We start from the raw sequence: 69658 nt of genomic DNA, 5'->3' as shown, positions 1-69658 counted from the left end.
CTGACTAAAATGGTCTGACTGAGATCAGCATATGTGGGCCTGATTATAGGGTAGATTGTAGAATAGAATAGAATAGAATAGAATAGAATAGAATAGAATAGAATAGAATAGAATAGAATAGAATACTTTATTGGCCATGTGTGATTGGACACACATTTGTCTTGGTGTAAATACTCTCAGTATACATAAAGAAAAGGTACATTCGTTAAGAATCAAGAATCATAACGTACAACACAATGATATTCATAGGGTACAATCAACAATCAAATCATACTAGGAAACAGTCAATATAAATCGTAAGGATACAAGCAACAAAGTTACAGTCCTACAATCACAAGTGGGAGGGGATGGGTGATAAGGAGTGAGGAGAAGATTAACAGTAATAGTAGTGTACACTTTGTAAATAGTTGAACAGTGTTGAGGGAATTATTTGTTTAGCAGAGTGATGGCTTTCGGGGAAAAACTATTCTTGTGTCTAGTTGTTCTGGTGTGCAGTGCTCTATAGCGTCGTTTTCAGGGAAGTAGTTGAAACAGTTTATGTCTGGGATATGAGGGGTCTGTAAATATTTTTTTGACTCATGCAGTATACAGGTCCTCGATTGAAGGCAGGTGGGTAGTAATTGTTTTTTTTTTTGCAGTCCTAATTATCCTCTGGAGTCTATGTCTATCTTGTTGGGTTGCAGAACCAAACCAGACAGTTATAGGGGTGCAGATGACAGACTCAATCATTCCTCTGTAGAACTGGATCAGCAGCTCCTTAGGCAGTTTAAGCTTTCTGAGTTGGCCCAGAAAGAACATTCTTTGTTGTGCTTTTTTGATGATGTTTTTGATGTTAGGTGTCCATTTTAGGTCATATGATATAGTAGAACCTTTGAAGGTCTCTACTGTTGATACTGTGTTGTGATGAAGAAATAAAATTTTATGTTATTTTATTCTATTTTATATATTTTATGTATTAAATTCTTGTATTTTATCCCATAATTATTGTATTTTACCCTATTCTTATTTTAAATTGTTTTTATAGGAATTTATTGGTAATACATGTCTGAACTTTGTATTTTGATATGAACTATAGGCTAATCAATAAAGTTAATCTTAGTAAGAATTTCTACTTTAGATGATGGGATAATTTCTACTTAAAAAAATAAACCTCCTTTTTGTATAAATTATTTCCAGCACATTTTATTTATAAGGAGTTTTAAAACAAATGAGTGCGATAACTGTTCCTATTAGTGATGTATACACACCCTACTTCTGAGATGTCCATGTATGTCTCTAACCAGTGGTAGGATTGAAAATTTTTTACTACCACAAGTTCACGTACTTTTACTACACAGTCCACGTACTGTGGACGTGGCTTGGTGGGTGTGGTGTGGCTTGATGGGCGTGGCTTGGTGGGCGTGGCAGGGGAAGGATACTGTAAAATCCCCATTCCCTCCCCACCCCACTAACCTGCTTTCCAGCCCTGTTCTCCTGTGCAGGGCAACAAAAGAAGACCCAGCCGATCAGCTGGGACTCAGGAGACAGAGAATAGATGGGGGTGGGGCCAGTCAGAGGTGGTATTTGCTGGTTCTCCAAACTACTCAAAATTTCTGCTACCGGTTCTCCAGAACTGGTCAGAACCTGCTGACTACCACCTCTGTCTCTAACATAGCATATGATGAATACATCCGATAGCCATTGTTGATCTATAACAATGTAGTTTTCAACAGTTATCAGTCACAGTGAAAGCACCAGAAACATAAACTATACTAGTAATAAAACTTCTTTATAAATGTTTCCATGCTCCTGAGATATTTCAGCAGTCAAGGGCTCATTCTCCACTCGTTGGCTGTCTGCTCAGAGCTTCTGAGAAGCACAAGTCTGTCTGACTCTGCCATTTCTGATCATTCTTCCAATCTGATATCTTTGGAAGACAAATTGTCTCCAGCCATTAACATGCTGCTTAATTATAATCTCTTAGCTCCTGTCATGGCCGTATATTAGCAGACCTCCAATTTGCAAACATACCAGGCCTTGCACTTATCTTAGCCAGAGCTAATGCTGACTTCAATTCAGGAAAGCCAACCCAAACTTTTGTCCACTGAAAGTGAAGGGGCTGGTTTAATGGAACCAAAACCTGCTCCTCAAGATCCTTTACTAAAACAATATTCAAGCAGACAAGATTTTCATGTCTGAGTTTCAGACAAGTTGTTGCCTTCTGCTGGTCCAACACAATGGAATGGCTAATGGAAGAAGGAAACATTTATCAATAGAATAGCATCAAGGAGTCATTCTCTTTTTCCATATAAGATCCAGGAAGTAGGAGCATTCAAAGAGATCTTTCAGGCAGCATCAGAGTCATGCTATTACAAGGCAGAAAATCATCACAGTAAGGTCAAACTTTGGAAACATTTCTTTAAAAAGCAAAATAATCCCACCATCCCATCTATTTAACACCACCTTTTCTCCACCCCAAAAACACATAGCAATTACAGTAAGTGGATCAATTACCACAGAAAGAGTGTTAGCTTAGTTCCCTAAGGCCTCTTGTTAGCTTTTATTTGCTTTGGACTGTGTTCTGCCTATTTTCTAAGTATTGTCTTATTATTTATGAATATAATAGAGAGGCCTTTTGAACTTGACCATTCAAATACTTTCAGGAAATATAAAGCTGGGATGTGTATGGTGGAGAACAAAAAAACCCACATTCCTTCAATTCCCTGTTTGGGATTTGGGGCAACTGTGATATTACTAATGAGACATTCATGTCACTTAAGTCAAACTGAGGTCTTAAATTTGGCTATTAAGCCATCACATTAAGCCATCCAGCCATGATCCTGCTGGAAATTCCTATAAGTGTATACCAGACAGCTCATGGCAGCCATATTGTCTTATGCACTTTGCATTGATAGGAACAAAAATACTACTGACAGCTGTTGTCAGGGGAAAAAAATCATTCAGAATTTATGAACTATTTTAAGTCAGCAGCTGGATGACAGATTCCAGATGAAAATTAGTTTGCAGTCATACACATCTTTATCTATTTAGTCAGCCCAAAAGGTAGCGACAATGACTTAGAATTCAGATGTTTACTAAAAATGTAAAACTGTGAAACATCACTCTGCAAAATTTAGAGGAGAAAAGCAGTTCTTTTGAAAACAGAATAGAGCTAATATTAATATATTAAAAAGCTCTTTAAAGCAGATAAACTAAAAAAGGGTTTTACTTCCAGCCTTTCCTTTTCCTACTTCAGGTTGACTTTAGAAGTTCTTTTGGTCTACTGCAGGGATATCAAAGTTGTGGTCCATGGGCCCGATGCGTCACACACTGACCACGCCCATACCGGTTTAGCGAAGGGGGAAAAAAGTTGCGATACATCATGTGATGATGCGATGATGACGTGAGTTTGACACAGTAATTTCAAGAACGTGAAGGTTATGAAGAAAATCAAAGGGATCTTCAACAGCTTAATAACGCCTGCTGATTTTTCAGTCCTTTCATTCTAATATTACATTGAAGGTTAGATATTCTCTCTGGGGACATTTCTGGAACTCTCAGAAAAGCATGATCAATGTATGATAAAATTCTGGTTATAATATATAGATGGAACAATGGAAAAATATGTGATTGAAAAGATGGAATTTTACACAAGTTATAATCTTAAATATATTTTTCCCCAAAATAAAGTACCATTGGTATATATCACCAGAAAAAAAAATACCTAGAATTTATAAAAGTACCTCAAATCTATGCTGGAAATGTGAATAACCAGAAGGATTTTCATGATGGTAGACATGCAAAAAAACTAGAAAATTTTGGGTCCAGATACATACAAAGTATCTGAGGATTTTAAAGATTAATATATACAACTGAAACCAAACTTTTTTTCTTTTGGGATTGAAGGATAAACAGTTGGGAAAATAAGATTATTATATACACAAAGTTGGAACAAGTTGGCAATACCTACAATGGAGGAATCGTTGGTGAAGATGATACAAGCTGTTGAGATAATCATTTGATTAGAGAAATGACAATATATTTGGACAGGAAACCCTTTATGGATTTTTTGCATAAAATAGGAAAAAGTGAACATTTGATGTATTGGTTTGATGATTATGTAAGAGAGATTATAGAAACAAGAAAGTCATAAATTTATAATTGTACTTATTACTGCTATAAAGAATGGAAATAAATTCTTTATATATATATATATATATATATATTTTCTTCCAAAAAATTTTCTTTTCTTTTTGACTTTTAGCTTTCCCTTCTATTTTTCTTTTTCCTTCCTACTCTATTTTACTTTGCATTAATTTTTACTCCTGTGTTTAAAACGTTCATTAAAATTTTATATATATTTTAACATACACATACACACACCAGTGTATGTATCCTCCTTTATAATTTACAAGTTGTGGCTTTGACCATATAAATATAATTGCTACTTTTAAAATGGTCTCTGGCCAAGTCATTTTACAGCTATTCAAAATAAAATATTCATAGAGCATCAATAATAGTCCACAGACACCATAGAAATTTGTTCCTGGTTGATATGAATGTTTTTCCCAACACCCAGAATTAGAGTGAAATCAGATTCGTAGAAAATGCATGCACAGTGGAAGTGCTACTGAGCTTTTCTTTTTAGATTTTGATGTGAATAATTCAATGTTAATCAAAATTCCAAGACTAGCCTATAGCCAAATTATGCCGATTCATGATTTGCTTAACTAGATTTACTGAACAAACCATAATTAACTAGGTTCCCACAATACTCTGAGTGAAAACCAAGTGCACCTCATTAGAATTCAACATAGCATGTAAACCAAGTCACAATGATTGCTTGACAAGCAAACATTTTCAGATGTGGTAGAAAAGCTACAATCTCTAGTACATTGTTAAGTACATTATAATATTTACCAATTTCATTTATTTATCTGCTATATGTCAGGCTAAGTGTTCTCCCAAGGTAGTTTTCCAGCTGTATAAACAATGCTAAATCACAGTAAATATTATTGAAATACTTTCACAGAGCCAGAGGCATCCCTGGGGGGGGCGGGGGATCAATAGTATAAAAATGATAGGAATGACCAAATGATCAAAGGGCTAGCCTCCCCATTTTTAAAAACAGGCATCATATTCATAAAAAGGAGCCAGGTTTTTTATTTATTGGCTAGGTTGCCATTTTGAAGCTGTTCACACACGAGTACACAGACACTACATTGTGGAGTTTAAAGGATAGTTATGACAATGAAGATTCCATCTGGAGCTTTTGAGATGCCTTTTCTCTCTTCATCTTCCTGAAGGAGTCATTATCATATAAATTTCTGTTGGGTTTTATATGCATAAAAATTCAGGCCTTGCTGTTTTGGGGGGCGTGGGGGGCATGTTTCAAATATACTACAAAATAAAAAGAAGAAAAGTCGGCTACCTCATCGCATGTTATTAACTGACTACCTGGAGCTTTTAAACCTTAATCCTATGCAATATTGTAATGCACTCTGTTCAAGTAAGTTAAGTACATAATAGTATGAGTAATTAAAACATTAAACTTAATTAACCTTAATTTTTAAAGGCCATTTTAGTAACTCAAGAAGATATCAAACAAGCTACACACAAAAAAATGCAGGAGGAAAGCTATTCTTTGCTGCTGTCCCATGCTGTTAAATAATTGTGTATTTATGGCACGTTACTATATAAAATTGATACAAAAATATATGGTAAATTTCACCATTTTCACAGTGTGGGTAATTATTAATCATAGCACCTCAGCAATTTCGCTCTTATGTTTTGGGAAGAAAAATGGAAAACATTAGTATGATGGATTAATCACCATCCTTCTACTTTCATTATGTAGAAATTAGGAAACATTATCCCATTTTAAAAACGTTCCCACTATTCAGCAAAGCAAAAATCATATTGCAAGCCTTCCGTTCCCTTCTGCTCTCCATGTCTGATTGGCCAGGGTCCAGGTGTTAGGGAAGCATCATTAACAGAATAATAAAAGAATAACAGAGTTGGAAGGGACTTTGGAGATCTTATAGTCCAGCCCCCTGCTCCGCAGGAAGCCCTACACCATTTCAGACAAATGGTTGTCCAATCTCTTTTTAAAAAGTTCCACTGTTGGAGCACCCATAACTTTTGAAGGCAAGCCATTCCACTGATTAATTGTTCTAATTGTCAGGAAATTTATCCTTATTTCTAGGTTGCTTTTCTCCTTAATTAGTTTCCACCCATTGGTTCTTGTCCTGCCCTTGGGTGCTTTGACTCCCTCTTCTTTGTGGCAGCCCCTGAGATATTGGAAGACTGCTATCCTGTCAGCCCTAGTCCTTCTTTTCATAAGACTAGACATACCCAGTTCCAGCAACCGTTCTTTTATGTTTTAGCCTCCGGTTCCCTAATCATCTTTGTTGCTCTTCTCTGCACTCTTTCTAGAGTCTCCACATCGTTTTGACATCGTGGTGACCAAAACTGGATGCAGTATTCCAAGTGTGGCCTTACCAAAGCATTATAAAGTGGTGTTAACACTTCATGTGATCTTGATTCTGTCCCTGTTTATTCAGCCTGGAACTGTGTTGGCTTTTTTTGGCAGCTGCAGCACTCTGCTGGCTCATATTTAAAGCTGTCCACTAGGACTCCAAGATCCCTCTCAGTTGCTACTATTGAGTGAGATACCACCTACACTGTACCTGTTTTTCTTGCCTAAATGTAGAACCTTATTTTTTTCACCATTTCATTTCATTTTGTTAGATAGTGCCCAATGTTCAAATCTGTCAAGATCTTTCTGTATCACAAGCTTATCTTCTGGATTGTTGACTATTCCTGCCAGCTTGGTGTAGTCTGCAAATTTGAGGAGTTCCCCATCTATCCCCTTGTCCAAACCATTGATGAAGATTTGGTGGGATACCAACCGTGTGATTCACATGACAACCATGGCAAAAATAAGGTTGTAAAATTGAGCACAACTCAAAGCACAGCTGCCGTGCTTTGCAACCAAAATTCTGGCCCCAATTGTGGTCGTATGTTGAGAACTATCTTCTTATACCACTGATTATAACCCATTTGCTTGCTAAAAGCATAAATTGAGCTTTGCCAGATAAGCTATTAACATCCAGTTTCTCAACTAGGCAAACAAGCTGCTCATAGAACCTTGTAAGTATTAATATGAAGATAAGAACTTATCTTCCACCAATATTTCCTACTGGTTTGGATTTCAAATCATATTAGAACAATATATGAGGGTGTCCAGCATGGAGCTCAGAAAGAAACTTTAGATTAAGTAGCAAGAGGCCCATTGCCTATATGGAAAACTCTTTCAAATTTACTACACGGGGAAACTGCTCAACTCATAAGCATATACTTTGTGTTTCCCCTCAGCTACCTTTTTGGGTGGATGCTGTCTCACATTATCAAAGCACAAGTGTTTGTTGGCCTACAATCAACACTAAAGGCAGGCTGTCCTCTAAACATTATAGTGAAATGGAGAGGCAGCAACCTTTACCTCAAACTCTCTGAAATATAATTGCTGAATCACAAACTATCATTGAAAAGATGTAGATGGTGGGATCTCTCTAGTCCCTCATGCTCATCACTGCACAATCCTGCTTGTATGGAGAAAAAGCTCAGAATATAAACCAATTTCATACAACAGATAAAACTAAATTAGAGGTGGTGCATGATGTCTCACAGCAAACAGCTAAATCAACTAATCCAATTGGTATATCAAGATGATTTCTTGAAAATACATCCCATATAGGTGTTTATAGCTATTCTCAATTATCCAGGTCATGGTTGTCCCAAAGGTGCTTGTCCAAAAGACAACTGAAGTTTCTTGGGTGGGTGGGGGTGTTCCTTGAAAATGTTTCACTTCTCATCCAAGCTTCTTGGATGGGAAGCAAAATGTTTTCTAGGAAAAAACAAAACAAAGACCAATTGCCTTTTGGAAAAGCACCTTTGCGACAACCATGACCTGGATAATTGAGAATCACTATAGGCCCTTTTTAATTTTATCCAGATGCTTGTTAAAATGAGATTATTCTCATTTAGAGAATTAGGTCAATTACAAGGTCTCTATAGGAGTGAATTGGGTATTTGCTGAGAAAATGTGGGCAAATAATCAAGGCACATCAAAAATTTGTTGCAGGACTTATGTTAGGATTACAAGAGGACACGAATACAAAATTTAAGAGTAATGCCACAAGGACCAGGTAGAATTTAGGAACTGGATGTAATGCAAGATGATATACCTCATGCTATAGGACAGAGGTCTCCAAACTTGGCAACTTAAGACTTGTGGATTTCAACTTCCAGAATTCTCCAGCCAGCTGTTTGCCAACTTTGGGGACCCCTCCTATAGGAGATCCTTCCAATGGACTTGCTTGCAGTTCTGGCACTACCATAAATTAGCAAACAAGCAGTTATGTATCTTTGCTCCATTGTTTTGTTTACGATGATAAAGAAGTAAAACACTGCACCATTCATTCCAAACAACACTAAAAAATACCAAACCTAGCTTGAACAGCTCCAGCGTGACGAAGCAAGTCTGCTAGCATCTTCACAGGCACCAAAGTCTGCCAGTAAAGACTTCAGCAAAGTTTGCCATCTTTATTTAGGTATTGCTCTAAATGGAGCCACATGGTGTGGTATTTCCAAAAGAATGCCCGCTGGACCACCAGCCTCCCTGCATTCTCTAATACCCCAGTGATCTCATGGGAGGAGTGTTGAATTTCTTTCAAAGTATAGGCCCCAATGTCAAAATTGTGTGTAAACAAATCCAAATCAAAGGCGATATACCCAATGAGATCCATCAAAATAAATTGAAAAAATGAGTGTCTTTGAGAACTGCACGCGACTGAAATGAACACGAAGGAAGAATTATACTGGTCTATTGGTCAACAATGAAGCATCTGAGGTTTGCTGCGCAGAGAAATGGTAAAAAGGAATGCTATCTGCCTCCATGAATTTTCAATGAGTCATTTTTAAACAATTAAAAGGCCAAAAAAACCAGAAATCCCAAGTCAAAAGGAAAAAAAATAGTGTTTTATTAACTACCACACTGTTATAATACACTTTAGACGTACAATAAGGTAGCCTTTAAATTTGAGGTGGTTTGAACAAATGAACAGATTTTCCAAATGTTTGTAAATAGTGAACTGTTGCAATTATTGTACTTTTTTTTTTGTAAAACGGTAGAGCACTTACAGACTTGGCTATGCAAATTAAGAGTGTACATATTTTATAGTTGAAAATATAAACAGTAATTAAAAAATAAAAAAATCAGCTTAATAAAAAACATATATGTTTATCAGTTAAATGTACTGGATACATACAATTTAAGGGAAGCATAAAGGAAAGATGTGGATATTTAAATGCAGCTCAACTAACCAAAGCTTGGCAGAAAAAAGCGTTGTAAAACCCTTATTCCACTATCACTAATATTAATATGGACTATTGTCCCTATGGAAATGATTTTCTATTATTTGCATTTGTATATGTGTGTCTGTGTCTGAGTGCTTATGTGTGTGTCTTTTTTTTTTTTACTGAAAATTTACATGATGGCTTTTAAGGCCCTGGCAGACAGATGTATTTGGAGACAAAGTTAGATAAAAATTGCAATTGACATGGATACCCTTAATTTTTGGTCCTCCAATATTCAAGAAAAGGGTATCTTTATTTTTGTTTCATCACCCAAAATGCAGCAACTTATTTTTATTTAAGCCTTGAATAATTTTAAACATCAGTTATATTGCCCAAATTAGTTACTTAAAGAATATTATTAACAAGACATTATTTTGGCAAAATTAAACTTTAAACATGGCTTTTCAACAGGATTTAAAAGGTGACTATCCCTAGAGCTCCATGTTAAAATGTAATTTTCAAAATCTTACAAGAGTAATGCTTAAAATATTGTACATAGTTAACCTAATTAAAATAATTAGCTTCAAAATGACAACTTGATGAGCTAAGTAAAGCCTATACAATGAAACATTTGCTTGGAAACTTGATTTGTCAGTTATGCATAATAAAAATTCCAGTCAAGAAAATTACAAAATTTCTTTTATCATAACATGATTTCTTTTCACCAATCAACTTTTATCTTACAATAGATAAATACCAACATGTTCTCATTTTTACACTAAACCACAAAGGATTGATGCATTTGATTAGACTACCATTTCCATTGTTAAATTTCTTTTTATACAAGTTGGTAAAATTTAATCTCTTCTAGATTCCAAAAGTACCTACAAAACTCATGCAATTTTACCATTTTAATATACTATGGAATATCATACAAAGTAAGGCATTTCAGTGTCATGTATAACCAAGTTACTGTCAATCCAAAAATTTTTGCACATCAATAAAAAGATATCTAAGAACTTAGGAACAATATTCTTCTCACTACTGTATAAAAATAACCACAATTAATAGGTATTTTGTGTATATTTATTCCATTGTCTCATTTCCGGAAACGGTAACAAGCTGTAAAGGTATTTCAGCATTGGTAAGAATATCTTGATTGCTGGTGCCAGATGTATTAACAGTTCCTATCCCTGAAACAGAACCTTGTTGAATATTAGCAAGGATAAGCGTTGTTCCGCCTGCAGTAATCAAAGTATCCTCTGGTGTTGCTTCGACCGATGCAAGCACTGTACTGCTAGCATGAATAGCTTTTTTATTCTGATGGGTTTTGATGTGTTTGGCAAGATGATCACTTCTCATGAAGCGCTTGGAACATTCTGGACAGACGAATTTCTTTTCACCTGGTCAACATATAAAAAAAGTTTTTTCTTTCACACCAACGCAAACCTTAACACGGATGAAATTTGAAACTCTTGACAACTCTTCCTTTTCTTTCAACAGAAAAGCACATATGATTTATAAGCACTGCTATAGATGTTTAGAAATCAATAGCGAGGTTACATGAGGCTTTTAATGACCAACTGCTGCTTTAATTTCCCACCCCATATGCCAAAAGAAATAAGTTTTTTTTTAAAAAAAAGATTTGGTCACCTGTATGTGTTCTCCTGTGTCGCTGTAGCTCATCACTACGCGTAAATCTTTTTCCGCAAAACATCCACGTACAAATAAATGGACGCTCTCCAGAATGCCAACGAAGATGAGCTCTCAAATGTGATGTTTTTCCATAGACTTTCCCACATCCTGGTATGTGACAGATGTGTTGTTTCTTCTTTCCCAAATTGGTGCCCCTGTTAAAACATGCAACGAAACAAACATTACTCAAAACACTGACATCATCAAAACATGTTGCATATTACACTGAACTGTAAGAAAATGCATTCATGTACCTCGGCATAGATGTACAGTGAACAAGGGCATTAACTAGCTCAGGAGCAGCATGAGCTGTCACCGCAAAATCTAATGCCACATCCTTCAATCTGTCACTTCCCCATTGGCACCGAAAGAGCAAGATGCACAGCTTTCCCACAGATACAGGTGCTCAATTTAATGATCACTCTCAGTTTTGCCTCATTTATTTTAAAGATTTTATTTGCTAGAAAATGAGACAAGGAATGCATACCTTCCACCACCTTCTTTACAATTGGGGCAAGTGCAAGCTACCCTTCGCAATCTTTTTCCTTCTTGGTGCGGCTGGTCCCCTTCCTCATCCACCACCTGCACCCGCAAATGTGTCAGGTCATTGGTATTCAGTGTAGAATCACCACCAAGTTGCCATTCTTCTGGATCAGGCTCCTCTTCTTTAATCCTAATATCTAAAGGGAGGGGAAGGAAGAGAGATCAAGATTACAGATCAAGTCAGTCCCATTACACAGAAAGCAGAAATAGCAATAGCACGTAGACTTATATACCACCTCACAGTGCTTTACAGCCCTCTCTAAGCGGTTTACAGTATCAGCCTATTGCCCCCAACAATCTGGGTCCTCATTTTATCCACCTCGGAAGGATGGAAGGCTGAGTCAACCTTGAGCTGGTGAGAATCAAACTTCTGATAGTGGGCAGAGTCAGCCTGCAATACTTCATTCTAACCACTGCACCACCATGGCTCTTGAAAACTGTAAATGTCTTCAGCTTTGCAACGTTATCTGTTTATCCTATCTTATCAATCAATCCATTCCAATCTCAGAATGCCAGACGACTATTTATGTACTTTTATTCATAGCTATAAGAACTGCATATCTCTACTGAAAAACCCACATCTAGCCTCAGGTGTCAAATCAACTAAGCATGCTATTAAAAACGTTACAAACAAAAGCAACCATTTTTTTAGCTGGAAAGCAAAAAAATAACCTTTATTTTTCAAAAAAGGGCTTCTCAATGAAATATGTAAAAGAATTCTATTGAAACTAGAGAGATTTTAAAAGATAAAAATGATGTTTCAAGAATGCTTTAAAAAAACAAAACCTATACCAAACCCTTACAAATTATTCTCTTGGGCTGGCAGCTTCATTGATGTATAGTTGTCTAAACAGCTCAAGCAGATGTTTGATATCAGGTAATGATAATGATAAACTGACACATTAAAAACACATCCAAAAATGGCAAAGATTGAGCAATTAAAACAAACAATTGAAAGTTGTGAACGAGTACAATAACAGTACATCTGCTGGAGAGTTTCTAAAGCTACATGTATAAGTGGGATAGCTGCATCAATGCTCAAGTCAACCTTCAAACCTGTTCAAAAACATATGCTTCCTGTCCTTGGATCCGCTCTATCTGGCTGCAACTGTTTAACTGCCCTTCCCTCCGCATCTTCAAGAGTTATATGAAAGCTCAGCATGATGCTTTGCCAGTCCTGATGTTGTGTTGAGCATTAACCTCTTCCATTTACTCTGAATGGGAAGCCTTAAGAAGCCTATATATGGAAGCAACATTCTTCCCAGACAGAGCAAAGCCAGGCCAAGGAAAGATTACATTCCAGTATGCCAAAGGAAGAAGAAAAAAAATCCTTAAATGCCAAGGGCAAGCTTTCAAGAGAAACAGAGCCAATATCAATTAAATACAAAGGTTTTTTTTAAAAAAAAAAATCTTTCTAGGTATTCACCTACATTTCATTTGTAGTGCTGTTTTAGCATTCAAACCACTATGATTAGCCTATTTTTTGTCTAATAATATCCATCTGTATATTCTTCAGTGGTATAAAGGATATTTAATACACTTAATTTACTCTAACATTTAATAGCCTTCAGTTGCTGTAATACAACTTATGTATCTATGAAGAACTTCTGTTGAAGAAGGTTAATGTTATAAATCTGTAAAATGTTGCAAGAATAACCTGTAAAAACAAAAAAGATAACCTAATTGCCATATTTGTTTAAGTAACACAAGTTAAATTATAGTGCTTGCTGGACAAATTTCATATTCAATACAAACGAGAATCAAACATATTTCAAGAAGATATTTAGCGTGAAGGCACTTGCACACACACACGCGCGTGCGCGCACACATACACACACACAGAGACTGAGATTTTCCCACAGAACATATTATATAATTTGTCATTGGTATTAAAGTTTGACGTTGAGGAAGATATATAATCAAATAATATAATATTGATCCATTTATGAGTGAGATCATCTGTCAAATGGATTGAGGTATCATCAATACGCTGATGATACTCAACTTTATATCTCCATCCCTTGGTGACCCCAGTTATGCTGTCGCTATCTCTCATAGGTCTTGGAGACTTGTAGGCGCCTGGATGCAGGACTATGATGACCTTAACAAGGCTGAGTGGCTTTCTGTACATGGAGTTTCAAGATCTGGGTCTTTGACATCTTTTGTTCTAGATGGGGTTGCACTGTCCGGCCCAGTTAGCAACTTAGGGGTTCTCCTGGACCCATGTCTTCTGCTCAAAGAGCAGGTGGCAGGTGTGGCTAGGAGAGCCTTTGCACAACTTTGGTTTCTGCACCACTCCCTGTGCTCAGTCACTACAGCCCTACTGGATTAACTGCACTGCACAACTAGAGCAGAGTGTGGCAGCATGAGCAGTCTTTGGAGCCCCTTAAATGGCCCATGTTACAACGCTGCTTCACAAGCTGCATTGGCTGCCAGTTTGGTCTTTACTCAGAAGCAAGTACTACTCTCTTCAACAGAATTTATTCCCAGCTAAGGGGGCATACAACGGTTATCTTGAATATTGGTACAGATCCATTTGGTTTCAATTTGCCCCAAATATTACTTTTCAAAAGTAAAACCAAAGAACTATTTATGCTTTCACATGTGTGCAAAAGAATGCTAACAATTCTCTGTTCCTACCACAGTAGCATGTAATATGTTCAAGAATTGTGATCTCATGAAAATCCAGAACAACTGAGATGTTGAGGCTAGCCCAACAAAGCAACACCTGAGAAACAATTACTTTAGCATCTTGATTCACAAGACAAGTTGTTCCATAAGCACACCCTCCCCCAAAATGTTAAAATATAAATATTTTTTAGTTTTGAATAATTCTGAAAAATAAATTTCTTACTGAAATATATGTTTGGGAACATTTGGCTAATTCAGATATATCTTCAAGTGTTCCTCTATAAAAGTACTATAATTTCAACTAGCAAGAAACATACATGGATCTCCCACAAATTTGAGTCCTTTCCTAGATTATTTCACTAGTAAATGTTGACTCATTAAAATTGAATGCATTTAAAAGAAAATGACTGAATATATAAATACATTTTCATTACAACTAAAAATGTATTTATCATCAGAAGAGAAAAATGGATCTAAAATGTAACAATTATTCAAAGTCATGTTTGTTAAAGGACTATTTCAGGTAAAAATTCATTTTGTCTCCTCAGCTGTCAGACATGATTGATAAAATTTTGGAGGATGAAGACAACTTATTCAAACAGTGAGAATTCCATTAAAATTCAGCCTGCATGAAAAAGTTACATTACAAATGATAAGTCATATGTCAATATAAGAAACATTTACAAATTAATAATTACTGGCTACCATTCCAAATACTGTATGAATTCTTGGCTTTCTTGGCTTTTAATTTCTCCTAGAATTTTAAAAGCTCAATTATTTTTTTAATGATAGTATGCAAATATGTCAGCAGCTACCAATACTGATTAAAAATATCCCCTGTACCAGGTAATGTATTTTTCATCTTCTCTCCCCCTGTAAGTCCTAAATCTGTTGCAGATAAGCTACCAGCATTCTAGAACAGATCTGGACATAGAAGGGCTACCAGGGAGAAGGGGGACATATCTGTTCCTTTAGCAATGACCTAACTGGATATCACGCAGAATTTTTTAGGTAGGTGTAAAATGTTCAAGGAATGGCAGTTTACTACAAGTAAAAAAACCATAATATTTTAAGTTTTTTCTTCTGTTCAATCATGTCCAAATTTCAGAAACTGCCTGGACAAGTCCCTACAGTTTTCTTGGCAAGATTTTTCAGAAGCAGTTTGTCACTGCCTTCTTCCTAGGGCTGAGAGAAACTGACTAGCCCAAGGTCATCCAGCTGGCTTTGTGCAAAAGGTAGGAGTACAACTCAGTCTTCCTGGTTTCTAGCCTTAGCTAATACATCAAACTGCTTCTCTGGTATGGTTAGAAAACCTAGATAATTCAGTTATTTAAAAAGAGTGGTTTTGAAAGCTTTTTAGTCAATAATCTTATTTCTAGACCACACATTCTTCAGTTTCAGGATTCCAAATAAGGCCCATAGGACTAAAAAGTGGATAATCTGCATTACTTCCCCCCCAAAAATGCATATTGACAGAAATCACATTCTTATCTCCTGCCCCCTGGACTCCTATCGTATAATGATTTATTTGCATCAGTATCAATCATAAGTCAAGCAACTAAAAATGTATTAAGGAAACATGGCCAAAGATAGTAACATCCTTCTTCATGCAATCTTCTCAGAAAAGAAAAAAACATCCTTATATGCATTCCTATGGGAAAATGTTTAATCTTATTTTATGATGGATTTCACAGCTCTCATTTCCCTGTTCCCCGAAGCACTTTCATATTTGTGTTTATTGCTTCCTTAGGAAGTAAACTGGCCTACAGCCGATTCACTGCATTTGGTTATAGCCTATACAATAGTTGCCATTGAAACTTATATTGCAACTTCTATGTATAGGTGCTGCTTTAAGATCTGGCGTAAGTATCCTGCAAGACTACCAAGCTAGGACATAGCATCCTCTTTTCCAAAGTGCTCTCTACAATTCACCAATATATCCTCTTTCCCAGGGTCAAGTGTGCACACACATAGTCAGTCCATAATAAAAGCGTGTGGCATGTAAACCTCCAGATAAAAAAAGATTATTCCGTCTTAAAAGGTAATACAGCAGAATCAGATAGTGGTCCACCATCTTGTTTGTGACAGAAGCCAATAATGTATCTCAAAAAGAGGTTATGAGCGCAACAGTCCGCTTCCACTTTTATTTTGCATGATGTATTTCCAGAATCCTAGGGATATACAATATATAACCACCGTAACTAGCAGTCAATGATGCCTTCATTGACAAAAATTAAATTAAATTAAAAAGTTATCTGCTGTCAAAACAAACAGCACAATTCTAGTATCTATTACACGTAACAATTATTATTGCCTGCCCAAGTTGTCCACCACAGAGCTTCATCTCATGACACTAGTTTGTATTATTGGGAGATGGGGAAAAAAAATCTATCCACTTTCTTCGCACCTCACAGTGCATAAAAAAATTATTCATATTCCCCTTTCTTTTTTTTTCATAAAATAATTACCAAGCCCACCTACCAGAGTACTGTTTTTGAAACCCCTCGCCTTCAAAATAAATTTGTCAAGCGGTTTCATAAAATGAAGTTAACAGAAAAACACACCTGGACTTTCTGTTTCAGAACCAATTGTAGTGTTTCAGTTCTAAAATCAATTTATGTTGTTAACCACTGGCTTTTGCTTTAAGCTTACAAAAAATGAGATGAGCTAATGGAGTATGAATGTCCAAATCTAGTATCAAAAATCGTTTAGAATCCAAAATTTGGAAAATATAAATTTAAAAACATCAACTCGACAAATCACAAATTAATTTAACCAAGAACAAGCATCAGAATTTTAGTCTGCATGAAGAGAAAGTTCTGTATGCTTCAATAATTATGATTACTTTTACCATAATTCAAAGCATTAGTTTTACCATACCTGCAGGACTGTCAGCATTTTCTCCGGGATGCAGTTGAATACCTCCAGAGTCTATGGAATTTATGGTAACTGTTTGTAGGTTTGGCAACTGAGCAGTACTTAGACTAACCGGAGTCGAAGTCAAGGCCCCACCTGCTGCAACTTGACCAAGAGTGAGAGTCTGCACAGGTGTCAATGTTATTTGTTGGCCAGGAGCATTTTGAAGCTGCAAGTTCTGCAAGTTCTGTACTCCTTGGACTTGAAATGTTTGCCAAGTTATTTGCCCAGATGGGGTCACTGTCTGTGCCTGGATTAAAAAAGTCCCAGGGTTCAACTGAAGCTGAAGATTCTGCAAAGCCTGTTGTGATATACTTTGGCTGGCTTGCACACCATGGATTGTCTGTTGCGCTATACCTTGTACAATCTGAGCCTGACTCGTCGTTTGTTGAGATTCTTGAAGCTGTATATGTTGTACAATAGGCTGTGCTGTTGAGACCTGAATATTTTGGGCCTGTGTCTCCTCCGAGACAGATGTTTGGATGTAATTTCCCTGAAGATCTGAACTGTGGACCTGCCCACTAGTGGAGGGCAAACTATTTGAATTTTGTTCTAATATACTAGTATTGTCTATGGTTACAGGCAGTTGTTGTGAGGATGACGACGTTGGCACAAATAAGTCTGTATCGGTGGTTGTTTCCGTCATTTCAGGAGAAACCTGTTCTGCAGTCCTGTCAGAAGTGTCCGAACTATCCATTGCCTGTGCAGTGCTTATCAAGTGTCCATCGGCATTAATGCCTGCAGTCATGGTTTGAGAACCACTTAGTCCCAGAGAATCTAGATCAACGCTATTGATGGGAACAAATGCAATGTTTCCTGGCAGTCCAAGAGGAACATTAGCAACTACCTGTGCTTGCCCAGGAAAAGATGAACCACCAATTGTCACCCCTTGGACTTGGCCAGTCTGTGATAAAATATTCTGAATGTTACTAGAGGATGTTCCAGAGGCAATAATGGTTTGATTGGAGGCAGGAATGATCTGAATTTGACCAGTTTCTTGATTCACACTACCATTATCAGAAGAGGCTGCAAAACCAAGCTGAACCTGCTGACCATCAGCTGTCTGTATCTGGGGTATTACTTGATATTGAACATTGGACACAGTACCATTTGATGAATCTGAACCAGGTGCCACAGAAAATATCTGCTGATTCTGCAGACTTTGAAGAGGAAGAACGTACTGTCCACTTGAAGTTACTGTGGCAGCCCCTGGGATCTGTACTATATTGCCGGCTTCATCTTTAATAGTTGTAGGTGTGGCAGACAATACCTCCCATCTATTTGGTGTTCCTGCTAACTGTACAGAGGTCAAATCTCCTGTCTAAACAAAAACAAAAACAAAAACCAAATTAAAATGTCTGTGTAAATGACAGATGAGCAATACATTACTTGTATGTACATAGTAAGCCAAATAGCTCAATCTTAGTTCCATATAAAGTTCATTTTTAAAAAAAAAAATCAGCTGTTCTCCACACAAAGAAACCTTTTTTCCATTGTTGCTTTAACCACTTTACAATTATTAATTCCTTACATTAATAGACTCGGAACTGTTAATTGTAGAATAGCACCTATAACAAGCAAGTAGCAACTTATGCAATTTTATTTATTTATCTTGCTTTTTGATTAACTCCTTTTACAGAGTTTGTTTAAACAGTGGGTTCTTGAAAAGGAACTATTTCAGAAATTGTGCATTTATGTACATATATTTGAATAACTGAAGAACAAGAAATAGATTTTGACTTGTTATGCCAGGATGCAAACAAGTTAATCCTATCAATTTAGCCTCTTCGTTTTTACACGTGTCAGTAAACATAATTAGAAAGACGTCTATTATATACTAATTCCTACTTTAGATAAACTAGAAAACCATAATTAACAACTCTGAAACATTAAAACATAGTTGAGGGTAGTTTGATAATCGTCGGATTCTGAAGTTGTTAATCATAATTTCTCAATTAAAATAAAAGGGAAATTTATCATTAGCAAGATACATCCTATTTGTTTTAACAACTTGCCCCAAAGTGGAGGCCAAAATTTATTCATCTCTTAGTTTAACAAGTTGTGACTGCTTACACTAAGAAACTGGGGAGGTCTTTTCTCTGACACTACCTTTGATTTGAACAGTTTGACCTCATCAAGTAATTCCGTACAACATGAGTGTATTAGGTTACTGCCTTTCCCAAAGTATCTTAGCCACATCTCTGGTGTGTTGGATGTCCCTCTTTACAAAACCCTTTCAATTCCAACTTTATGCATGCATACGGGTAGTCCTTGACTTGCCACAGTAGTAACCTTTCAAAGTTACAACAGCACTTACAAAAGTGACTTATGACTATTTTTCAGTTACAACTTTGTAGCATCCCCATAATCACATGGTCAAAATTCAGACCCTTGGCAACTGGTTCATGTTTATGACCGCTGAAGTGTCCCAAGGTCATGTGATCACCTTTTGCAACCTTTTGACAAGCAAAGTCAATGGGGAAGCCAGATTTACTTAACCGAGTTACTAACTTATCAATTGCAGTAATTCACTTAACAACTGTGGCAAGAAAGGTTGTAAAATGGGGCAAAACTCACTTAATAAATGTCTCACTTAACAACAGAAATTTTGGGCACAATTGTGGTGGTAAGCTGAAGACTACCTGTATTGCACTTACACGTATAGCTCCTTAGCAAAAATTTATTTTAAGCGATTAAATGCTGACCTTTACATTAATTTCACATTTTGAAAGCATCAATATTTCTAAGTCAGAGGAATAATGAAAGAAGGTGTACATGGTTATTAAAAATGATAAGTGATTTGTTTGGGAGGTTAAGAAATATATGATTCAGGATCCTACAGGAGAATCACAGCTATGCTGATAGATATAATAGATCAGGGGTCTTCACACTAGACAGCTTTAAGACTTGTGGACTTCAACTCCCAGAATTCATCCTCGAGTCATGTTAGCTCAGGAATTCTGGGAATTGAAGTCCACAAGTCTTAAACTTGCCAAGTTTGAAGACCTTTGTAATAGATACTTATATTTTAAGCTAAAATTACATTGCATAAATAGCAGCAAGAAGTATTTTCCACCCATGCCCATGGCACTGTTAGCCTGAATTAGGGCACAGAAAATCAAGGTATTTCAGTTTATTACTCTCAACTGTAGAGCTGACATCATTTTAGCTTCCTTCTCCTTCAAACACAGCTCTATAAATTAATGAAATTTGAGATAATATTACCGCACAGCCTAATTTTTTTGATGTTCAAAAAATTCACAAGGAAGAAATATGAACAAATCTAATACAATAATATCTTTGGTTCTTTTTAAATACTAGCTGTTGCATTTATAAGAATGCAAGGTGGGTATAAAAGATGCAGCCACTATAATTTAGCTATTAAAAATGTTTGGGAGAAAATTTGAAAATAGAAAAGAGTTGAGCTCTTTTCTATTTCATCTTCCTTACAGTTTACACTATTAATCATTCCCCACTTAAGTAACTCTCCAAAAAGATTATCTGTGCCCAACCTTAGAAATAACACATGATTTCTAGTCTTGGCCTTACATGTGTCTATTTCTTCTGAACTACAATGTGCTTATATTTTTCCTTTACATGAATTTTCCTGCATGGTTATTTTTAAAATATTTGATGTACAAAGCCAAAGAAGCATAAGGAACAACAGAGCTTCTCTCTTTCTCTCTCACGCTCTCGGCACAGTTTCAAAAACTGAAATGACAGTATTCCTTTCCTTTAAAGTCCTGAAAGACATCTCCTTGTAACACAAGGCTTTCCTCTTACATGTGGCAACCAGGAGCAGAGTTGTACAGCTCTATGATTTCTATTCAGTCAGATTCTATTAAGATACACATCTTCCAAGAATCTTATGATCTTCTAACTGAAAATGTTTTTAACTACTTCCAACTTTTCTGGAATGCTAAAGTTGCACATCTTTAGCTATTTTTCCCCAGGGGTTTCCTGAGACTTCAGATTTCACATTTCAGAGTGTGAAAAAGGTATTTAAAAAAAAACACATAGTAAAAAATGTAGCAAAAACCACCCCAACCATACATTTCTCATTATGTTCATGCAATAAAAAACAATAGAAAGAACTCTTTTAAGTGTGAGATACAAATTCATATTGGTTCCAAAATATTGCTGGCAAGAATAGACCTTCTTAATTTTTTATTTTATGCAATCCATTCCATCATCTTTCAAAGTGTTTGAGGAGCATGTAATATGCTAGGAGTTATCAGTGTGGCACTTGTGCACAGCATCACATAGATCAGGGTGTCAAACTCGATTTCATTGAGGGCCGCACCAGGGTTGTTTGACTTCAGGGGACCGGGGTGAACATGGCCTGGATGGGTGTGGCGAGCTTGAGGTCACTGGTGTTTGGGCGGGGGGTTGCCAGTGGTGACCTGAGCTCTCTGCCAGTGAAAATGGGTTCCCAAGCTCAGTTTTTGTCTGTGACAGCCTCCTGCAACCCTCTGCCAGTGAAAATGGAAAAGGCATCACAGGCCAGTCCTTTACTGTTTCCAGGACGGCCTCGCGGGTCAGATCCAACCACCCTGCAGGCCGGATCTGCACCCCCCCGGACTTGAGTTTGACACCCCTGACATAGATGATCCCCACAGAGAGGACCCAAGAAATTCCAACTTTAAACAAAAAATAATTTAAATTTATTACATATGGGCACTCCATCTCAATTTTTGTTGGCATTTTCCCTCGATTTGGATATCTTGCAGAAATGTGAATAAATCGTATGTGTAACCTTGATTATTTCAAGTTGGTAATTACTGATGTACTGTATGGTCAATTCAAATTTTGTGGTCAAGAGAAAATACGTTTACAAAATATTTGGTTATTAAATTTTAGCCACCCATCTCTCCTATTATATTACTCTGGGCAGCAAAGTAAATAAAAAGGAGGGAAATATGTCACAGTCTAATAAATGGAATTATGCATTTTGACACATCATATAATAGATAACTAAGGAAATAAAGGAAATGTATATTTGCCTTTAATAATACATTCACAGAAATGGAAAGGAAACTAAAACTGTATTTATATGTTAATAGTATCAGCACACATAGATCTGAATCCAGATTTCACATTCTATAACACATTCTATTTCTAGGTCAGTGGGATCTGTCCTGCCGAAGAAAGCAGGTACCCTTTGCCAGTTTCTTCCCTGTGCAGCTGCTTGAGTTTTCTAAAATGTGTTTCATATATAAGTGTACAATTAAAACACCCTAACTTTTTTCAGCTATTGATCTAAAGTAGCATCATGACTTAACTTTTTCATTCCTTTCTCAAAATGGCAGAGCTCCTTATTGCCAGCAAGTAACTAGTATTTTAAGCCACTCAGTCAAAGAACACCTTAGCAATTTATGATGCTTGTTTTGTCCAATAAAATGCCATAATTCTGAAACTTGATATTTTCCTAGGGTTTTTTTTATATAGCCTATTGTTTTTACTATTAGAGGTGGTAATGGATGTACAAATCTGCAATATTGTTGATATGTAAAAGAGAGGAATCTGTATGCATATGGCAAAAGTATATCCTTCCTTTTATTTGTCATTAACTTCATTTTCAGGAGGTCCTTATATCCATTCAGTGTACCTCCCCTAATTCAGAAATCATCCCAATCACATTTATATGGATTCTATCTTACCATCACCAATGTCCAGAGCAGCATAGCTAGAAGGATAAAGGAAGTTCCTTTCACTATAGTGATCTTGATTCAGTAGACCTGGTATAGGTTCTCCTTCACTATTAGCAGCAGGAAACCAAGAAAGCTGCCACATATAAGGTCTCTACCGCAACTTTCCAATCAGTGGGCTACCAGGAGTATACTCACGCACTGAGTAGCTCACCCAAAGAGATTATGTGTTGAGGATTGCAGAGTGGAGGTCAGCAACCAGAATAACTTGTGAGGGTTTAAAACCAATGTTAATTTTAAATAGCCATCCAAGATCCATCTTCCCAGAACATCCCTTTCTTGAGAGGGTTATTTTTAAAGTAAGCCCTAAAAGGCTGAAAATTATAGCTTTCATTTTTTAATGACAACATTGCTGTTTCCTTCATAGCTCCCCAAGGCCACTGGTTTTTTTTTTTTTTTTTGCAATATCTTCACTCTACCCTATCTCACACAATACTTCTTTTCTAAATTATCATGAACGAGGGAATGAGTCTTGAGTTCACAGAAATTGGAGGAAAAATTATTCCATTTTTTACTTAGTTAACTATTACCTATGCAATCAAAGAATTGTAATTAACTCTAGTTCTTGTTCAACCAATCAATATCAAAATGCACTTTGATATATTCAGAACTGCACCAGTACAAATTTCATTTGCTTAAATTAGCTGCTATGTAAGGAAGAAATATTCATTTGTGTACAACTTACATTGTCCAGAAGAAAAAGGCAAAAATAGGCGAAGATGCTTTTTGTGATTATTTTACAGAGATATTATTAACATAAGGTAATGTATTAAACAAATTGATTCTATGCTACATTGAACAATCTTACATGAACTCTTTGTCTCTGAGAATGATCAAGTTATCAGAAGCTACTTGAAACCAAAAGCTTTAGCTATATTTAAGCATAAGAAAAGTATAAACTTCTTAATTGTAACATCAGAACCTAAATCAGTTGCTTAACTTATACAAGATGCCACTAGTCATTATTTTGATAGTCATTTATTTTGGGGTATGTTTATATCAGATTCATGATTCCATAGTAAAGATTTAAGCAATCAGTCTTGAATGACCCAGTATGTCTTTGTAAGAACACATACTTAAAATTGCTATATATTGCCACTATGTAATTGGGACAAGTGCACACAATTAAAATGTATGATAAATATCATTAGATTTAACTCCCAAACTAAATGTATTCAATTAGAAGCAAACCCCATCAAGTTCAAATGAACTTTGCTTTCTTATTAAGCAATTCTAAATCATAATGCAAGAAGACTTTAAATGCATTGATTATGGCATGTAAGTCATATACTGTACTTCCCTTACTGATAACATTAATCAGAAATCAAATTTCCATTTGTAGGGTGGGATGATTTAATCTACCCTATAGTATTCCTGGATCCAGCTCTGGATGATGCCTGAAGCATGCATAACTTCCTGTCCAACTTCAAAATGTAAAAAAAAAAGAGCAGAGGTGGAGAAAATGGCACAGATGAGGGGAAAAAATCAATACAGGAAGTAAACAATAGAATTAATTAAATAGATGAATTACTTATGACAGAAAGCTAGATTATAACACAACAAACAAATATGCACACATGTAAATCAACAAAAATAAAGGCAGCAAAAGTAGTTATAGGAAAATATTTAGAAACAGTTTGACTAAAAACTACAAGCAATTAATGCAAGAAGTGTGCTGTTATTTTTTCTAACACTTGTTAAAATTACACAAAGAAACACCTAAAGTGAGCTGCTGTAAATGTGTGTGCATTGTATTATATTAATTATATTGATACCACCCTTTTTATTAAATTCCCAAATGCCTTTCTATCAAAAATACCATGTACCACAGCTCCACATATGCTCCAGCCTGACTCAAATTATTTTTTAAAATAGAGATAAATAGAGATAACACCATTAAAATATACCAGCAAAACTGTCTGGAAACAATGAATTTAAATCACTAATTCAGCAGCGGACCAAGCATGTCCACAAAGGCCATTTGCATAGGGTATAAGGAGAACTCTCAGCAGATGTAGATGAGTAATCAGCACAGCTGTTTTAGAAAGGAAGACATATGCTTCTTATTTGTTTCCAGACACCTTGCAAAGGACACCTCATAGAATAAAAAGGTATTTAAAAAAAAATCAAGTCACCTTCAAATTGGTCTCAACTCTTACTGAGACGTACATGGTCACATTCACAATTTTTCCATGAGATATGGAAGTGATGTACCACTGCCTTTTCTGGGATGCTTATTTTAAACCCCTAGTCAGCCTGCAGCACTAGATTTCTCAGATGATCTCCCATTCACTAAGATGAATCCTGCTTAGCTTTCTAAATTACTGAAAGTTAACAACAGTCAAAGCAGGGTCTAAAGAAAGACATGTATCACTATGATCACCTACAAGGTCCCTCCCAACTCTGATTATCTGTTATCTGATCAGGTAACAACAGTTGCAAGATCAATCACAGTATAGTAATATTGGTTGCTGCTACTACCTGCCACTGAAAGCTAGGCACATGACTCCAGAGCTGAATCTAGGAACATGATCAGATTTCAAGCAGCACTGACCTGAAAACTTGTCCGCTGCAGACTGAATATTTGTTTCTCTAAATTTCTATTTTGGATACTCAGAGACAGTTTTAATTTTTTTAGTTTGATTTGCACATTACAGATAGTTCTCAATTAACATTCTGTCATTTGAATTTATGATCGACCTCCCCAGAGCTACTTATGACCAATTTCCAGAGTTACAATGACCGCACACATCCCTGCAGACATGTGACCACATTTTGGATTCTTGGCAACCAGCTTATCTTTATGGCCATTCACAGCATCCATGATCATGCAGCTATGATTTGTGACATTTTTTCTGTAAACGACCATGATCCTAGCTTCGAATCTGGTCACATGATGCCTCAAATTACAACTGCAATGACTTACCATCATGGGATTCACTTAACAACTGCCATAAAGTGGTTGTAAAATTATGTCTGATCTTATGGATGTCATGACTTACAACTGAAATTCTAGTCCCAGTTGTAGTCATAAGTCGAGTACCTGAACCTATCATTTACTGTCTATTGAGTTTTGAGCAAACTGAAGCTGGAAGAACAAACACTAATCACAATCAGTGGTGGGATTCAAATTTTTTTACTACTTGGTTCTGTGGGTGTGGCTTGGTGGGTGTGGCAGGGGAAGGATACTGTAAAATCTCCAGTCAGAGGTGGTATTTGCCGGATCTCTGAACTACCCAAAATTTCCGTTACCGGTTCTCCAGAACTGGCCAGAACCTGCTGAATACCACCTCTGATCACAACCATTATTTTATTTGAACCCATTTTTCCCATTACATATTTACATAAAACCAGAAATAAGTTGATAATAGTTTAAACTTGCCAATGGCAACCTTTTTTTCCTGATTTTTTTCATGTACCTCTTTGCAACTTTTGGTCCTGAATTCACATAATAAATTCCCAATTTTCTGCTTTAAAAATCATAACAAATTCTGTAGGCCAAGACCACATTTAGGTTGAAAAATTTCAATAATCATGTCAAAAAAACTCAATTCAGAGTCTTCAGCTGCCTAAAAGTCTGAGACCACGCTGTGTTATTTTTTTTTCACTATGTCACATTTAGAAGGACGTGTCTGAACATGTAAAACACCTGGCTTCATTCCAGGCTCTCACACTAGCTCACAAAGGCTGTGGAGAAGTGATAAACTTGGAAGCATATATTACTTTTCTATTGTGCTAAAGAGATAATACTTGTTTGCTACCTGAAGTTACTATGCTTAGTATGTTTTTAAGTTACAGCAAAGTTGATAACTTATAGTATAGTTACAGAAAAGTGTATAAACTAAGAATTAAATGACAACTGCATGGAAGTATAAGAGTCACAAACTGTCATGGGATCATACTTCCTAGGTATGTTTATTGAAAAGTCCCTACAAATGTCACAGTACTTGTACAGACTATACACAAGATTGCAAACTTTGAAAAAAAATACAATTAGTCCCCCACCCCTTTTAATATAAACCCTGAAACCTATGAAACATGAAGTTTAGAAAACTCAAAAATGGTGCAATTTTCATTCAGGATCAGGGTAGTGTTCACTACCATATTTCAACATTAAAAGCCAGCCCTTCTGCTTTTCTTGCACAGATAAATTCCTGAGACATGAACTAAACAAGCCATCCATCAAGAAGTTATTTCACCCATCGAATGTAATCCTTTCCTCATTCAAGTTGGCAAAACCATCAACTCCCCCCCCCCCACAAAAGCCTTTCAGATGTTCCTAATAATCTCAAGGGCTTAAAGCCCTCTCAAAGGAAACCCCCCTCCCCAAAGGACATAAAGAGAGGCCAAGCATTAAGGAGGGGAGGGGGGAGAAAAAAACAACTTCTGACTACTTTTATCTTCCACGATCTGCAATGCACACCCCGACCCAACCCAGAAACAGCCTTCAAAGCAGCTCTCTCGCTTCCGCTAGGGACTACTGACTCCTTTTTTTTTTTCCAAACAGCCATTTTACACGCTTAAAGTGCATCCTGTCTTTCAGCCCAGCCTTCATTTTGTCTGATTGTGGGGTTCCGGGGGGCACAGCTGACAGTCCAGGAAGGAGGAGGGAAAAGAGGGTTGTTCGGGTTTTTTTTTTCCAGGGACCAACTCCCCCCCCCGTTTATCTCCGATTTGTTGGGGGAAACCCGCCGTCTTCCCGCCTCCCCACCCCCGTCGAGAAGCAGGGAAAAGGCGCCGCGGCGAAGAGGCGAGGGGGAAGTCCCAGCGCCGCCTCCCTCCTCCCTCAGGGAGACCGGCTCCTCCTGGAGAGGCAGGGGAGCCTGGGGACCCCTCTCCGGCAGGTCGGCCTTGCGATCGTCCCTCCCCCGGGCGGGCGGGCAGTACGATGCGGTGTCTCCCCGTCCCTCCCCCCGGGCGGGCGGGCGGGCAGGCGGGCGATCTGCGCCGTCTCGCTCTCCCTCTCAACCCCCCCCCTCCGGCAGGCCGTGCGAGCGCGGCGGGGCGGGCACTTACCGCTCCGGCAGATGGAGAAGCGGCGTCGTCCTCCTCCGGTGACGGCGGCCCGATCTTGCTGCAGGTAGCCGCCAACAGCGCCAGCGGCGACGGCTGGGTGTCCTATACGCGGCGGGCAGGCCGGGGACAGAGAGAAGCGGGAGGGGAGGTTAGAAGGGCGACCCGCCCGCCGGCCTTCTTCTTCTTCTCTTGCGCCGCCACCGCCTCCCTCCCCCTCCTCCTCCTCCCTCCGGACAGCGCGCGCGGCGGGGGCGCCTGCGAGTCCTGCGCTCGCGACGTGTCACCGGGCAGCACGCGGGCGGGCGGGAGAGGGGGGGGAGGGTGGAAGAGGCGCCGCGGGGGAGGGAGGAGGCGTCGGCCAGCCGCCCGGCTCCGCGTTTACCTGGGGAGTTCCGGCTTCGTCAGAGGCGTCGGCCGAAGCGGCTGCCGAGGCCCCGTTTCCCTGCTGCAAATAGTCGCCGTGGGGGCCGCCGCCGCCGCCGCCGCTGTCCACGTCCAAGGCAGCCATTTCCTCTTGTTTCACGGGCTTCTCGGGAGCTGCGGGCATAACGGGGAAGCGAAGGCGCGGGGGGGAGGAGAGGAGAAAGGCGGAGGGAAGCGGGGAGTGTGGGGGGGGTGGGCCGGTTGTCGGGCGGCGGGGGGAGGGGAGGGGGAGGAGAGTCACTGACTGGAGCGCTTGCCCCCTCCCTTCCCCATCGCCCCAGCGCTCCCTCCCGCGCAGAGGAGCCCGCCCTGCTCTCCTCCTCCCGCCCGCCAAGCGCAGCCCTCCTCCTCCTCCTCCTCCTCCCTCCGTGCTGCCGCCGCCGCCGCTGCCCCTGCCCCTCTTCTCCCTCCTCCCCCTGGCTCTGCTCCTCCTGCTGCTGCTGCTCAGTGCCGCTCGAGCCACACTCCCAAGCAGACGCCCGCCCGCCCGCCGGACCCGGGAGCAAGAGCAGCAGGAGCCGCCGCTGAGGCCCGTACGTACCCGTCATGGCGTGGAGGAGCCAGCGGCCAGGGGCGCCTTCTGCCGACTTGGCAGGCGGGGAGGGAGCGAGAGAGAGAGAGAGGCAGGCAGGAAGGAAGGAGAGCGAGCGAGCGCTGGCTGGCTGGCTGGCGCTCTCTCTCTCTTCCCCCCCCCCCCCGCCCGGCGCGCGCAGGCCCCGCTTGCGCCGCTGCTGCTGCTGCTGCTGCCACTAAGGCGAGGCGGCCGCGGCTGCTGCCGGGGACATGCTTATGGTGAGCTCGGGCGGCGGCGGCGGTGCTGCTGCTGGTGGAGGTGGCGGCGGCGGCCTGGAGCCCACTCCGGGGTTTTCCCCTATTTTGATTGACGGTGCGAGGAAGCCGAAAGGTGGGGCTTGCAGCAAGGGAAGAGGGGGCCCGGCCGACTCCGCCGCCACCACCACCACCGCCTTGCCCGCCAGCCCGGAACTTCCGCCTTCCCAAGACGCTCCCGTCAGCTGATTGGCTGCGGGCCGCCGAGCTCCGCGCCGTCACTGGCTGGACCGGGCTGTCGCTCCTACGCTGAGGGTGCCCCCCCTCCTCCTTTGCCGAGGTGGCTTCCTGTTTGCCAGGGTTTGTGTGAGAGACAATGAGCGCGGCCTTCTCGGAGGCGTCCGCGCTGCGGGGGAAAGGAGACCGGGGTTTTGGCCACCTCGCGGCGGGGCAGGCAGAAGCGGGACCGCTCCCCTCTAAAAGACACCCGTAGAGTCGGTGTTAAAGTGTCCTGTTAAGGCGGAGGGCGAGCGCTTGCTCTGTCCACCTCTGATTCCCCCCTTTGCCCTGCGGAAGGGCCGGGACCGCTAGGATGGGGTTGCCTCGGGGAGAGATTGGAAACTTTGCTCTCTCGAGTGCCCCATGACTGCCCGCGACAGCGGACTCAGGGCGGAGGGAAAACGTGGAAGCCGCGCAGCCCTTGCGCTCTAGAAAGGATAAGGAGGAAGAAGCGCGCAGGAACACAAACCTCCCCATGAAAAATCTCAGAGTGGCCGAGTTGGGCCCGCGGATCTGCCTCAGACCCCAAGGGTCGTTTTCTTCGCGTGTTCTCTAACGGAGCTGGCCTTTCTATCCCTTTGTGTGTGTGGTTTCTTTCTTTTTTTAGCCATTGTTTTTTTTTAAATAATGCCCCAGTTCTCAGATTTTTCAGAACAATCTGTCACGGAGGTTTAGTGTCTTCAGTAAAGAGTGTAGTTATACACGTCAAAGTTAGAAGGACTTACCTTGATAAAACGAAAACAAAAGGCCTAATCCACATTTTAAAACCGAATGACTGAACTTCCATTGGGATTAATACTTCTGAATTGTTCCTCTGAGGAGCAATTACATTTCAGTGAACTCTGAAGAAATAACCATTGGTTCTAAGTGTTCTGCGGTTAATTCTCCAGTGGTGAAAAAAATTTCATTTTTAAAAAGTGAAATCTTGGCTTAATAATTTTATATCTACATTGAGTTTTTCCATTGCTAGAAATCCCACTCTAAAAAAGTATACCATAACCTCCATTTTAGGCATTTTTTTAGTTACTGAATCTTACTGAATTTCATCTGGACTTAACCCTGAAATCTCAATCTGCCATGAAGAATGCTGTGTGTTTACTTGGCATTAAGTGGGTCATAGTCTAATTCTAAACCTGTTCCTTGAAAGCCCCCACTTGTTGAGGTGTTAATTTGCTGCTGTTTTGGTTTTGTAAACAAGATCACAAAGCTAGATAAATATTTAGCATTCTTTTATATAGACTATCATCTAAATCAATGGTTCTCAACCTCAGGAATTTTAGAGATATGTGGACTTCAGCTCCCCAGGCAGTATATAAAGTAAAGATCAATTTTAAAAGTTGCATTATGCGTATTATCTCAAGGAGAGACCCAACCTGGAATTAAGGGGAAATTTCTTGACAATCTCAAATAGTTGGGCTAGAAGATCTCCAAGGTCCCTTCCAATTCTGTTGCTGTTATTCTGCATCTGATATCACACATAGCATATTAGCTAAAGAAACTTAAAACAAGTTTAACCCACAGCTCTAAGAAAGTCAGTCTAATGAGCATACCACAAAGAGTTAAGGAAAAACTCTTGTTTAATTCAAAATGCCAGCAATCTTATTGGTTGCACACTGGTAATCCAGATACAAGATTGGAAAGAGCTTTTTTTTTTTGTATTTTACCAGATTAAAAAAAATATTGTAAAGTTTCCCTCCCTAAATAGCAGTGAAGGGAAATATTTGGAGGACATTCTCAGTGTTTGAAATGAGGTACCTCCAACCTTCTAGGGCTGTAAAAGATTGGGGTAGCTTGCCCATTCATTCACAAAAGGATTGCTATTTGGGGCATATTCAGAGAGAATCAATTTATCACAATACTAACTACTAACTCTTCTAGTATGCCCCACCCATGCCATAGGATACTTCTTACTCTTATTACTAATGCTGCTATTTGGGGAAGGGGGCTATGAATACAATTCCAAACTACACAGGTACAGCTCTCCATTTCTATATTCTTCTTGTTTTGTAATTAAAATTTTTATTTTTAATGTAAAAACATAGGATTGGGACCTGGGAAACCAAAAGAAAAGTTACTGAGTATATTAGCATTCTTGAGCTCCACATGCAGATGCCAGATCTAAATAGGCTGAGGATGCTGAAGATGATCCATCAGTTTATATTGTATCTTTCCAAAGTTGAAAATTTCTGACTTGAAAACTGAAGCCATCAAGAAAATGGAAGGCTAACATAGTGATGGATTTCCCTTCCAAGGTTGAAGGCTGATCTCAGGAGGGAAAGTGATAATCCCCAAGAGTTGTAGTGTGGTAACATTTTTGTTTTAGTAATCCTTTGTAGTTTATGTAGATCTGTCTAACATTTCTACTGTATTTCATTCAATGTTCCCAATTTTTTTCTTCTCTCCTACTTTTACCATCATAAATTACTTCAATATGAAGTAATGTCTGCCTTTTTTAAAAATGCCGATCTTGAAACATCTTTAGAAAATGAGGCTGAGGGAATACTGTCCATTTAGAGCTGCCAAATATGTTAGATAAATACCACATCCTGCCATATGTGTTTCATGGAACAAGCTGATTACTAAGGAAGATGGGGATTGCTCCTTATTGCTCAAAGTAACATCTACTATAATTACAACTTTCAGGAATAGTTTCATGTGTTTCAAGTGGTTACTTCATTACAATATCAAGGTATATTTACTTTATGAATATCTTGTCCAAAAATAAATTTAGAAATAAGTTTGACAGTGATGCAAAGACAAAATTTAGTTGCATTACATGCAAAACACCGTCCTTTTAAAAATTCAGAGTGAAGAATAAGTACAATAACAAATCTAAATAATCCAAAAAAGAATAAAAAGAATATGAGTAGTCCTCTGTTATAATGTTATTTCTAACAAATAAATTGATAACTTGTATAATATAAATATTGAAACAATAGACTTTTAAAATAGAAATTTTGTATTTATGCAGTTTACATAGTGATAATATAAATGGATTTATCAACAACAAAATAATGTCCAGCTGGAAGCAGTTCCTGGAAATTTGAGGTAAAGAGAGCAAGAGGAGGCTTGGACCATATGTAGTTATCCCCATCTGTCAACAAACATAAAATGAGCAATTTCTGCTGTCTTCAAAATCAGAAAAAAATGGAATAAAAAGGAGATGCCTGCTCCCATTGGAGACACATTCAAAACCTCTGAAATCTTTCACACCATAGAATTCCCTGTCTTTGCTATAGAGAAAAAGGACTTTCACACTAAGTCTAATATATTGCTCATGTTAAAAGTCAACATAGATAATCTTTGAGGTGTATCAGTCAAAGGTTTTTTTCAAATCTGTTTATTATGATCCATAATATTGAGACTGAAAAAAACAGCTGCTACTACAGCATGGTTGCATTTTTCCCATCGGACACATGATTTCCAATATATTCCTCATAATTTTAATGCAAAGTTGGGGGAAAATGGCTATGGAAAAGTTCCTGAACAGGTAGGATGGGAGGGAAAGAGAAGACTTTTGTCCAGCAATCCTATTGAATATCATTGCTTCCTTTTTACAGACTTCATTCTAGGATGTGAAAAATGTCATGTGTACAAACTGTCCCATGTATGGAACAGCTAATTGTGGAATGGTTTGTATTTGCATTGAAATGTGTGTTTGGTTTTGGCTTGGGCCAAAACGTGTATTCTAGACAGAAGTGTTTTAAAAGGAGTGAGGGAGAGCAGGAAAAAGCGAAGGATATAGGTATCCTGCAGTAAAACTCACCCGTTCCCTTTCTGATTTTATAAAGGGTTTCCTTTCCCTGCTTCCCCTTAACCATCACCATTGTCTTTACTTAAAGGAAGGCATTGGGGAGGCTGCTACGTAAGCCATGCAAGAGTAGAAGAGAGAGGCATGCCAATCTTGCTGTCCTCACCCAGTTAGGCCTCTAGATGTTTTGTTTTTGTTTTTTTTATTATTTTTGTTTTCAGTTGAAACCATGAACATCTGGAGTGCTCCACAATTCAATTTTGCCAAACTGTAGCCTTCCTGGAATAGCTCAGCAGAGCTTCTGAGACACATTATTTTCAGTTTGAAACAAAACTTAATGTTTTCTGCATATTGCTATTTCATTCTCCTTCCCAGAAATCTGGGTAATGTTTTTGGCTTCTCTCCCCTAACAGACTATTGACTGTGAATATTGGGGGAAAAAATAGGTGGAGTACACAGGAGCTTCCCATGAAGCAATAAGAGTGTCCAGAGCCTTGTGTGGGACACACCCACATTTTAATGATCAAAATGGGGAAATCACAGTATTCCTTCCGTATTTCTACCAATTCTTGTATCATGAAAGCCGGCTGAGTGACTAAGATAGTCATTCTCTTTCTTCTCAACCCACCTCAAATGGTTGTTGGAAAAATAGGAGAAAGGAATATTACGTATGTTGGCCACCTTGAGTAGCTTATAAAAATAATAAATATGGGATAGAAATAAATAAAAATGTGACTAGAAGTTAGATGCTTGTATTAAGGATACAATTTCTAGTACAGTCCGCATACTTTTATAGGAATCCAGATGCCTTCTTCCTTTTATTAGCCGAGGCTTCCCCAAATTTCTTATATTTTACCTACATAAAATCCATCACAGTAGCTGCATAACATCTTTTGAATTTTAATACTCCACCCAATAACTTAGTAAATATTCAGAATGTTGTGTATTGGATGGAATTGTTTGATACATTCACGTTGTCTGTATTTATACTTGAAAAATAATAATTACAATTATTTTACTTTCTCATCTGTTAATCACCTTTTATCCCTCAGTCTTTCTAGTCGAGTCTGCTATTCTCTTATAAACCAGTTTCCTCGTTTCTTTTGCTCTTGTTTCTGGAAAGAAAGATGGACGCATTTCAGTCAATCCTTCAGGGCCATGGATTGAAATCCATGCCTTCCTCTGATCTGTTGTAGAATTCAGAAAGGAGTTAGCAGTTTGGTGCTGACAATGCTACTTTAAGGGACAGAGACAACTTTGGTTCTAGCAGAGAAAATAAAAGAAGTGGCCGCCAGTTGTAATGGGTAGAACTCTCATTGTCAGGATTGGAGGCAGAGAACTTGATACCAGTTGCCTGGGAAATGAGTGGGAGGATGCTGTTGGATATCCCATTGGGATTTGGTTGACTGTTGTGGGAGCAGAATGTAGAACTAAAATATTTGAGCCAGCAAACCGTGTGTTCTTCATTTGCTAGCCTATTACATCTAATTATGGGGATAAATTATCACTGCAGTTAAAAGATATCTTGAGAAAATGAGGAGTGAAACATTTGGGATACTTCTAATCGTCAAATTAAAAGAGTATTTTTGGCAGACTTCCTAAAACAGGGACAATGACTGAAATGACAATTGGATTGTCAACATTAAAGAAAACAGTCTGATACTTGCCACCGTTGAAGTCACAGATGGACTTCATAGATTGATTTAAAGTATGTGGAACACTGCAACTACTGTGGGGAATGTCTATTGCTCTCTGGGCCAAATCAATCTTTATCTTATTTAAATTAATACAGTTAACATACAGATTCAATGTATGAGTGAGTTGGCTCAGGATGCACAATTCCTTTCAATACTGCTACCAGGCTGAAAATATCACAGTGAACAGCTCACTTGATGGCAACTTTATGTGCTGAAAAGGGACTGTTGGGAAGTCAGATTCTCTTGGAATGCTCTTATCATGACATTCCCTCCCCCTCCTCCCCCAAAGTGTGGAGTGGAGTATAACCCTGATGGAGAGAGAGGGTGACTTGCCAGGGTAGATAAACATTGCAGAGTTACAATAATATTTTGGGCACCCTACTAATTCATGATATAAAGGAGGGAGGGAAGAAAGCTCATTCAGACTCGCAAAATGTTGTTCCTACTGTATAGCTAATCTGAATCAATAGTTTTATGCCTCTTTCTTGGTCTGGTCTACCTGAAAGGGTTGACTGCTTCCAAGTCAACAAAATGTTGACGCAATAAGAAATAAAAACAATACTAAAAGCAATCCCAGGCCTAACACTTTCAGGCAAGGGTATGGCTCTTAAAGATATTGAAACATGCTTTTCCCTTCATTAAATCATGATACTAGCTATTAGGCAATTTCTCAGAAGCTCTTCTGAAATCTTTTGAACAAAACATAATGAAAATTCCATCCATTGTTGTTATGTTCCAGTCTATCAGGAAAGCCATTAAACAAACCACATATATACACCAGGAAGTTTAATTTGGTACTCTGCTTAATTGTCCAGCCCCTGATCTTCCTTGCTTTTTTTTCCTGATCTTGTTTGTCATTTCCATTATTCCAACAATACACTTACTGTAATACACTCGTCCTAAGGCATGGCTGCTGTATGATGGTATCTTTTCTAAATATCACTGGCCAACACTATGCACTATTGTATACTGTGGCTGCTGTCTCTGATCCCTCATTGCCCTTAAGCTCATCAAATTACCAATCAATCATATGTTAGCTAATGTATGAAACAGTTGCTGGAGACCTTTTTGTGAGATACTTAACTGCAGTTGGAATTTCTGCATTGCACTTTACCCCACTGTGGTAATATCGGCTATGCAGATAATTATAGGAGGAGGCAAGAGAGTTGGCAACAACCCTGCTGCAGATTTGTTGCAGATGCCTACGCCCCGACAACAGGGGAATTGCTAGGAAGTTCACATGCATTCTCTCCTGCAGCTGAAAGGAGAGGCTCCGTTCCAACTTGAAAGGCCCAGGAGAAACCCTCTGAGTATATTGAAACTTAGGCAAGACACTTAAAATTTCCCTGACGCAGGCTCTGAATGCTTCCATCCTTCTGGTAACCCTTGTAAAATTGCAGGCATTGCTGAAAGAGCAAGATGTACAGAACTACTCACCAAGTAAAATCTGTGCTACTTCCTATTTAGGCAAAGGCTTTTTATACTTTTCTGGATTTTGAATATGAAAATACAGGTGCTGGTATAATTGCTAATTCCAACATTTGGAGTTTATCATATCCTCTGTTGTTGCCAATTCACCGCACTTCAGAAAAGTCCACTGCTTAGGATAATCAAGGACAAGAGCCTGCCTGTTATTCATTGGGCTCCAGAATCCCCTAATAAGGGGGAATATTTGTAACTCGGGGTTGAAATGAAGGGCCGTGGTGCTCTCTGAGCTTGGTTGTTGCAGACATTTCATTACCCAAACTAGGTAACATCATCGATGCTGTGATATTACTAGGACTAGCACTGATGATGTTACTTAGTTTGGATCAGTGGTGGGATTCAAAAGTATTTTACTACCGGTTCAGTGGGCGTGGCTTGGTGGGTGTGGCAGGGGAAGGATACTATAAAATCTCCATTCCCACCCCACTTCAGGGGAAGGATACTGCAAAATCTCCATTCCTTCCCCACTCCTGGGGGAAGGTTACTACTGGTTCTCCAAACTACTCAAAATTTCCGCTACCAGTTCTCCAGAACTGGTCAGAACCTGCTGAATACCACCTCTGGTTTGGATAATGAAACATCTGCAAAAAGCCAAGCTCAGAGAGCACCAAGGTCCCCTCATTTCATTATTCTTCCTATCTGACAGTTTAATAATCACCTTCCCAAATCCTAAAGTGAAGACTTCATTTTGTTCCCTCTTGTTGAATTCCCCAATAGAAAAATGTTGCCAGCTAGTCAGAGGAGAACCAACATCCATATACACAAGATGGTGAATGAGGACAGATAATTCTTTCCCAGAAAGTAATTAATCCTTCTCTATCATTTTCTTAGGGTTTTCCCCCCCACTAAATCAACTTCAACAAACCACCCCCATGCTATTTTTCCAAAAGAGAGGCGTGCACACAGGTTTTGGCAATTTCGTCAAAATAACAAAAGCGGCATTGTGCCACCGCAATACAAGCTCCATCCCTTTCGTAGAAGCATGCACATAGACCGAAGGTGCAGAGCCTGTAGGATGTCAATGTGGCATGTTGTCAATCGACATCCTGACCCTCCCTGCCAGTGGTAGGATTCAAAACATTTTACTACCGGTTCTGTGGGCGTGGCTTGGTGGGCCTGGCAGGGGAAGGATACTGTAAAATCTCCAGTCAGAGGTAGGATTTGCCGGTTCTCTGAACTACTCAAAATTTCCGCTATTGGTTCTCCAGAACTGGTCAGAACCTGCTGAATACCACCTCTGCTCCCTGCCCCCCAGCCATGTTGCCTCTGGTCTTACAGCCAATCTAGGACACGGAGTACTGTTTATTATTTATTAATTAAATTTATAGAGCTGCCCATCTTACCTTGTAACTCTGGCTGGTGCACGCAATGAGAAAAAGCATAATGTCAAAACAACATAATTAAAACCATTACAATTAAAGCAGTTAAAACAAAGATAACAACAAAGAGTGTATTTTAATCCTACACACAATACAGCCTTTAATGGGCTCCACACTAGCACAGGATCCCCAGGCCTAATGGGAAAACCAAGTTTTAAGGGTTAATGGTCAACTGGGGAGAAGAGAGAGAAATGTCCAGTGGGTGGATGCCATGGCAAAAAAGGCTTTTTCTGTATCCTGCTGAATGAAGCTCCTTGGCCAATTCAACCTGCCACATGCCCCTCTTTGCTGGACCTAATGGGACAGGTAGCTTTAACAGGAGAGGTGGTCTCTCAAATACAGCCATTATGATCAAATAATAATAATAATATCAAATAAATAAAAAAATCAAATAATAACCTTTTCATATTAACCTTGGTTAACTAACATCTTTAAATCTCTTGCCTTATGCTTTTAGTGAGAATAATCTCAGTAACCCAGTCTTCATCCTTTTTTCCCAGTAAACTGCTAACTGCTTAATACCTCTGTGTAAATCTTAAGTAGTAACCAGAGGCTGTATTCAGCAGGTTCTGCCCAGTTCTGGAGAACCGGTAGCGAAAATTTTGAATAGTTCGGAAAACCAGCAAATCCCACCTCTGACTGGAGTTTTTACAGTATCCTTCCCCTGCCACACCCACAGAACTGGTAGTGAAAAAAAATTGAATCCCACTACTGGTAGTAACTTAGTAATAGTAGTAACTATTGAACATGAAATGATTACAGTATTTCATTGCCTTGTGTCATTATCCTCACACATTATTCAGACTGCTTAGCTATTGATTATAGTTTGGATTTTGGGCCTCTAGAATGTGTAGGCCTGTTTCATGAACTTTATCACTCGGGTTCCAAAGGGCTGACACTGTAGCACAGAGGTGTCAGGTATGTGGCCCACAACACTCCTGAGTGCAGCCCAAAGCAGATTAAAAGCAGTTGGGTAATATTTAGGAAAATAGAAATACAACAAAACATAACATTACACTTTAAAACTAAGCAGAGATAGTCTTTAGTTACTGACTGTCTTGCGCAGTGATCATTCAGAGTTAAGACAAAGCTTAAAAAATCCTTACATATATGACTATTACCTTGTTTTGCAGTCATGTGATTGTCATTTGCATGTTTGGCTTGCAACAAGAAGAATCAATAGGCAAAAGTAAAATAGTGGCTCCAAAATCACACAATGAAACTTTTAAGAATTTTTAAGGTTAAAATTCAGTTGAAATCACCATTTTTCTTGCTGTGATCAATGGATAGAGAATTAGGAAAGAGTTGTGGAAATTGTTTTTATATACAGTATAATAAGTGCTGTGAGGGTATTGTGTGCATAACAATAGGAAGATTCTCAAATGCCCATGCTCTCAAATGGCTGGTGAAGATGGCAGAATTAGCAGAGATGGCACTTGTCTGATTAGAGAAAGGACAATGACTACCTTTATTAGCTACTGGAAACTCCTTATGGATTTTTTGCAGAAAGAAGAAAAAAATGAATTTGTGATTCGTAGATTTGATGATTGGGAAGGGTAGGTTATGGAAAGAAGGAAGTTATGTTGTAATCTTAAAGAGGGTAAAATACAAAGATAACTACTGTTAAGAAGATTGGAAGCTGCTGCTTTATAACTTTTCTCTCTTTCTCTTTGCATCTTTTTCACCTGCTTATTACTTTATTTAATTTTTTTCTAAAATTTGTATTGTTTAAAAAATTATTTAATAAAAAGTACATATTAACAAAGAAAGCAGAAAATCATAAGTCGCAGTTGAAATAAGACTGAAAGTCTATTTTGGTCACGTGAAAGTTGTGTGTTATTTTATATACAGCCCATAGAGATCTTCATCTACTATTAACTATTTTTTCAGCCCCAGTTTCTGTTGACTTTGACTGTACTGCTATAGGAGACATTGCAAAAGGCAAGGATGTGGAATAGCAGAAGAGCTGCAGGAAGTGACGAGAGAAGGATTAATGCTTCCCTCTGTTGTGTGTCTCATTAAAATTTGCTCTCCCGAAACATGCACTTACACTAAATGGGCCTTCTACTAGCACTCAGGAACACTATGCTGATATCTTCAATGGGACCATCTGAAGTTAAATAAGAAAATAACACATTTCCACTCTTCCTTCCTATTCACTGCAGTCTCACTTCTCTGGATACCCTTGTAGTTTCTATTTGTAATTCTTTAAAACAGCACATTAATTGCTGTCACACAATTTAACATTCCATCCGGCTTGACCCTCTATCACCCAAAGGCAAGTCTGACATTTAAGACTTCATAATTTAAGACTTCATAGTAGCTGCCCAGTGAACGTAGAAAGTCAGGCAGTCACGAATATCATCTCATTAGTGCCCTCCATAGTAGTTTCAAACAATTAATTGCACATTATCAATGGTATCTGTCATAGTGGCTGGTTCCACACTAGTTTGTATGGTGACATGGCCACTTTTTAATACATTCAATGTTTTACATCTCTCTGTCATCCTCAAACCATATGGCCCTCATGCATTAGGAAATACAATGTTTATTCAGCTGATAATCTTTGAGTGGCATATCCAGGGCAAAAACTGGACTGATTAAAAATTATATTAAATTTAACTAAGATGGCCCTTGTGTATTTAATCATTTTCTACTGTCATATTAAAAAGTACAGATTGACAAGAGCATTTGGAAGAGTTCTAGAGTCATCGATTTTTGACCTCAGTTCCACATCAGACTTTGCTTCTGTCCTAGCCACAAAGATTATTTTTAATACTCTCTTGCTTCATGCACTTCGACCCTAGTTTAGGGTGTGGCTTCCATGAGCCCAGGCAGATGTCTCTGTGCTCTGTAATGCATATTATATAGCGTTTAACATTATGGCTTCAATGTAATGGGGCGTGAACAAGAATGACTATACTGTATATTCCAATTTGTTAAAAGGTTTGTACTCAAAGTATTAAAAGTGCATTCAGTAATGTGGATTTTTCTACAAAAGATTGGATCTGATTTTTTCCCTTGTTGCTCTGTACCTATGGAGATTTCACTTAATTTGACTTCTTAAATTTATTTATTTCCCTTCTTTATTATTTTTATAAATGACTCAAGATGGCAAACACACATAATATTCCTTCTCCTATTTTCCGCACTGCAACAACACTGTGAGGTGAGCTGGGTTCAGAGAAATTACTGCCTCAGAATCACCCAGGTGTATGTTATGTTCTGCAAGGATATCCAAAGAGGTTTTTTTTTAATTTGTAACCTAAAGTTTGAAAATTTCAGCTAGGGGACAGTTCTTGTATCATTAAAAAGCACTTAGCTTGCAATCTTTGCTTTGGATAGAGGAGGGTGCAAGAAAAAAATTGACCTTCCCCAATAATGTAATCAAATAAGGAAGAAAAATTAAGTTGAGGGAGACTGAAGTCTAATAGGAAATAGCCTGTTTCCCCCAACCTCAGGGGTGAAAAGGCTATGAGAAATAGCCTTAGCATCGGTGCCATTTGCCTTGGGGGAAGTAAAGTTTTAAAAAAGTGAAATGGGAGAACAAAATGCATGCACACACTTTTTACCCTGGCATGACTAAGCTGAGTTACAGATTCTTTCTCTTCTATGGAATCCTATCTGAGCTTGGTTGTTTGCTTGAAGATATTTCATTAGCAGACTAGGTAACATCTTCAGTAATACCCAAAATACTTTTGGCACTGAAGATGTTATCTAGTTGACAATGAAAAGTCTGCAAGCAGGCAACCAAGGACTCCACCAGTCAGTCGTGAGCTGCACATAGTCTTTGATTTATGACCACAACTGACCCCAGAATTTGTGTTGTAAGTTATTGCAGTTGTAAGTCCAATCATCGCATGACTGGACTCAGTTTTACCACCATTTTTACAATGATTGGTAAGCAAGTCATTATGGTTGTTAAATGATCCACATGGTGAGAACTCTACATTCAGCTTATCCAAAGGGTACAAAATGTGATCATGTGACCACGGAATGCTCCAATCCATTTAAAAAGCAAGCTGGTTGCCAAGCACCTAAAATGCAATCACATGACTGCGGGGGAGGTACGGCAGTTGTAATTTCTTTGGGCAGGTCACAAGTAAACTCCATTGTAACTTTGAATTGTTGTTAAGTGACCAGTCATAGATCGAAGACTACCTACTCAGATATTCTCTTCCAATAGTTTCTCCTGTCAATGATGACTTGGCTGTTGTGATCTAAATTTACATGCATTTAAGCCAAATTTTTATTTGCTTAATAATATGTTTCAGATTTTTAATGATAAACAATAGTACAGAAAAATGATAATATATATGTTAGTTTAAAAATAGCCAACATATTATTTTTGAGTTTAATTTTAAAGTTCTGAATGTGAATGTATATGTTTATTTTTAACATTTCTATTTATAAAATGATGAATAATCCAAAATAAGAGAATTAAAGTATTTATTCTTACTGGACTAATGTATAACTATTTGTTAGGTTACTATTTTTTGTTACAAAACTATTTTATAAATGATAAATATGCCATCTTAAGTAAAAGCCTTGAACCTATGATTATGTGGATCTAAAATAGTCAGAATAGGAAAGCCAGCAGGTAATTCATCACAAATATAATTAGCAGACATTTCAAATGATGTTATAATGTACCGAATCTGTCAAATAATTTCTGAATTGTGTGGATTTGGAGAGCATTTCAAAAAATTAACAGGAACTTCCATCTTCCAGGGGAAAAAACTTGTTCTCTTTAGTATAGTTATTTACAATCTTGTGGCTTTAGGATGAAACAAGAATTTTACCCATCAAGGGCCACAAGCATTCTCCATGTTTCAACAAGCTAGCAGGCCAACTGAGCTGACTTGTTCGTGTCTCTGAGAGGGAGTTTACGTGAAAAAGAGAAATTTCACCCCTACCATCTCTCCCCCACCCAACTGCCAAACAGCACTTTCAACTGGATTTAACTTGCCCATGAATCAGCTTCCTAGTTAAGAAACAGAAATGCTCACCTCTGATTCATAACGCTTCCAGACAAGGCACTCCTAGCACTACGGTATTAAATCCAAAGCCCTTTGCAATTCCAACTTCCATTCTAAATTGTGATTTTCCACTAAGAAAAAAGTGCAGGGAGAATTAGTAGAAAAGCACAAGAGGTTATCAAGGTGGAAGGTGTTACCATTAGAATATTGTGCAGTGACTATAAAAGAAAACTTTTGGAAGTGACCCAAACTTCAGGATTTAGATGGAATCGGGGGGGGGGGGGGGGGGGCGACATTAATATTATTTTCATGTGTACAATTTGCGACATATTGACACATTATCTTTTACATTGAAATTCTGTCCTCTTATCTACCACCACTGCCTTTAAAATAATTTAACAATTTTTTCTTCCTAGGTGACATATTCTTGATACAGTTGGTGGACTTTTCCCAATGTCCTTCCATTGGCCAGGAACAAGCTGCAAACCTAACAAAGACCTTGGAGAAAAGAAGAGCTGCTGTTAGCTCTGTGTTGTAAAGTTGGACAGTATCAAGATTATGGGGTGGTAATTCTGCCAACATTTGTAGTTTCATTCATTCATTCTCTATGTTTTGCTTTTGCTTGATGCAAACAACCTCTAGATTTTAACAGAACAAACACTACCTTCAAAGCATCTATTGTATGGCCTGAACAGAGAGAATTCATTTTCTGGAGTTTTTTTTTCTTTCTTTTCTTTCTTTCTTAAAAAATGTTCTAGGATCCTGTCCTCTGTATACAGTACAAGTCAGAGGTGTCAAACTCAATTTCATTGAGAGGTTGTATTTGGGTTGTCTTTGACCTCAGGTGGGGGAGGGCTGGGGGGGCAGTGAGGGCATGGCCAATTTGACCTCATTTATGTCAGGAGCACCTGTGTGGTAGCCAAGTGCTAAGGCAGGACTTCCCTCAGACCCACCCTCACTCTTCCTTCCCATCTTTCCTTATTTTTCCTTCCTTCCTTCCTTCTTTCTTTCTTTCTTTCTTTCTTTCTTTCTTTCTTTCTTTCTTTCTTTCTTTCTTTCTTTCTTTCTTTCTTTCTTTCTTTCTTTGTTTTTCCTCTTCCCTTTCTTCTTTTCTGTCCCTTCTTGCATGCTCAAACGCAAAAAGGGAAACCTTTATTCTTTTTTTTTTTAGTTTGTTTTGCTAGCCCTCTGCCAGTGAAAATGGAACACAGGAGGGCCGCGATCATGATGGCTTCCTGCAGTCCTCTGCCAGCAAAAGCAGAGCTTGGGGGGCTCACGTGGCCCTCCTGAGCTCCATTTTTTTTCTGGCAGCGGTTCCATTGCTGTTTTCAGGGTAGCCCTGCAGGCCAGATCTAAGCATCCCACAGGTCACATCCAGCCTGTGGGCCTTGAGTTTGACACCCCTGGTATAAGTGGTGTGAAAACTGGCTGTGGAACTCTCCCGTCATTAGGTGGCAGCGTTCTTAACTCTTCTGCCACCCAGAAGTTAGTCAAAGTGCTGCAAATCTGGTAGAGAAGGAAGAGAAGACGAAAAAGGCCTGTTTAATAACATCCAATGTGGAAGCCCCTATGGTCTTTTTCTTTCCAGCTTCTTTGCAATGAACTCAGAACACATGTTGGAACCCAATATTTTATTAGGCAGGTAAGTTTGTAACTAGCTAATCTAATGGCAGTTTTATTTGGAATTCTGTTTGTGCAGTTGTTGCCTTTTCTACAATTTTTGAATTTCCCTTTTCCCCCAAATATCTTTTTGTATTTAGAGATTTAGCTTAATATCTAAGCTAATCTCTTACTAAGTTCCTGAGTGCAAGATGAGGTAGTTGGTTAGCTACCCCTTGTATTTAAAGATTGGCGCTAAATCGTTAAAATGTATTACTTCTGGATTTTAGGGCTGGATGATCCACAGCATTTGCTATTTTTCATAGAGGTGAGTTGAAAAAAGAAGTCCCAAGCCATACTAAAGAGATTCAAGCTAATTTCTAGCAGCCTATCCTAACAACCTCTTGCTGGAAAATTCTTTGAAAAATACTGATTGGTGGGATTTTTAAAGTTACCCTTTTCCCAGTTGGCATCACCTGGCTTCACCTAAATTTGTGTGTGTGTGTGTGTGTAATATATATATAAATTGCATGTCCACCACATAAGGAAAATTATCCCTATTGTTTACAGCCACTCCAACATTTTGAAGAATGATTGTGTAGTATAATCTAGCAGGTGCTAAATACCACCAATGTAACACCTTCAATTGCCACTCTTGCTTAGAGGAAAAAAAAATCCTGATTTCCCCAATTGCCACTTTGGTTCAATTATTGGATTTCCTAAATCACTATTCCAAGCATCTTTTAAACCGGAAAGACAACTCATAATTTGTAAAAAATACTGATTGGTGGGACCTTGTTTCTTTTGGTTGTGTCAAATAATGTTAAATTCTCAAAAATCGTACAGGTAGTCCTCAATTTAACAACCATATTTGGGCCCAAAGTTTCCATTGTTAAGTTATTAAGTGAAAAAGTGCAGTTCTAAAGTGAACTGTGCATGAGGCTAATCTGGCTTCGCCCATTAGCGTTGCTTGTCAGAAGAAGTCTAGGAAGGTTACAAATGGTGATCACATGACCTCAGGACAGTGCAACTGTTCTAAATACATGCAACTTACCAAAGGCCTTCATTTTGGTCACATGACCATGGGGATGCTGTAACAGTCGAAAGTGTGAAAACCAGTCATGAGTCACTTTTTTCAGTGCTGTAACTTTGAGCAGCCACTAAACTAATGGTTGTAAGCCGAGGACTACCTGTATAGGGGCAAATTCTTGACTTTACCTAAGCTCTTGCCAAAAAAAAGCAGTATAACTGGCAGATAGCCCAGTCTATTTCATAGCCCAAAATTGATATAAAAATAATCCTGTAAAAGTTATAATTCTTCAAAAAAAAATTAATTGATCTGATCTGTATTAAAGTTTTATAACAGTCATCAGAAAGACTAGAGGAAAATGCCACCTATCAAAACTATGTTTTTTTAAAAAAATGAAATATTGTATTAGTAAAACAGTATTAATTTATATATGCTGGGGAAATTTTTCATCTAGAAAAATATAATTCAAAAGATTGCCAGCTACTGATATAATATCTGTATCAGTTCTCTGCTTAGTTAGGTGCTCCACTATAAATGGAATTGAATATTTCTGCTTTTTTATAATAGATATTTGGAAGCCCCTCAACCTCCCTCTTACAGATATAAAATCTTTCTATTCTTGTTTTCTTAAAATTGAAACTAAAGCTTTCAGTTGTCTTTGTCATTTCATCAGTACTTTGTCTGGCATTTCAAATGGGGAAGGATTTTAAACAAATTATGTTTGGAAAGGGTCTTCCGGAGCAACATTTTTAGTGAAATGAGGATAATTACAAAACAGTCTCTCTAATGCTTTCCCAAGTTAGGTTTGTTGTATCCACCAAATTTGTACAATCCAACAATTCATTTAAAATAACAAACTGTCAATTTACTTAAGGCAACATTACTCTTTATTGCATAACATTCCTAAATTCTTGAAAATGTAACTACTGATTTGTCAATTATAAGGCTTTCTTAATCCCCTTATTACAAAAAAAATCACTGACAGTCATAGCATAATGAACTTTCAGAAGCAAGAATCACTTTTTTATCATACTTGGGCAGATTAAATTCCAAAATGCAAAATTGCAAAAGGTGTAATCTTGTAAATTCTTCTTGTATATGGAAATGATGAACAACTTTTGGACTTTTCAAATTTGTAGTGACTTTTACTTTTTATTTATTCATATCCTTTTTTGTGTTTGTCCTCACAGCATTGTACGTTCTTTGTTTAATATTTTGCTTAATATTTTTTTGATTGTATAAATTGCTATTCAATTTTTAAAAATCTAAATAAAAATACTGAAACAAATTATGATTGTTTTCCTATGAAGTAAGATGTCGCTGCTTGCCTTATTAATCGTTCTCCCTTTATCAAGAATTACCAGTCAGCCAAACAATTCAAATTAATTTTCAAATGTCACCACAATGGAAGTCTACGTCTATGTCAGGCAGTTCCCATTATCACCAGTAGTGATTTTCTCTTCAGTGGATATATGTGGGTGGGGAATCTGGGTTAGAAATGAGGAAAGATTAAGAGGTAAAAAGCATTCTTCCATAAAGAAGACCTGATACTATTATCTCTGCATTTTGCTATTTAGTTAAAAGGAAAAATTCCCTCACAACTATTATAAGTTTCAAATATATATATTTGGTTTGATTTTTAGATTTAAACTAAATGTGAGACAAAAAAACAAAAAAAAATCAAGGGGCAGCAGAAAACCAGCCATGGTATAAATCTGAGCTGTTCAAATGCCCTAGTTTTGAGGCTATCCCTTTTGCTAAAGTACCATTTCCCAACCTCAGAAGCTACCTTATCATGAATTTTGCTGCCCTTGTTGCTATGATCCATCCTGACTCCTTGAACTCTGTTGTGACTCAGTCCAAATACTAGATGGAGAGCATCTGATAGGTACAATCAAGTGATCTACTAATGTCTCTCACTTAGCTGTCCTCCCTATGTTAAGTCACCATCCAGCAGGAGAAATATCTGCCAGTGTGATGCTCCAAGTGTGTGGAGCTGCTATACCAGGGCTGTCAAACTCAAGGCCCGTGGGCCGGATACGGCCCTCAGGGTGCTTAGATCTGGCCCATGGGCCACCCTGGAAACAGCTAAGGACTGGCCCGTGGTGCCTCTGCAAGCAAAAATAGAGTTTGCAAGGGCCACCCATGGCCCCCCTGAGCTCAGTTTTCGCTGGCAGAGGATTGCAGGAGGCCGTCGTAGCCAAACATGGAGCTCGGGAGCCTGTTTTCACTGGCAGAGCGCTCGGGCCTCCAGAGGCACCCCTGACACCAGTGATGTTGAGCTGGCCACACCCACTCTGGCCACACCCACTCCAGTCCCCCGAGATCAAACACAACCCTGATGTGGCCCTCAATGAAATCGCGTTTGATACCCTTGTGCCATGGGATTCTGCCAACAATGATGCTGAAAAAGGATCTGACTTCAGGACTTTGTCTTTCATCTTTGTGCTTTTCCCTGTGCCCCTCCTCCTATAACAACTCTTAAAACTCGAGAAAAAAATTTTTTTTTATTCAGATCAGGGTTTTGAAGGAAATTGAGTCCTAGGTGGCCCTTTTGCTCTCTCTGTTCTTTTTTTCTTGTTTTTTATAGACAATAAATATCAACATCTGGATTCCTACATGCTTTGGGAGGAGGAACAACACTTTACACCTATAGCCTCAAATCAAATTTAGTTTTTGCTCTGGCCCCATCCTTTCTTTGTTTTGCCCCTACGTTTTGGAGTGTGGCACCTAATATGTAGCTCAGTGGCCATATTTGGCTATTAACCTGAAGAAGATTTGGAGCCTTACAGGATATATAGTCCAGAGAGAGTTCTACAGTAACCATTAAAAAATATGCAAAATGGTGGATGCAATATCACAGTCCTAATCCCAGCCTTTGTACATGCAGTGCCATCTCTTGTCTCTCTATCTCTCTTCCCCCCCCTCCCTTTCCCTCTTGCTCCCTCCCTCTCTCTCTGTCTCTCTCTCTCACACACACACACACACACAACACATGCACACAATGCCACGTTTGTCATCTTTCATATTTTGATGCACTAATCCCTTGCTGACGCCCTTGATAGAATCTTTAAACAGAATCAATTGAATTACAATATTCTTCTCTGTATGAGTTCTCTCACCGTTGGTCCTATCTGTATACAAGTAAAGCTAAATGGAAACCCAACAGCAAACTAACAGCCAAATGCTACAATTTTGTTACTTCATTCCTCCAAAAGATGAACTAATAAGGCATTTTCAAATATCAGTAAAATCAAGATAAACTCATCTTCCTTCTCCGCATTACTATTGGAGAGAGATTGTGCGTACAAGAATACATACAGTCTGCTTTTAATCTTTTGTTGCTGGGATAATGATAATAATGATCAGCTCTATAACAAGAATCTCCAGGCATCACAGCAATGAAATTAAATTACAATCTTCATAACCAGCTTCTGTATTTTAACTTTACGAACAAATAAATATCTATCCATCATGGGATCAAGCTATAAAGCCTTAAAACTCCTTAACAGCTCAGAAATAAATTTACATAAATATAAAGCAAGGTGGCATAAGAAAATGTACCAATATTAGACTATTGGTAGATTTTTTTAAATCTCTGGTTAAGCAATGATCATATACAGTAAAGTATTTCTTGATGATATGCAATTTAATGCTTTTTCCCATCTATTCTGCTACTTGTTTTAGAAGTGCAGTAACTAGTAACTTTGAAGTATTTGACTTGATTTGTCATGAAACTAACTTTTCAGATTATCAGTCTTTGTTCTGGTAACATAATTTAAAATTGCAAATCTCCATCAGCTATGAGAAATGCCTATACAATAGCAGGAATTAACATATAATTCAATCCAATTATATACTAGCTACAAATCATGGCATTTTACTGAGATATTAGACAATAACAGTTTCATGAATGAATAAAGCAACAATTGTCAGTACAGAATTTTTATCATAATATAAACAAGTCAGTATAAAGGTTCACAGAACCAGCAAATATATGTCAATAAAATCAATACAATATTAGAATCAAATTAACCCAGATCCTAGCATAGAGTCAATTAAATGGTGGTTAGGTTTTTTTAGAAATATCTGTTCTGGAACAGCCGGAACTAGTATTTTATATTGCTCTATTCAGAGCAGGTCTTGTATTAACACCAATGAGTGTGATTCTCCTTTCTACAGGTACAGTGTGTAGAAAGCATTTGGCACAGAATTTAAGTGAGAAATGCTTTTATTTGGCACTTAAGGCTGAAGGCTAAAAACAGTTATTAACTCAGTCTGATGTTATATTGATTTTATTGACATCTATTTGCTGGTTCTGTGGGCCTTATACTTGACTTGTTTACATTATGTGAAAATTCTGTAATGACAATTGTTTTTATTCATTCACAAAACTGTTATTGTCTAATATCTCAGTAAAATGAAATAATGTGTAGCTAGTGTATAATTGCATTGAATTATATTTTAATTCCTGCTACTGTATAGGGGGTTTTCATAGCTGCTGGAGATTTGCAATTTTAATATTGTGTTACCAGAACAAAGATTGATAATCTGAAATGTTAGTTGCATAACAAATCGAGTCCAACCTTGGCAATTTGAAGATTTGTGGACTTCCATTCGAAGAATTCCCCAGTTGTCATAGCCAGGTGGCTGGTAAGAGGAGGAGCACTATATCCACTTAACCAGACAGCAACTTGATTGGACAATGTGACTGATTGTTTGGGGAAGGGGGAAACTTTCACTTTTAATCAGGTGAAAACCATGGGAACTTTCAGAGTCGTTTTTCACTAGCTTGTGCCATTATGATATCTCCAATAAAAATTGTTCTTTGAGGAACTTTTCTGGCCTGGAGTTCTTCTTTCTATGGCAGTGGTGGCTAACCTTTCTGGGCCTCTGGGCCAAAAATTGCTCGCATGCCAGCACCCAGCAGGCAAAGTGCGCGGGGGGGCCCACACCCCCTGTGCATGCATGTGTGATCCCCTGCACACGCCACGCATCTCTGCGCATGTGCGTGTGATCCCCCCATGTGCCATGTTTCTCTGCGCATGCATGTGCACTCTCTTGCGCTCTGCGCATCCCTGCACATACGCATTCATTACCCATCTTTAGCTTGATCACAATTTATCTCAGCAGCTTTTAGTAATATCAGAAACCATAGAACCTTGTCTTTTATGTACAGTGTGATGATTCCATATTATACCATCAATAAAAGAGATTATCTATAGCTCAGGATTGAATTCTGGAGTCCTTAGTGCTCTCTAAGCTTGCCAATGTTTCATTATCCAGCGCTGTTGTTAGCTCCTTAGGCAGGGGTGGGATCCACCCAAATTTTTTAACAATCGGTTCTGTGGGCATGGCTTAGGTGGTGGGTGTGGCTTGGTGGTCATGTGACTGGGTGGACCTGGCTTGACACATTGAGAAACAGGAAGAAATGGTTTCCTTCCTTTTTCTTCTGTGACATTATACAAGAGATTTGGCATTGCTCATTGATACCATAAATGTGTTTAAACTTGACAGGCAAATAATTAATAATAATAATAATAATAAGCCCCACCCCAAACTAAAATTTGCTGTCAAAAATTGCAGAAGTGATGTTCACTAGAGGAAAAAGGAACTTGGACAGAATCCAGATGATGTTAGATAGACCTATGGCCTGGACATGCTTTTCTTAAAATAGAAACAGACCCATACTCAAGTACAGAAGCATATTTAAATAATTTCCCCTGCAGGAGACATAGAACTGGGTGTGTGGCCTGGGATTTTTCCTGATGAAATCATTCATTACCATGTGAAAATAATTGATGGTGATGATGATGATGATGATGATGATGATGATGATGATGATGATGACAACGACAATGATCCCATTCCATCTATTCAATAAATTTCAAACATACAGGATTGTACAATGGAGAAGAATATCTGTGTTTTGCCAGTTGACTTAATCCTAAATTTGGAAAGCAGTGTTTGCAGGAATCGATTCTAGCTGTATTTATTGAATGAGTAGAATTTATTTTATGCCTAGTTTTACAAAGAAATCCCAACTTGGTTATCTCAGACATGAGAAGCATATAGTTATGTTATCTAGGGTAGAGTCAGACTCAAAACCAAGAATGATATATGGCAATTCTTCCAAACTAAGTTCTTTATTGTTTCACGCCTATAGACAAAATCTTGCCAGACTGAAGATTCTATTATTTGCATCTACCGTATATTCTGTGAACTATTAAGGAGGGGCTGTCCTCACCCTCTTTCTCTCATATATTATGTCTGAGCTGAATCGCGGTACTTACAAGTGGCTTGGATAGTGTATGTTGTAAATCTCTAATCTAAAATTACCTCTCCAAAAACTGATTTCATATTATTTAATTATGCATTGTGTCACTAACTGTATTTCATGAAGACCATCCCTTGGGTGCATGAGAAAAAGTATTGCAACTTCAACCTGACAGCCTCATTAAGGCTGATTTAGACATTTACTCCATCTTTTCTCCATTTTAATAATTTATATATATCTATTTGTTTAGCTCTAACTAGCTCTACAAGCAATTTTTTAAAAAGCATACAACAGTTAAACATATGTTATTCTCTAATGTACTGCAAGAGTTATTATAAGACATCACATTAATAATTTTATAATTATAATTAGTACCGGAAGGATGTTTTCAGCAAGGGTTTGTTTCCATGTGCTGTTTGTGAATATTTGCCATTTGTGTTCGTTCCTAGCAAAGCAATAGGGAAGAAGACTTGCAGGCAGCGTAACGTAATTTCCCAGGTGGCTCCCTCTCCCTCTTCCTCTCCCTCTCCTGATTAATACTGCTTTTGAGATGAGATTTTTCTTCTTCTCCTTCTCCTTTTTCTTCTCCTTCTCTTTCTCCTTCCTCTTCCTCTCCCTCTTCCTCCTCCTCCTGGTAAAGACCATTTTTGAAATGAGATTTCTTCTCTGTCTCCTCTTCCTTTCTAATTATTATTGGATTAGTAATTTTAAGGTTCCACATTTAATATAAAAGTATGTAATACCTGGTTGAGAGAACCGCCATCCGTGCTATCTTCTTCTTACGAGGGAGGGTGCGCATTCCCATAATAACATGGTTATGATATTGTGGCACTATTTATTTTTGCTGTTCACCTGGTTAATACTTTCCTATGATACTGTAATTCTAATAAGGAAAATGTCCGAAGTCCTGTACTGTTTTATTGGAAGAGTTTCAGTGATTGAAGGCTGAGATGGACAATGGACTTCGATGTGTTCAGTCCACAACTTGTGCTCCTTAACCTTGTCTTGTTTGGCTTGTCAAATGTAATAAGAAGGGACTTGGTCCAGAAGGTCATAAATGTCATACCGGAAGGAGAAAGAGAGAAGAGGTAGTGATCAGGCTTTTGAAGAAACCAAACCTGGGCCCAGAGGCTGGAAATAGCTGTACGTTAATGGCAAATATTCCTTTCCTAGCCAAGGTGTTTGAATAGGTAGTGGCTGTTCGTTCCAAGTAGCAATAGCACTTAGACTTAGATACTGCTTCACGGTGCTTTACAATCCTCTCTAAGTGGTTTATAGCATCAGCATATTGCCCCCAACAATCTGGGTCCTCATTTTACTGACCTTGGAAAGATGGACAGCTGAATCAACCTTGAGTCTGGTGAGATTTGAACTGCCAAATTGCAGGTAGCAGAAGTAGCTTGCAGTACTACATTCCTACCACTGTGCCACCACGGCTCTCAGTGCCATTTCAATTCAGGTTCAGGAACAGAAACCACCCTGGTTTACTTGAGACTTATTGCAGAAACAAAACAGAGGGCACGCAGCTCTGTTGGTCTTTTTAAAGCTCTCAGCAGCTTTCAATATTATTAATCATGGTATTGTCCTGGACAGACTGCCAGAGATGGGATATGAGGGCACTCTTTCAAGAGAGACCAAGAATCTTAGCTTTCTTAGTGGAGATGGCATCTGACTGTCAGGGCACTCCACTGTACTTGCTGTATCTTTATTGCAATACCAATCAGAGATGGAATTACAGACAACTATCCTGCAAAATGCCACGATGCAACTGACACAATATTTGGAACACAATTTACCATAGACAACAATGACACCATAGTCTAGTAGCCCAGTTCTCGTCGGATTTTGCTAGAGACATTTAGAGGAAACTAGGACCAATTCCTGATCTTCATACTTTAGGAAGAAATGTTTGTGGTGGGCTGCCCAGCAGTTTCCCACAGGACATACCAAATTGGATTTTGGACTGAAGTTGCTCAGAGAAGATGCTGCCAAATCTGCTGTATCCATCATGGATGACAACGGCCCTATACTGGACAAAGATTAGGGTTCACGCAGAGATTTAGAGTCACATTTGATGATTCAACTAGAGGAGCAATAACTGTTCGTGAGATTTGCAAACTCATACAAGGTTAGCGTAGAGACTGTGGCTGTCTAAATCAGATTATAAATTATTTACCACATTTGGCTCTGAATGACCAATTTAGAGAAGGATTTGCAGACAAGCTGAGAGATGAATTGGTGAGACCCAGATCATTTGGAAGAGTTATTCTAAGGTTGAGCAGTAATAAATGGCTGATTGGACCTGAGGGGAAGGAGAAAAGCAAGGAGAGGAGGTTTAAAAGCATTTACATTTATAGTCATGCCCTTCCGCTGATGGCATCCTGATGGCACCAAAGGATCCTTGCACATTGGAGCAGCCAAGAAATCTCTATGATCAAGGGAGAAACAAAGAAGTAGAGATTTCACTGTATGCATTTACTGCAGAGCCCAAGGATCATGTACAGCTAAAGTTCATGCTTCTAACTCAGCTACAAAATGGCTGCACCTGTGTATCTACAAGCTACTTAGCAAAACAAGGGCCGAAATAACTCCAAGACCATAGCTTCAGGAAACTTTACAGACCCTCTTCCCAAGAGTAATGGGCTCCTTAGACAATTAAGAATTAATTAAAGAGACAATCAAGGACAGCCAACAAATGCATTTTATTGTTCTTGTTACTCTTTGTTTAGACTCGGGCTGCAAAATACAACTCTCTGTCCTTGTGGGCTTGGGGGTGACAGTCAATTTTGATGAGACCACAATACAAGAGTTCATCCATTAGACCAGGGCTGTCAAACTCCCAGCCTGTGGGCTGGATGCATAACGCACTGGCCACACCCACACCCGGTTTCGTGAAGGAGGGGAAAGTCCCGATACATCACATGATGATGCTGTGATGATGCGAGTTTGACACCCCTGCATTAAACACTAGAAAGGTTGGTGCTGGTGGGGAAAAAAATAGATAGGCAGATACTCAGAACTGGGCCTGTGATGCACTATCCCCTGTGCAACTGATGACACAAGATGACATAGAATACTTGCCACTCTAGGTGATGGCTTTCTTACATGTCCCATTGCACTGAGAATTGATTGGACACAATTACATAATCCAGTTGTGCACTAGGAACAAAGAATGATTTCTTTTCCATCACCAAAATGTTGACAACACTGATTGCAAGCTTTTTACTCTAACCTTCCTTCCCATGCCCGTTTAGCACAAGGATTCTCCGGCCTTGCCAGGGAAATACTCAGACTGTGCAGATGTATTTGGGAAGGAACAGGCAACGGCACCGCTTCTCCAACAAGTGCATAAAGGCACCGTCTACTTGAAATTTCTGCTTGAAATCCCCAGATTCCATTGAGGGAAGCAATATCCAAAGCTATTCAAGACTTAGCCATTGTGAAGAAATTTCTGGATGACAATTTGAAGATAGGATATAGTCACCTTTCTGAATCTCAAGGATACACAGCTGTCTTTTTAATTCCCCCTACACACACACACACACACACACACACACACACACACGATTCTATTATGATTTTAGACTTTTTTTAGACCATTAGGGATCACTACCAGTGGTGGGGTTCAAGTTTTTTTCACTACTGGTTCTGTGGGCGTGGCTTGATGGGCGTGGCAGGGAAAGGATACTGTAAAATCTCCAGTAAGAGATGGTATTTGCCGGTTCTCTGAACTACTCAAAATTTCCACTACCGGTTCTCCAGAACTGGTCAGAACCTGCTGAATACCACCTCTGATCACTACTTACTGCCTCTTATTCCAGATCTCCTGGACCACCTCCAAAAGGCACGTGTTTTCATGAAGTTGGATCTCAAAGGTGCCGACAATTTGATCAGGATGAATGAGGGGCATGCATACTTAAATGTATTTGACGTGGACACTTGAGAACGTGGTGATATCTTTTAGCTGGTTAATTGGGGAACCATTCCCCCCCCCCAATTCAGGAATGAGGTATTTTCTGACATTTTAGAAAAATACATGGTGGTGTGTTTGATTGATATACTGATCTTTTGGGAAGATCTTTCTTTGCATGTAAGTCATATTAAAAGGACTCCACAAACACAAGCTTTTTTTTCTAAATTGTAGAAATGTATGTTTGATGTTCTTCGGTTAGAGTATTTAGGTTACAGAATCTTAACAGAAGGTGTACAAAGAAACTCTGCAAAGGTCCAGTCCCTATTTTTATGGCAATCACCTTGAAAGGTGAAGTGTGTGCAGTGTTTTCTGGGCCTTGCCATTTTTATAGGGAGATCTGCTCTAAGGTTACAGGACACATCCAGCTACTATCTCAATTCCTAAAGAAAGGTCCTAAAATACATTGAAGAGCAAATTATTTTCACTTCACAGCTATTGCTCAGACACCAAAACCCCACCCACCAATTTGAGTTGAAGGTCATCTCCCCTTACTACAGTACTACAATAGTGATTTGTTTCTCCCTATAGTCCCTTTTTTACTGTCTGCAAATATAGTTTATTTTCCTTACAGTTCTAAGTGACATTATTGCTCAGTGATTGGTTCGCACCATGTTATGGATATTTTTTTAACCTAGTTTATTGGATAAGCTTTAAGTTTCTGAGTTAACATACCACACTATGCCATAAATCTTAGTAGCTGGGTCACAAAATATATTAAAGAACTACAAATAATATCAGGGCTTACAACAATGCATGCATTGAACCATAAACTGAGAAGGTTTGCTATTCAAATTTATCAAGACATCTTGTGCAATTATTTAGAATCGTTACTATTTGCAATTGTTAGATTTTCAAAGCTCAAAATTACAAAAATCCTAAAATCACAGTGTGATTTTTTTTTTTTTACTTGTTAAAATTCTTTGCAATTTTTTCCCCAGTTCTCCTTCGGGTATCAACATGCATGATACAATTGTTCGCTCTATTAAGGCTGAGCACAATACCTAAATCTTTATAGTAGATAATTAACAGCCAGCAGTAAGTCTTACCATTAATTCAATTGAGTATGAATGCCTTATGAAATTTCTCTTCACTGTTGAAATAATAAGATATTGTGCCATTCACATATTTGGCTTTTGTGTGATATTATATTTATGAGTTTCCTCATTCAATATGAGGAAATAAAAGGGCAACGATACAATGTTGTGTACATTGATATTTGTTGAACTATTGATGACTATATTTCTCTTGCTGTCTGCTCTTAATTCCATTTGATCATTCCTTTGTATTTGTTAGATAACTGTTCTGAAACTCTTCCTTTGGTTATAAACCTTATGCAGTGTTTTTGCGTGAGAGGAAAGATGGCCAACCTTGAATGCCAGTCTGATGGGAAGGCATGGGATAAATTATGTGGATGCTGGAACTTAGCAGGTGCTACCTAGTTTGGAAGGGAGACTCCTTGGAGCCTATGTTTGAATAGGGTAGAAGAGACATGTTTAAAATTAGGAATTACATTGTCGAGATTCTGATATATCATCATCATCCCGTCCCTGGGTCTGTATTTTCAACATCGATTCATCTTAGACCACTGTTTCCCTCTGTGCTGAATCAGTGCAATCAATGTAAGGGAAGAAATACGTTTTTTGAAAGTACGAATACAAATCTTTCAATGAAGTGGAAAAAGAAGAAAAAGAGAAAAAATATAGAATTAACTAGTGCATTCCTACCCCCCCTACTCCCCGCCCCCCCATTTGTCACTGGCATGCTTATTTTTGTTCTCCCTCTTTGGGCAACACGCTGCTGCTAGTTGAGGCATTGATATTGTTTTCTATTTTCACTGAAGTCACAGGATGCTTCCCTTTTAGATTTAGGCTTAATAACTTGTATTTAAAATTGCAATCTTTCTGTTTCTGTAAAGGAAGGGCAGGATGCAGGGGAGGGGAGGGGAGAGAGAGGAGAGGGCAGGGCAGAGGGCAGGCTAGGGGGGAGGAAAGGAGAGGAAGAGGAGAGGAAGGACAGGGTGCAGGAGTGGCAGAGGAGAGAAAGGAGGGGAGGGGAGAGGAGAGGAGAAGAGAGGAGGGGAGGGGAAGAAAGGCTCTCTTTTCCCTTGAGTCAAAAACTTCGAGTAAAGTTTGAGCACCAACCCAAAGAAAATATTATTTTTCTCACAAGGCCTCTGTTGGTTATTATTATATGCACAAGGTGAAATTACAGCTGCCAGTTCCTTAGCTGATGTTGGCTTTCATATGCATTGAGTTCTCCTCTCCTCTCCTCTCCTGCCCTTCCCTTCCCCTTTGCCCTTGCCTTCGCCTTTCCCTTTCCCTTCATTCCCCTTCCCCTTCAGAAGTGCAGAGGAAAGAGGCCAAATAAGGTTTGTCTATGTCCAGATCACACCCTGGTAACATCCAAGGGAAAAGTTAGTATTAACTCCTATTTTCAAAAAAATGATCAATGAAAAATGTACTGTATATCTCTTGATTGAATGCTGATTTCCCAAGAATGTCATCATTAAACCTTGGTTTTGATGGACACAGCACGTGGTGATACTGATAATAATAATAATAATAATAATAATAATAATAATAATAATAATAATAATAATAATAATAATAAAGATTCATTGCAGGTTATCCTAGTGATGAAAATGCTCATTTCCCACTTGGAACATTGAGAGTTCAATCCTAGGTAGCAACAGGAACATTGAGAGTTCAATCCTAGGTAGCCCCTTGTTGGGGGCAAAGAAAAAATATCTGCTGTGAACTCTGTGTAGGTGTCAGGAAGAGCATCCAGCCAGCAAATGCCCAGCTCCATCCATTCTTCCTGACTCTAACCGAATAGGGATTATAGCAATGTAAAAAAAGAGAGTTTATTTAGAATAGATCCCACTGAGTTCAGGAAGGCTTATTTTCAGATCTGTGTGCTCGGAACTGCAGTCTTAAAGGAGGACACCGAGATGAAATCCTATGCAGAAAACCCTCATGAGGGTGTCTCCCTTAAAACAGTACAGAGTATCAGGAGAATCAAAGCCAAGTTCTTCTTTCTTTCTTTTGTAAAAAAGGAAGTCGACATTGTTTCACTCAGTGCATTAGGCGGATCACCTCAACTGTGCAAGTAATTGCTACGCAGAAAAAGACTCTCCCAGATGGTGCTTATAGAAGTTGCAAGAATCCATTCTTTTGGAAGAACTAACGGTGGGAGCCGGCTGAGTATCAATCCCTCTGACAAGAGATGAGAGTAGCATGAGTAACTCTTGCTGTGACAATGACCAATATCACCTAGAACCAAGCACCTACAGCATATAGCAATCTGCAAAGTACTTATGAGACCATGTAAGATTACCTGGGGCATTTCAGGAACTGGCTATCATCCTAAGAGGTGTTAAATTACAGAACCCAAAAATGTTTCAGCAGTGTGATTGTCTGGTAAGCCCTGAAATACTGAACAGATGCTGCTGTTTTTGTAAGACAGCCATCGCAGGAATCAAGGTCAGCGTGGCCCAATTCATTGGGACATACGTGGGTTTAAATGGAGTTTGATCATTAGATTTCTGAAGCACTCAATCATTCCTGAAAGGATCCCATGCTCAGATGAAAAACAACAGAAATCAATGCCTGGGAAATCATGTCCTTAAAAATTAAGCCTTTTCAATTCTGATGGCAATAAGGCATTGTTGATTAGACTGTTGTTAGATGGAGAATAAAGACACACAATATGCCAGCCCTTTCCTGTATTCTACATAGAATTTTCATGTCCTTAGGAGATCTGTTTAGGATGTTAGTTGAAAATTTGGCCTATTGCTCAGTTATGATGAATTATGTTATTTATATAACACCATAGTAAGTGTTGTACGTTATGATTCTAGTTTTAAATAAAATTTTATTTCCGTTTTCCACATTTTAAAAACATCTTTTTTTTTAGTGAACAGCATGATTCCGGGGTTTTTACATTTCCATACAAACATGACTATGATTACATACTCATCTTTCACATTTAGGTTCATATCTTACCATTACTTTACATATTTTCTATTATTTTTCTCAAATACTTTCCTCCAGCTTATTCTATAAATTTTCCAATACATTCCTTAGCCTATTTCTTTAAACTTTAAATAACTCTCATATCTTCATATTCATTTTACTTTTTAACTTTTATCTGTCAGGTTTGCAATTTCATCACATATTCTTATTTCATCATTTCACAAATTCTAATTCAATTCAAACATTTCAATTATTAATTTGAGTGTGCCACCCCGATAGCTTATATGTTCTTTAATTAATTCCCCTTTAAATCCAAATAGTCATTTAACTTTTAATTATTGCCTAAAAATTAATAATAATAATCTCCTAACAACTATATAGCATATATACCTTTTAGGTCAGATTCTGCATAGTACTTTCCGCTTCCATGTATAATTTCAAAAAGAAAAATTAATCTATTCAATTAATTAAAAACACTGATATTAATCTCATTATAACAATCTTCATAATTCATTTCATCTATATTCTATATATTCATTAAAGATAGTTAATAAACTTATCATATATCTTTTCTTTTTATATACACTGAGACCAGAGGTGGTATTCAGCAGTTTCTAAACAGTTCTGGAGAACCGGTAGCAGAAATTTTGAGTAGTTCAGAGAACCGTCAAATCCCACCTCTGACTGGCCCCACCCCCATCTATTCTCTGCCTCCCAAGTCCCAGCTGATTGGCTGGGTCTTCTTTTGTTGCCCTGCACAGGAGAACGGAGCTGGAAAGCAGGTTAGTGGGGTGGGGAGGGAATGGGGATTTCACAGTAACCTTTCCCTGCCACACCCACCAAGCTACGCCCACCAAGCCACACCCACAGAACTGGTAGTAAAAAAAATTGAATCCCACCATTGACTGAGCGCATATGCACCAAGACATATTCCTTGTGTGTCTAATCACACTTGCCCAATAAAGCATTCATTCATTCATTCATTCATTCATTCATTCATTAATATAGTAACTGCTTTGGGAGTTATGGTTTTAAAATTCTTAATACAGGTAGGTATCCCACTTACGACCAGTCACTTAGAGATTCACATTCAAATTTCTGACCATTCCCCCCTTCATATAATGTGACCACACTTCAGGAACCTAGGAACCAGGCTGCGTTTATAACTGTTTGTGGCGCCCCGCAGGCACATGACTGCGTCTTAAAATACTTTGCTGGAAAATGGGCGTTTATTTCCAGATTTTAGCAAAACCAGCATAGCAAATCAGGAGTTTGCTTAACAACCACAGCATTCATTTAACAACCACCACAAAAAAGGCTGGAAAATCAGGTCAGTCCCAGACCTGATTTACGATTGTCACTACTTATGACCATAATGGGCAGCTTCCATTACAGTTCTAAGTTGAGGATTACATTTGCCTGTCATGTTAGAGAATGCAGATTACCTAAAAGATCCAGGAAAAATAGCTCACCTTACATGTAACAATATAATACCCAAAACATCAACCTCCTACCAAGAGTCCTGGTGGCACAATGGTTAGAATGCATGTTGGGTATATGGATACACCAACTAGGTTTGGGTGACTAAATATATAAACCTAGGTTTAAGTGTTTGTAGCTTTAAGCACCAAACTGCAATGTAATTACATAATTAAGGGTGCGGTTGCAAGCAGCAATAAGAGGCAGTGAGAGAAACGTAACCCTTCCTGGTTACTGTTCCTGGTCACTGGTTCCTGGTCGCTGGTTCCTGGTCTCTCTGCTATCTGCTGCCTGCTGTTTACTCCTGTATGAGACGTCTGCTTGTTGGCTACTGTGCTTGATACCGTTTCTACTGAACACAAGGACTGTTTACTTGGTGAGCTGATATCCTGTGCATACTCAGCGTTGTCTTCGAGAGAAAGGTATCGGAAGGAGAAGATTTACAAGCAGATAAAGACATTGTACTGACTAGTTAATGGACTAGGTTACTGGATGGATATATTGGATAATGACATATGGACTGATTGACATTGCTTAAACTCTGTATGAATTAAATAACTATTTAAAACTACAAACAGTGTTTTTGTCTCCAGTGTGTGTATACTCTTGGGCCCAGCCTCTCTCTCATTTGGCTGCCTGGCTTGACTGCTGCTGTGCACTCTGCTTGGGGGTTTGTCCCCAAACACTAACAATGCAGTATTGCGGACAAACTCTACCCACAGCCAGGAGTTTGATCCTGACGGGGCTCAGGCTTAACTCAGACTTCCATCCTTCTGAGGTTGGGAAAATTAGGAGCCAGATTGTTGGGGGCAATATGATGGCTCCCTAAACCGCTCAGATCATAAAGAACTATGGAACGGTACATAAGTGCTATTGCTATTCTGATTTTATCCAATAGCTCCCATGGCTATAGATTATGAAGTTTCCATGGGCATCCATGGGAGAGGGCAATGGGGGCTATGATGTCATTACTCAAATGTAGCAATGTTCTTGCATCAGACCTTGTGACGAAGGTCCTAAAAGGGGGCAAAACTCATTTAAGAAATGTCTCACTTAATCACAGAAATTTTGGGCTCAACTGTGATCGTATGTCAAGGACAACCTGTACAGTCCTTCAAATTGATATATCCTATAGAAACAACACAATTCCAAAATAACCCAGAAAAGCCAGCTTAAAAGAAGCCAGCTTAAAAAATAACCACACAAACATAGCCCTCCATTTACATCTGTTATGTATTTCTGAAGCTATGAACAAACCGTGCAATTTCTTTTGATATTGTCATTTTTTCCCAACAGAAAGGATTGGGTGGGTGTGGGGGGGGGAGAGAAAGCATTCTGCAAAGCTAGCAATTGAAGCTCATGATTGCAGCGCTTGTAAGTGGTCAAATACAGGTGACCTTTTCTGCAACGCTTCCAGCATTGTGCCTTATTATTTTAGGTACACATGAATTCCCTGCTTGGCTCCCTCCTGAATTGCAATTACGTTTGGGAAAAGCTACCAGGAATTCCAAGGTTAATCCTGCCAAGGTTTTTTTTTTCCATCTTCTCCATCCTGATTTGTTTATCTGTCGTATCTTTGTCACTTACGACAGGCCAAGTTAATGATGCAGCTGGTATGTATGTGAGGCAGCTTCATCACTTCCTGTCAATACAGGTGTCAGCTTTGGAAGCCATGTTGAGACCAGATGCTGCCACGTTTTGAGCCTGGAAAAGTGGAAGGTGGGAATGTCTTGGAGTATATGTACATAATAACATTCTGTTTCTAATACAAGGTCATGTTATTTTTGAGCATAACGGAGGGGAAGTCTCAAGTTGGGACAGATGGTGATTGGGGCACGTGTTGTGATGATGGGTGCAGGGGGGATTTGTAGTTTTATTTTACTTTATTTTAGCTACTTTTATTTTTATTTATTTGTCAAGCAATTATAAAATAACAGGTATAAGTGTGGTTATGAATACATGAAATGGATACATATAAGAAAAAAGAAACAATAGGACAGGGATGGTAGCCACGTTGGTGCGCTAATGCACGCCCCCTACAGGCCTCTTAGGAAAGGGGTGAGGTCAATAGGTTAAAGTTAAGGTTAAAGTTTTTGGGGTTTGGGGAAGAAACCAGAGAGTCAGGTAGAGTATTCCAAACATTGACCACTCTGTTGCTGAAATCGTATTTCCTGCAATCAAGTTTGGTGCGATTAACCTTAAGTTTGTATCTATTGTTTGCTCTTGTTTTGTTATGGTTGAAGCTGAAGTATTCATTGACAGGTAAGTCATTGCAATGTATGATTTTATATACTATACTTCGATCCGACCAAAGGCGGCGTAGTTCAAGGTTTTCTAGGTCTAGAATTTCAAGTCTGGTGGCCTAAGGTATTCTGCAACGAGTAGAGGAGTGGAGAACTCTTCTTGTGAAATATTTTTGGACTTTCTCAACTGTGTTAATATCAGATACATAATGTGGGTTCCAGACTGATGAGCTGTATTCGAGTATTGGTCTAGCAAATGTTTTGTATGCTCTAGTTAGTAGTGTGATATTACCAGAGAAAAAGCTACGCAGGATTAGGTTAGCAACTCTTAATGCTTTTTTGGCTATGTAGTTACAGTGGGCTCTAGCACTTAGATCATTAGAGATGAGTAAGGTCCTTGACAGAGTTTGGATCATCAACAAGGTCTTGATTATTCAGCTTGTATTTTATTTTCTGAGTATTTTTTTGCCAATATGTAAGACAGAGCATTTATTTGTTGAGATTTGAAGTTGCCATTTGTTTGACCATTCTGATACATAGTCAAAGTCTTTTTGAAGGGTAGCAGTATTGTCGGTGGTGTTGAATAGCTCTACATCATCAGCAAAGAGAACACAGTTGCTCTTAATATGATCACAGAGGTCATTCATGTGGAGTATGAAGAGAGTTGGTCCTAGAACACTGCCTTGGGGGACACCACTGTTGACAGGTACAGAATTTTATAGGCCGCTCCCAATTTTGACCATTTGTTGTCTGTTTGACAGGAATGCTTCTATACAGTTATGCAGTTGTCCAGAGATACCATAAGATTTTAGTTTTAGGAGTAGTTTGTTGTGTACCATTGAATCAAAGGCTTTACAGAAGTCTATGTAAATTGCGTCTATCGCTTTGCCCTGATCGAGTTGTGTAGTCCATATGTTTTTGCAGTGTAAGAGTTGCAGATTACAGAATATTTTTTTTCTGAAACCAAATTGTTTATTAGAGAGTAGGTTGTTCGTCTCTAAGTGGAGGATAATGGATTGGTTAATAATTGATTCCATGACTTTACAGGTGACGCAACATAAAGAGATTGGTCTGTAATTTTCAACTAGGCTGGGGTCTCCCTTTTTGAAGATGAGGATGACCGTGGCTAGTGACTATAGGTTTGGCAAGGAACTGGTCCTGAAAATTTTTTCAAAGATTATGCTTAGAGGTTCAGCTATGGCAGTGGATAGCTTTTTAAAGTAGTAGGCACGTATTCCATCCAGTCCAATCGATAGAGGTGGTTTTAGATTGTGTAGTGCTTTTTCAACATTGTCTTCTGTAAAATCAATATGTATTAGATCATTGTAGTTGTCTGTGATTCGACTAGGAAATACTGGGCATGATCCATTGCTGTTTACAAATACTGAGCCAAAGAATTTGTTAAAGAGGTTGCTTTAATGGTGTCGTCATTGCAGTCTTTACCATTAGGTCCTTTCAGGGGTGGGATGGACCTTGAGTCTTTTAGTTTGTTGTTTACAAAATTGTAGAAAGCACGGGTGGAATTGGTGCGTAGGTTTTCCTCTTGTTTAGTGTGATAATTGGTGCATTCATTCTTTATCTGGTGGCATAAATTTTTGTATCGGCTTTTGAAGTTGGCAACGTGACCAGATTTGTTTTTCTGTCAAAGTGATTTCTTTTTGGATTGAAGCTTCCTTATTGTTATGGGTAATTTGTTTTTTCTGGTTTTGGGAGTTGTTATTGGAACATATAGTTTGATGACTCTTTTGACTTCAAGTAAAAAATATGTTGTAATGGTCTTCAACAGTATTGCATCCAGTGGATAGAAATTGCCAATCAAGGGATGAGAGAACGTTGTGTATAAGATCATAGTTGCCTTTTTTGAAGTTATAATTGGGAATCCTGTCATTATGATGATTTTTGGGTGGACATATGTTGAGACAAAAGTCAATCATGTTGTGGTCACTGTTGGAAAAGGGTTCTTTAATTTGTATTCTGTAAATTAAATTCAAACTATTGCAGAAGATGAGATCAAGGCAGTTGCTAAGTGTAGTATTGTTGGTTACTAGTTTTTCCAGTCCCAGATTTGTTACAGCATTGTAGAAGATTACATGTGTGGGTTCAGTTTTACATTTGTTTAGGGTCCAGTTAATATGAGGTAGATTGAAGTCACCAAGAAAGATAAAAGTGTGTGGGCAGGATGTTGCCCATATTAGTATTGAATTTAACTTGTTTTCATGTTCAATGTCATAATTAGGGGTTCTGTAACATGTAAGAATTGAAATGTGATATTTAAGGACAGATCACAGATGATGGTCTCAGGAATAGCAAGCTCCTGGGTAACTTGGATGTTTTTTAGATGTAGGGACTTTTTATAGAAGATAGCAACACCACCTCCTCTATGGATTTCATGATCTGATCGGTAAACATGATTGTTTCTTACTGTGGTAATGGAGTCAGGGAGAGATGTGTTGAGCCATGTTTCACAGACTAATATAATGTCGAATTTAGCCGTATTTAGTAAGAGGAGAAATTCAGGTATTTTATTTACAAGGCTTCTTGCATTGAGTAGCTTGCATTTAAGGCCAGTTGTAGTTAGGGGTGTGCATGCCTAGTTGAGGTAGTTAGGGGTGTGCATGCCTAGTTTTGAGTGATGGTGGATTGGATGAGGTAGGGTTGGATGCGGAGTTGTGGGTTGTGTGACTTACTTTTGATACAATCAGCACAATAGTCATTGTACAGGTCCTTCTCTCCATTGTCTAGATATTTTTTGAGTTCTGTGCGGAGTTTACAGGAGCGGATTCTTTGCAGTATGGATAAGTCTGGTCTTGAGCAAAGTTTGTTATGGGTGGGATTGGTTTTTGCAATGGTGTTTATTGGATTACTTATTGCAAGGAAGCCCAGAACTTTCAGATTCGGGATTCCCCAATTGTGCCAGTCTGCTACCAAAATAAAAAGAACTTTTGAGAAGATGTCTGTCTCGGAGTTATTGGTTGGAGTGGAGGTTTGCTGGAACACTGACAACAGGTAGACCTCAACCTTCAACAGTTCATTTAGCAACCGTTCAATGTTACAACAGCACTGAAAAGAAGGGACTTTTTTCACACTTGGGACCTTTGTAGCATCCCCATGATCATTTGATCAAAATTCAGATGATTGATGGCTAATTCATACTTATGACCATCGCTGTGTCCCAAGGTCATGTGACTCCCTTTTGGGGCCTTCTGACAAGCAAAAGCAATGGAGAAGTCAGATTCACTTAATACCCATGTTACTAGCTTATCAACTGCAGTGATTCACTTAACAACTGTGGCAAGGAAGGTTGTAAAATGGGGCACAATTCACTTAACAAATGTCTCACTTAATGACAGAAATTTTGGGCTCAACCGTGGTCATAAGTCAAGGACTACCTGTATTTTTTTTTTAATTCTGGTTTGGGTAATGCAGAAATATTGAATCAAGCTTCATTATTGACTTGCTGGATGATGGGAGCACTCAGGAATAGTGGGGCAGAGACTACAAAGAATAAAATGTGACTGATATATTAAGCTTTCAGAGAGTCATGGGTCTTTGGGAGAATATTTGGGGATAAGTGATGTAGGTGTACATTACTACTCCAAAATGTAAGTGTATTGAGAGGTTTATCATCAGATGCTGTGTATTTGTTTCTAATTGTTTCAACTGTTTTTTTATTCTTAATTTTTAATTCTACTCTCAATTGGTTTGTTGCATGTCAGCCAAAGTCTCTATGATTGGACCACTTTATAAGCCTGAGTGAATAAATATCTTGCCCCTAAATACATATTTAGAATTTACTCCTGTTTGTCCCCACCACAAATTAGTCACTGCAAAGATCTTTTCTCAAGCTCCTATAAACCCAATAATATGATCACCACAAATCTTTATTAAGAAAAGTTTTCCCTCACCTGAAGGACTTTAAGATTTCCTTATTGTCAGTTTTAATAGGGTCTTCCTCACAGCCTAGTATTTCTGGAGGTATCACGCTATGTCATTTATCCTCTGCATTGGTCATGCTGGTTGAAATGTAAAGGAGATGAAGTCTGGCAAAAATAGAGCCTGTTTTTGTGGGCCAGTGATGGCAGCCTGGTACAAATTAATTCAGGAACCCTGTAGTTTTTGCAAAGAAGGCAGTTAGGCAAATCCAAAACTGATTTTTAAAAATTACAAAGGATGCCCTCCAGATCAGCGGTCACCAACCGGTGGGGCGTGATCCACTGGTAGGCCATGAGAAAATTTTGCTGGGACACAGAGAAATCTCACCCCCAGAGCACCCCCCCAAAGCAATTAATCCAGGCTGTGCACAAACACAAGTGCCTGTGCCTCCCACATGGCCCACGGGGACCCTCCCCGCCCACTCACCCCTTACCTGGCAAACTTGCCTGCTAAATTGCTATTTTTCCGACCATCATTTGTGAGATTTAGATTAGCTAGGAAGCAGGAAATGGTTGGATTTCTTGCTTTCTAGCTAGTCTTTAGATCTTCGGCTCTGCTTTTAAGCACAGCCGAACCTCCCTTCGGACTGAAGGTTCTATTATTCACTGAAGACTCACGGCAAGCAAATTTTATGTGACAGACTGAACTAGCCAATGGCAGATAGATAGATCTCTGAATGATTCTGTGAGCAACTCAATCTGCCTGCCTGATTTGCCTGATTTTGGGTAAAAGTTGCTCTTTTTTTAAATAAAAAATTCAATATTTATATAATTTTTAATCATATTTACATACAAGCTATGCCCAGCCAGTCACATGACCACCAAGCCACACCCACAAATTAGGACATGCCCACAGAACTGGTTAGTGGTCCCTGGGATTTAAAATTATGAGTTTGGTGTTTCCTGAGGTCCAAAAGGTTGGCGACCCCTGGTCTAGATGTCCTAGGCAATGTCAACATGAGGGTAAAAGAAATCAATATTACAATGTTAATAGCTACTGTATATCCTATGACTGATGTAGAGAATACTCAAATGGGCAGCAGTGGTAGCTGGAGCAAACCAGGACTGGTATCTGGAAGAACAATTGTAAAACAACTGCCCAATTTATTTGATAATAATCTTCTCCTACATCAACAAATTCTTTGATCAAAGATGTGGAAGGAAGCCATTTAGCAGAAAAACATCAGTAAACGCAGATCTTGCAAATTCTGGAAAGACGGTTCCCTCAGCGTTTAAACATATGATCTGGGCTATAATTTGTCATAACTGGAGCATTACTTGTATTAGAAAAACCGAAAAAATTCTTGAAGAATTTGGAAGTTTTAAAGGCTGCAGCTAGACACACAATTTCATGGGAGTAAGAAGTCCCACTAAATATAGAGAAGACTTTCAAATAATTATCTGGCCTTGAAGATACATTTGGAAGTTAAAATGTGGCAGAACTTTACTCTAATATTCAAATGTGACGAAACAGCAGAATTTGGGGGGAGGTTTATTTACCTTTGTAGATGGGTTACAGGTTCAACTCCCAGAGTTGCAATATAGAGATATAGCCTAAAAGAAAAAGGAGATGGGAAACGAAGAAGAATACAAGCAAATTGAGACAAGGTAAGCGAAATATCAGGTTGCCTGATCCTTGGTGGAGTGAGAACAAAAAGAGGGGAGATTTTCTGCTCCTAAGAGTTACTTAAAAGTCTACATTCAAGACAACATAGGAAAGAAAAGGAAGGTATAATAAAAAAGAGAATATGAATTTATCATTAGAACAGAACACAACAAAATAACAGGTTGTCAAGGAACTTGAAGGTCTTCCGGTCCAATCCCCTGTACAAGCAGGAAACCCTATACCATCTCAGACAAATGGTTCTCCAAACTCTTCTCAAAAACTTCCAGGGTTGGAGAACCCACAACTTCTGGACGTAAGTTCTTCCATTGATTAATTGTTTTAATTCTCAGGAAATTTTCTCCTTAGTTCTCGGTTGGTTCTCTCCTTCATTAGTTTCCAACCATTGCTTCTTGTCCTACCTTCAAGTGCTTTGGAGCAGGGGTCGCCAACCTTTTGGACCTCAGGGACCACCAAACTCATAATTTTAAATCCCGCGGACCAGAGACCTTAGGAAAATCCCCCAAAAAGTCTGCTGGAAAATTCCCCATCCCGTTTTCGTACTGATCGATCATTCTTTATTTAGGATCGCAGGATACTGTCTCCAGCTCCGTTCTCAGGGGGAGGGGGAGAGAGAGAGAGACTTTTGGCTTCATGCAAGGAAAGCAGCAGAAGCAGCAGAAGTCTTTCTTTCTCTCCTCCAAACTCTGCCAAAAATGAGTCTTTGCCAGCGCAGCCTCTTGGAGCAGGATGCCTTGAAGGGTCCCAGAGACTCATTTCTGGTGGAGTTTGGGGGAGAGAAAGAAAGACTTTTGCTGCTTTCCTTGCATGCAGCTGAAAGCAGGAGAAGAAAGAAGCAGAAAGAGGCAGCCAAGTGGCCAGGCAAGGCACATGGGGCAAGTGGGGCAAGTTCCCCCACTCTGCCTTTTCCCCCCTCCTCTC

At 38.8% G+C, this 69658-nt stretch overlaps 1 protein-coding gene and 1 long non-coding RNA gene across 3 annotated transcripts; one reads left to right on the top strand and one right to left on the bottom strand.

The window, feature by feature from the left end:
* Nucleotides 1-8996: 8996 nt before the first annotated feature.
* On the bottom strand, nt 8997-29259 carry SP3 (Sp3 transcription factor). 2 transcript variants are annotated; one of them, XM_026697042.2, is made up of 7 exons: nt 28810-29259; nt 28228-28382; nt 27846-27947; nt 17086-18442; nt 11519-11711; nt 10990-11186; nt 8997-10739 (listed from the first exon to the last, which is right to left on the bottom strand). In XM_026697042.2, exons 1-7 carry the CDS (start codon nt 28814-28816, stop codon nt 10423-10425), a joined length of 2328 nt encoding a protein of 775 aa, XP_026552827.1. In that variant the 5' UTR covers nt 28817-29259; the 3' UTR covers nt 8997-10422. The 2 variants fall into 2 exon arrangements, with proteins under 2 accessions (XP_026552827.1, XP_026552826.1); XM_026697041.2 differs by lacking the exon at nt 28810-29259 and having other exon boundaries at nt 28228-28392.
* LOC148127966 (uncharacterized) lies at nt 27785-46523 on the top strand. Its single transcript, XR_015740751.1, has 2 exons — nt 27785-27909; nt 43023-46523. It is a non-coding gene; the product is annotated as an uncharacterized LOC148127966 (long non-coding RNA).
* The last annotated feature ends 23135 nt before the right edge of the window (nt 46524-69658 follow it).

The sequence above is a fragment of the Pseudonaja textilis genome, chromosome 1 (assembly GCF_049901715.1).
Source record: "Pseudonaja textilis isolate UNSWEBS1 chromosome 1, rPseTex1.2, whole genome shotgun sequence".
Lineage (NCBI taxonomy): Eukaryota > Metazoa > Chordata > Lepidosauria > Squamata > Elapidae > Pseudonaja > Pseudonaja textilis.
This window is presented reverse-complemented; position numbering and strand designations above follow the sequence as displayed.

Bases quoted from the DNA above. Each gene is read 5' to 3' on its own strand.
- SP3 (XM_026697041.2), bottom strand. From the start codon at position 28,392: ATGCCCGCAGCTCCCGAGAAGCCCGTGAAACAAGAGGAAATGGCTGCC. The intron at 18,443-27,845 runs GTAAGTGCCCGC...GTTTTTGTTTAG, and splicing joins CTTCTCCATCTGCCGGAGCG to ACAGGAGATTTGACCTCTGT. The intron at 11,712-17,085 runs GTATGGTAAAAC...CCCTCCCTTTAG, and splicing joins AAATGCTGACAGTCCTGCAG to ATATTAGGATTAAAGAAGAG.